General features: G+C 37.8%; 1 protein-coding gene across 1 annotated transcript; it reads right to left on the minus strand.

Moving 5' to 3' along the window:
- Window positions 1–408: 408 nt before the first annotated feature.
- Window positions 409–44,901, minus strand: FAM83B (family with sequence similarity 83 member B). The gene is made up of 4 exons (XM_054630557.2): window positions 44,458–44,901; window positions 13,407–13,571; window positions 4,847–4,971; window positions 409–2,755 (listed from the first exon to the last, which is right to left on the minus strand). The coding sequence occupies exons 1-4, from the start codon at window positions 44,899–44,901 to the stop codon at window positions 409–411; spliced, it is 3,081 nt and encodes a 1,026-aa protein (XP_054486532.2).
- Window positions 44,902–72,089: the final 27,188 nt, after the last annotated feature.

Consider the following 72,089-nt stretch of genomic DNA (forward strand, 5'->3'; position numbering starts at 1 on the left):
TTACTATTCCTAATGCTATCCTATTTTTGACGGGCAAATCTTTGGAGACAATATTATCTGAAGTTTAAAAAACATCCCCCATCTTTTTTACCCCACATTTATTAATCTTAAAATATACTAGAATGTATTTTCTTCACAAGGAAAATGTATAAAATTAATCTTACAATATCAACACTATAAACAACTTCCTTGAAACATCTTCTGGACAGAGAATTTCTGTGAAGATTTAAGTATAACAATTCTAGAATAATTACTTTTAAAAATATGTACATTCGTTCCAATGTCCTAGACCCAAGAAGAAATCCAAGTAAACTCTACAAAAGTTAGCCACAAGTCTTTGTCCACTTAAGATTATGTCCAGCTTTGCCAGTCTTGCTGTATTACAATATAATCAACAAAATTATAACATTACTTGTTTTTGTGTAGGAAGTTCCCAAACTTTTGCATAAATCCTCTCAGCTTGTTTTCATTAGGCTGCAATGGGTGGTAAGCAGCTGAGTTGTAGCTGACCATGTGATTACTCCTGCCATAATTATTCCCTAAGGTCTTGGTTTTGATATCTGAGAGATGTGAACTGCTGTTGGCTGCATTTCCTGCAGGTTGGCTGGCATTTTCCATCTTACAGAACGGCTCAAAGCGACTGTAAACACGCCTTTCACTCAAACGAGACCTCAGCTCTTCTTGGTGCTTTGAGCCTGTCAGCTGTGGTGCCACTGAACTTGCTCTTTGGAGAGCAGAAACAGGAGCGCTTTCGGAAGTAGCATTTGTGGAGATCTCCTTCGCATCTTGATACTGAATCTGTTCTGTATTAAATCTTGGAGTAGATGGATCTCCTGCAGTTTCTATGAATTTACTTTCAAGGGGGCACAAGAGAGGACACTTTTTATTGCTCTCATCAGATGGAGGTTTTGGAGATTTCGGTGACTTCGGAGACTTTGTTGGACTCCCGGTGACATCTTCTTTACTTCTGTTCAAACTACCTTGAGAATTTGATGATGAATTTCTTTTTCTCCTTGGGGAAGAATCTGTTTTATTTTCAGAAATCTTCGGTTTTTGATTTTCATCTTCAGAAACCAATGTGTCAGAACTACTACACATTCTGTAAAAGGCAGGACCTTTGTTTTTTGACAAGGTTTCCTTCTTGTCTGGTGTGAGATTAAGAAGTGATCGCAGTTTCTGGGATCCTTTCTTCAGAAAACTTGGGGAATTCTTACTTTCTTTCTTCGATGTGCAATCCTTACTGGACTCCTCCCTGCTAGCTTCAGTGAGAGCTGCCATGGAGATTGCCTTGCTAGCAGTTGGGCTCTTCAGCTCTCCTTTCAGGTCCTTTTCCTCCTGTGGTGAGTGACTGGTTACACTGTGCAAACTTTTAGCACTCTTCAGCATGTCTTCTGGAAGTTTTGGACTAACTGGCTGCTTAAGTCTATGTCTAGTCAATGTGCTGTAAACATAATTGGATGCATGTTTGTTGGCACCAGGATCCAATATGGACTTGGAATTAAACATGGGAAAACTTCTCCTTTTGAGCATATTTTCATTTTGAAGGTTCTTCATATTTTCTGCATGTTTGTCTGTACACAGCGTTGTGTACAAATACAGTGATGAGTCGCCAGCTGCATTTGAATTTACCCTAGGTTTTGTGTCATCTGCAACCTGAATTCTGTGGCCTGTTGGTGCATCTGATTTAAGAGGAGAGTTTGTGCTAAGCTCCTCTAAATTATTATCTGTTCCATTTTCCACACTGGGAGCATGGTTAGATGTCCCTTTGGGTGTTGCACTCCCCTCTGACCCAATTATAGTTGAATTTGAAGAACTTGCACAGCTGCTTACTTCCTGCTGTTCAGGTAAAGTTGGCTGAAACACCAACGACGACCGCAAGCGAGAATGAGAGTAGAGCGCATGAGCTTTAATATTTTCAGCTGTGTCATAGCCATCATATCGGTCACCCAAGGCTGACCCATTTGACTCTACTGGACAATCTGACTGGTCATTCAAGTAGGACTTTATTCGCCAGTTACGTAGGAATGATTTTGTTGTGTGCTCAAGGGTTGGCATCCTCTGCTGCAGATGGCGGATATGATTGTCTGTCCCATTAAAAGACCTCCGTACAATTGAATTTCTCTCTGCAAGATTTACCTTTGGTCGTGAGAACTGATCAGCAAAACTCTGCTGGGGAACATTGTAGTTATTGGCATATCCTCCTCGTAATGATGACACAATACTAAGGCTATCAGATGGCATTTTCCAAGTATTTGGTAGATTGTTTGCTCTGTTAATAGCTCTGTTGAGCAATAGGTAAGGTGTCCTTTCTGGCTTCTCCCCAGCATAACTATGTCTCTTCCAGTGCTCATTTTTTTCACTAGGTTGATACTGCTGCATTGAATTTTGAACATTAAAAGCTGGATTAAATGGTTGCTTATTATAGGCTTGATTTCTCAAGCCGTATTTATCTATTTCATTTACTGCATATCTTCCACGACCTTTCCAAAGAGGATCTATCTTGAGAACATTGTCTTGCCTACCAAAAAGGTTTCTTTGGCTAGAAACTGAAGCCAAGGAAGACACTGAATGCTGGTATGTGTCATTATCCCAGAGCGTCTTGCGACTGTTCACCCGCACTAATTCTGGGGCAAACGAGCTGGGAACGGAAGAACGGGCATACAGCGTCCTGAACTCTTCATCAAAGGATTCAACAAGCTGTCCTGTGATAACTTGAACCATGCTGAGGTTGGTTTTTTCAAATGACCACATAAAGCTGAAAGAACAAATGACCATTAGATACAGTTCTTTTGAGCTTAAGTATTATACAAGTCTTTCTTGAGAAGAAAGTTTTTACACAAACCTTAGGTTTGTAAAAGTACCTTTTAAATAAATAAGTTGAGGGTATGATTCATGTAATTTAGACTCAGAAGGTCTAATCTAACATCAGATTAATTGAGATGGAGTTTTTTCCACTGATTTCAGTGGGAGCAGCAATCAGTCTATAACTGCCCTTACAATTGCCCTTATAAGAAGTATTCTAAAAAAGAATTCACAAATGTAGAACAGTAAAGTACAAATACCTAATGGAAAAAAATCACTTCTACAAAGTCTATGGCAGGACTAACCTGTACTCACTGAATTACCTCTTCTGTCAGAGAATGTTACTGTGTGATTATGTTGTGAAAAAAATACATTTGAAATAACATGCAGGAGTGTTTCAGCAATTTTGAAAGTACTTAATTCTAAAGATTTTCAAAAAGATCCATCTCAGAATTTGAAAAAAGTTTACATTTTCTAATATGCACATTGCATTGGATATGAAAATTTCTTTTAATTGGAATGATAATGCTTTGATAATGCTTTTTACTTTTTTCTGCTGTAAAAGACTGAACACATGCTCAAAGCTAAGTAGCTGCAATTAACTTACAGATACTAAATGAGATAAAATAAATTAACATGTACATTAATTAAGGATGCTGCAACAAGGCTAATATCATGGAGCGAAAAACATACAATTTCTAGGTTACAGAAAGAAAAAATTGTTTTGAAATCCTAGTTTTCACGAAGAAAGGAAAAAATAAAGAATTCATTTATTTGCATTTTTCTTCTAGATGTTAGAAAATGGGTTAGTTTTGTTCACAAAAATAGCTTACTGATTACGGGATTTTTTTTTTGATGTTTTTGTATTTTTCAGGAAATTACAGCGTATCAAGATTAAATCAAATCATGCTGCGTAAGTTCTTCTCCTATTAAAGTTCACAATTAAGAACAACATATAATATTAGACAAAACCCCTGAACTTTAAATTGAGTTCAGTGACAGAGTTCAGAAAGATTTGTTTTTCCTGTTACAAATCACTAGATTCTTTTACCAAGGTGGCCTAATTTCTACAGAAATTGATGATTCCAGCCCCTGTGGTGCAAGGTGTTCAGGCAGTGTTGTTTTTCAAATTGGAATGAGAAAACCTATCCCATTCTCAGAGACTATGAAGTGTCATCTCACACAGTGGTGTGGAGATGTCAAAGCATGCAGGCTGTCCCTGAAGTCTCTTACCCTGAGTCATTTATGAACTTGTCACTTACCTCACTACCATTTATACGTGTCAGTCTGAATTTGGGGCTGCTGAGTCTTGGAGGAAATAAAAGGTCAGATTTTCAAAAGCTTACAGTGGTGGAAATCTGTGAAAGGCAGTGGCTGTGGATCTGGTACCCAGGCACTATGCTGGCAGAAACTAACTTACTTGGGCAAAGGAGAAAAGTGTAGCATGAAAAGAAGGAAAATATTTAAATATATGTGAGTTAAGACTCTCTCTGCTTTAACTTAGGTTTTTTCCAGCTCTGCAAGGCTGTTAAGTTCTTCCAGCCTGTTTTGTTCACATACACTGAAAATATAAAGGAAAACAGAATACAGAAACTTAGCCAAACACAGAAAGAGACATGGGCAAATTTGAATTTGACTATCATATACTAGAGAGCCACAGAATCAGTCTCTAATGTTAGCTTTAGATTATTACATGGAGAAACTATCTTATGAAAAAATTTTGACACTCACTTCTCTGGAGTGAATGTTAAACAAGAATAATTCAGAAAACATAAGACAAATCAGGATTTTTTTATTTTTACAACTCTTTGGCTGTAGCAAAACCTATATCCTTTATTTCTTATTTGTGAAAAATGAACAGAGGATCTCTTAGGCTAGTTATCAATCAGTATCTATGAAAGCTTGTTAAATTACAGAAAACAAAATCAAATTTACTCATGTGATTCCCTAGAAGAATTTTCACAAATACAAAACCCCAAAACTTGCTATAGCAGCAGTACTGAGATGACAGGTTTGCTACAGACATTTCAGTGATTGATCTTACCTGTAAGAACCATATATGACTTTCTTACAGTCAACAAGAATGAATTTTTGTTCCATTTTTCCATGGAATTTTGCTCCTGTTTTAGAATAGTAATCTTGTCCTTTCACTGTCCGCACCCTCATATTCTGAAAAAAACAATCCAAACACTTTATTTCATCTACTGTAGTCCGTGTTTAACATTCAGAGGGCTAAAATTCAGAGGAGCAGTAGGAGAAAAGTTAAATTATTACATATTAATAAATTCTGCAAGGAATGAAATGCTGATCCAACTTATCACCTAGGGACCAAAATGGCTGGTTACTGTTTTGGCTTCAAGACTGATGAGATTCCTTAGGCCTCAGAAAATGAAATTCTGCTTTTCCATAGCGATAACTTCAGAAAAGAGGTTCTGGCAGAAAACACCTTCAACAAAGGGAAAGAGGTTTTGTACTTCAAAAAAAAATTATTTCCATCAGCTGATGCACATGTTTATATGATTTCCAAGTACCTCAGCTAATCATAGAGAACACTTAAAAAAGCCAGGATCACTTTTGTTTTAATTGAACAAGGCTGTTGTATCTACAAATACATATACCCTACTCTGAGATCACCCACTGAATGATACCACCTGGTGCTAGAATCCCTTGCAGATTTACCACCAATAAAATTTATCTATCAGCTTTGCACCATGAAATCAATCCCATTTTTAAATTCAGAGACACTAACACAACATGCATAGGTAGCACAAACTCAATGCAGCAGCTGATTTTGAATTCCATTAAGCTTTATGCTTTATTCATGCAAACTCAGTAAATGGCACTTGGGAAATTTTCCACACTGGATCTCAAAGATATGGTGAATTTTTATCCCAGATTACTGATGAAACTAAATTACTGATGATTCAGCTAAGTCAGCATCTTGTAATTTTTCTCTCTCTTCTGTCACTTGGGTTTTTATGCTCATAGAAACAGAAAATTTGAAAGAAGTTGTTACTATACCTTAGGGACTGCACTAATAACAAATTTCTAAAAGTTCTTATGGGGATGTAGAAAAAAAGACACATTTAACAGAAATTGTTACACAAAAGGTGCTTACTTGTCTAAAATTTATATTCAATGCAAACCAACCCACAAGCAACTACTTCCTGTAAATATGAGACAAAATGCTTCACGAGAGATAAAAGCAGCTTGGAAGATAACTGTGAATGATCACAATATTTACTGTAGTTTCTAGCCTTGGAATATTTTTTCTCGCAACCCTAAGCTTTCCAGTGGGAGTAAAATCCATAATTTAGTATTGGCAGTAAAAACCAAGAATCTACATGATTAGTACATACTCTGTACATATGGAAATGGTGGCATGTAAGAGCTGTGAGTAGACAGGAATGTCACACTTCAACAGGACTGCCACAAGGGCAGGCTGCAGATCACAGCAGATGTGCTCTCTAAAGGTCAGCTATGGGTGGAAGGGTTGCTCATGAAGCAAATGGAAAAGACTGTGTACATGGTAATTCCAGCAAAATCAGGAGGATTAAATAAATATGGTAGGATAGGATAGGATAGGATAGGACAGGACTATTTCAGATGGAAAGGAGGAACAATGATCATCTACTCCAACTACCTGACAAATTCTCGACTGACCAAAAGTTAAAGCAACTTATTAAGGGCATTGTCCAAATGCCTCTCAAGCACTGATGGGCTTGGGGCATCGATCACTTCCCTAGGAAGCCTGTTCCACTGTGTAACAACTCCCTTGGTGCTTCCTGATGTCCAGTCTAAACCTCCTGTGGTGGGCTGCACCATTCCCACACATCCTGTCACTGGATACCAGGGGGAAGAGACCAGCACCTCCTTCTTCACTTCCCATCCTCAGGAAGCTGTAGAGATGTTCAAACTTACAAATTCATTTAAAATTCCAGTCTATAAAGTGTGACTGAGTTTGCAATACAGTGACATAAGCCTTCATTATCTATGGGAGCATTTCTACATTTGCCTAAAACATATGAAGTACTGGTAGATAGAGGCTGTAGAAGTTTTAAAGATAGCATCTACTACAATCCAATTAACTTTATCTTTCCAAACAGAAAATTCAAAAATTAGGATAAAATATCCATGATATGAAAGCACATTTCCAAATAACACATGCTTTCTAAATCAGTGTGTATTTCAGTGTTGGTTTCTTGAAACTTTTATCAAATGAAAAATCCAACCCCAGAAGCAAGAGTTACACTTAAAAGCTGCTGAGTTGGAAAATTAGGGTTTAACTCAAGTTATCAAAGTTGCTTAAACTTCATTTACTGTTAGGAGAGTTTTTGCTTTGCATTTTTGTCAAGCTTTGAAAAAGCTCAGCTCCATTAAAATGTACTCAATTCAACTCAGTTAGAATGTACAAAGCCAGCATTTAAGAATTACTTTTGTTCATCTAGCAAATGTAAAACATGTCTAACAAATATAAAACATAAAGTTTATCGCTTAAATAGATAAATACAAGAAGTATTATCTAGAAGTGCTGTAACATTTTAAAAGGTAAAAAATTTAAAAGCAAAAATACAGGTGGATACTTAGGTCTATTTTCAGAAATAGCTACAAAAGAATTAGTAACAACCCAATTTGCATTACTGAATGCCAGGTTAACATAAATTTGCATCTCTAACTGCTAATCACTTTTGCCAACCTAATGAGCTGTCTTTTAAGTTTTCTGCATTCCAATTAGAAGTTTTCTTCTTGACGAAAATCAATTTTTGTGCTTTTCCAAATGATTTTGTTGAACTTTGAACAAGCGCACTGAAGAAAATAATTTCTTCACCAGCAGCTACTCAAGCTTCAACTAATTATGTTAAAAGCTTTTATTTGAAAGATAAACACTACAGAAATAGTAATTCCTGAAAAAGAAGAAAATACTGAAATTTACCCATTCTAAAGATAACCATAATAGTAACCCCTTACTTTAATAAAATCCTGTTAATTAGTAATGAAATTTGCATTTACTTTGATGATTGTTTTACCCAGCTCTATATATCACATAATTAGATGTGTTTTTCAGACATATTTAATTATATTTAATCATATTTATGTCATTATAATTTGAAAAAGGTAACTTGAGAGCAGCTTATACATTTTCAAGTACCCATAACAAGTAATGCTGGCCTAAAGACATGCCAGTTGAAATGTTACTTAGATAATGTCTGATCAGTATTGGACAGGACATAATTTGGGAATCAATGCTGGAGGCACAACCAAGTCTAATGGCTTGCAAATTACCATACTACACCCAAAAAAACCTTTGCCTTAGGTACACATAAGTTGATATATAAGTTTAAGTAGGCATATGTAAAAAAGGAATACAATTATTTACATTAAATTCCTGGGAGGTTAAAAAAAAATTGTAGTCACTGTAGTCACTCTTGCTTTTGTTTGCCTTCTCTTCAGTATTTTTCCCCTTGTAGCTTTTCTATCCCTATCCCCTGATTCTGAACTCTTTTCTTCCCTTGGTAGGTCATCCATTACCAGATGGGAACGTGACAAGTGGCAGAGATCATGCTTACCTTTCTCACATAACACTTCCTTTTCCTGCACAGTTCATCCAGCATTCTTCACCAGCTTTAAACCCTCTAATTAAGGTGCCAGGAATGCACGCTTTTATTAATCACCCAAAATCCCAAATCACCCAAACCATATCTGGAATATGGAAACAATGCATTTCACTTGGGATTAGAAGCAGTAAGCATACACATACTGAATTACAAGCCCCATCTGGTAAGAAATGCTGGGCAGGATGAAACTCCTGCCTGGCTTCATCCTCAGGCTATAGGACTGTCCTAACACCAGTGTGCTCATCACAGCATCATTGTGGGGAAAGCAATCACTCATTTACAAATGGATCTCCTCTCTTGTCCAAGAGTTTACAGGACACTCAGGAACATTTAAAACATCCAGTGGCTGCAGTTTAAGGATAGCCACCAGTGTTATCCAGTTAAATGACCCAATGATGAACAAGAAACAAGCTCTAACCTCTTTTCTGTACATTTTCTGTACATTTTCTTTACATTTTCATTCCAGAGAGTGCCGCATAACCATGATTTAAAATTTTGAAGTATTATTCACCACTACACATTTATTTTCCTTAGTAAAATCTCTCAAATATGATAACTAGGTACAGTGAGTATACTGGTCTCAAACATTTCATTTCAGCACTTTTTATTTGTAGGCACTGCTTTTATCGGTGTTCCATTACTTGCCCTGTATTTGCTGTCAAAATATGCACAAAGAAGAAAATGGATGTCTACCTAACATTTGGCCTAACAGTTTCAAAGGAAAAACAGTCAAATTTCTCATACTGTTCCTCATTACTATAATTATTTATTGTCCTGTGCCTCTCTTCTCTAGTAAGACAAAAGAGGTCACAGAATGATAGAATACCAGATTGGAAGGGACCTCAAGGATCATCTGATCCAACCATTCTTTGCCAAAGTACAGTCTGGTCAAGATGGCCCAACACCTGCCCCCTTGACTCTTAAACGTGTGCAGTGTTGAGGAATCCACCACTACCCCGAGGAAATTATTTCAATTATTTTCACAGTGACAGGTCTCACTGTGACAAAGTTTCCTCTTGGAATCTCTCCTGGAGTAACTTGTTCCCAAGATCCTTCATCCTTTCCATGTGACTCCTTGTAAAAAACGAGTCTCTATCCTCTTTGTAGCCTCTCTTTCCATGCTGGAACACAGTGATCAGGTCTCTCTTTCTCTTCTCAAAGCTGAAAAAACTCAATTCTCTCAGCCTTTCCTCATATGGCAGCTTCCCAGTCCTTGGATCATCTTTGTGACCCTTCTCTGGACCTTCTCCAGCCTGTCCAGATCTTTTTTAAGTAGTGGGGATGAAAACTGAACACACTACTCCAAGTGCTGAGCAGAGTGGGACAATGACTTGTTAATCTCTGCTGGTGATGGTGTTGCTGATGCAGCCCAGCACCCTGCTGGCTTTCCTGGCAGGAGCAGCACACTGCTCACTCACACTGAGCTTGCCACAGGCAGAACCCCAGCTGGCTATACCCCAGCCTGTGCTGCACTCCTGGATTATGCTTCCCCAGGTGCAAGACTTTATCCTCATGCTTCCTGAACTTTGTAAGGGCCTTGCTAGCCCACTCTTATAGCTAATCCAGGCCCTCCTGTAGGGTGCCTCTCCCTTCCAAAGTGCCCATTTATTCACTCCATCTGGTATCACCAGCAACCTTTCTCAGGGTACGCTTGATCCTCTCATCCAGATGACTTATGGGGACATTAAACAGCATTGGGCCCAGAACTGATCCCTGGATGACTCCACTTGTGACAGACTGTCAGTTTAAAAAGTAGCTATTGACCACATATGTGCTGTACAAATGCCAAGTAGTTTTTAAGTTTGCTTCTATTCTGACTCTGAATATGACTCAATGACCACTCAAGACTTGACTGGAGTCTGGCCCTTATCACAGAAGTTCGCCCACAGATACAACATCATGCTGCAAGTGCCTATTTAATAACCAAATTTGCCTTAGATGTGGAAGTACTGGAAAATTTTTCATGATTTTGGTAACACTAGTGAGGAAAAACAGGCTGCAAGCAGGTCTCAAGAGCAGCTCCTACTGTGTATTTAAACATGCATATCTGGGAGTAGATTTCACAGAAGGAAAGTAAAATCAATTAGTGGTTTAATTTTCCCTTTCCCTCAATTCATTAAAAATATTAAGAGGATTATCAGGTAATAAACAGGTCCTGTCAAACAGCTTTCAATATCCTCCTGTAGCAAAATGATTCTTCATTATTAGCAGAAGAGTAAAAACGAGGCTCCTACAGAGCATAGAACCTCCACCGTCTCACCTCATATCAAATAAGATACCTGTCAGTAGCAGAAAAAAGAATTACTTATTAGTTTCTGAAAAATCACCTGGAAAAAAAACGTAACAACTCTTCATCTCTCTATGCAAATGAATTGCTAACCAAGTAAGTCAGACCAGGGACAAAGTTAATCAAAGAAGCTTAGGTAGAGGGAAAAAAAAAAAGAAGAAAAAAAAAAGAAACAAACCAATTAATTACTGAGGACAAATGGAGTACAGCCAGAAAATGAATGAAACTGGAAAAGAGTAATGGGAAAGTACAGGAAAGGAATTATTCAGGCTTCACTGATGGATGTGATGTCAAGATTGAGTAAAGTACTGAGTAAATATTGAGTAAAAAACAACCTACATGAAAAGATGCTGCAGGAAAGACTAAAAATTATTCTAGTAACCCCTGATTTCCTAGTTTCCTACATGGAATTCACAAAATAACAACAGAATATATGGTCCATCCATTTTTTCAGCTGTATGTTTCAAAAAAGAAGAAAACATGCCCTGAATTTGGAGTTAGACTTCAGATGAGAAAAACTCTCTGCACAGACATTTAATGAAGATTTATGAACAAAATCCTCTTTCTTTTCCATACAGAAGACTACTTAGTTGTAAATGTGAATTAAAAAATACAGTATTGTTCATTAGTGCATTTCAGGTTTTTTACTGATTCAAAGGGAGAGAAAAAGAGACAGAGGTGTTGAGTCTGAAACACTTTGCAGAAAACTCATCACAAGTGTAAGGACTAAGAAGCATCATCCATACTCCAACAAGACTGAACCAAATCATGCCAGACAAGAACAAGACCAATGCTGCTGGTGCTACATTTTCAGGAAAAACAACAGACCCACACAGCTCTGTTCTCTTCTTACCCTTCTCTTCACTGAATAGAAGGGCAAGACCAGAAGCCAGGAGTACAAAAAGTTGAAGATGTTTATCTTTTTTCTGAACCTTGAGTAATGTGAAAAAGGGAAAGAGAGAAAACATCTTCAAAATACTGGCTATTCTTTCATAGTCACCTGCATTTCCCTTTTATCCTCTAAAAAGGCACAGGAGTTAATCTGCAGGAGTAGTAAACTGCTATTCTCAGAGCAACAGTCACTGGGAGTAGCCCATGGATGAGAAGACCATTAATTTGAACAGCTTTATTACAAGCTAAACTGGAAACTCAGCACAAAACAGGATTATTGCTTAGGTCTTTGGCATATATTTTTTATTTTCTGATTAAACTCAAAGTATTCTAAGTTAACCTTGCAGAATAAAGATGTATTTTATTTCTCCCACCAAAACCCAGAAACCTATAAAACACAGTCTCACTGAAGAGGCTGCATACGAACCTCTCCAATCCCCACTAATCCATACAAAATCCACTCTGATCTATGTATATTAAATTTTCAACCATAATATAAATACCTAGAAGTCTATAAAACTGCCTTAAAAAGACAACCTTGAATCCAAGGAAGGTAAGCTTTTGAAACAACTGTTCATGGAAACAGTTTTCATATTTTGAAAGTGCATATGGCATTTTTGAGACATCACTTGAATGAGACAATCTTAATTGATTTTTTATTTTTGAAGGAAAAAACTCATTCCATATATGGACATAGACCATTTTTGGCAACCTCTATGGTATAATTAGCCCAAGTAATCAGCAAATGGTGATATCTCAAGTTCCAGAATATGGAAGTACTGCCAAATACTGACTTCATGAAGGCAATCACTACCAGTGTTTATAAAACACCACAGTTTTGGTGGTTTTTCCTCAGAAGTTCCCATCACTCCGTGTATTAGGCAACCAGAGACAAAGAAACAAGCACAGCAAGTAGAATGGGAATACTTCTGAGGATATAACACTACAGAATAAAAAAGGGTATAAAATAGAGTTTGCTCCAAACATCTACCAAAAAGTCTTCTTTATCCTCACAAATACACCACATCTCTCTGCGATTCCTGGACTGGGTTCTTAGAACAGGCAAGCAATTTCAAATGGAACTATGAGTTAAGGCAGTGCTCAGAACTTTGCAAAAAGACTTTGACAACATCCTTGGAACTTCTTTATTACTGCCAGCAGTACAGTAAACCTACAAGTATTTATGAAGCACTTACGTCAGTTCAGTGCAACTCATGGTTTATATTCTAATCCCTGATAAATGTTTAGGCAGTGCAGGACATCTCACCAAAATGTAAATGTCATCTTGTAATCTCTCTTACAGGATAAAATTACATATTTAATGTGTAAAAGGAATAGGACAAAGCACAGACATGGAAATATGGATTTTCAGGAAAACACTACAAAAATAGAATCTTGGGCCTCCTGAAGTATTTTAATGCAGAACCTTAAAGAAGAAATCATGAAATGGAGTACGCAAATTTATCTAAGTCTTATGACTTTATCTGCAGGCAACTATAGGAGAAAGGATAAAAAGAAGCTTAGTTTTTCAGTATTCCTAAATACACAATAATGGAAAAATATTTTATAAAATATATATGGAAGTTATGATATTCTACAAAATGCACTTGTTTTGACACCTGAAAAAGATGCTTTTAAAAATATATATATATCTGTAGAGAACGTTCTGCTGAGAGCTTACCTATTTACACCTGGTTTTTAATTTGAAAAATCAGTATTTAATAACCACTCTTCCAATAATAATCACTTTTCAGTGGGCTGTGGAGGAGTAAGTAGTGAATGTTCATGCAAAGGAAGACAGTATGCCTTACCCTGAGCCTCTGAACTTGACAGCCTTGTTTCTCTGTCATCTTCAGAAAGTGACTGAAGTTCGATTCATCAAGCAGGATATACACTGCAATTCCTCTAGTAGATGCTTCCACGATTTCTCTAAAAATATCCACATCTGTAAACATATCCATAACAATGGCAATCACCTGAATCAAACAGGAAAGACACAAATTATTGTATTGTATAAATCATATATAGAATTCTTCACTGAAGCCTGCACTGAGCAGCAAATACACTAATATTTTTACACATTAAAATGTTCTAATTCCTATGTAGTTCCACTAAACCTGAAAGCTTTGAAGACCACTAGATCTTCTTTTTGAGAAATCAAGTGAGCACCTGGGTGACGTTTGCCACAAGTACCAAAGTCCAGCAAAATGAGTTGTGGGTCATCTTGGTTTTGTCTGCAATCAAGATGATTTTGTTCCTAATAGATTGTACCATGCTGTGGCTGGGATTTAGCACAAGAAAAATGTTAATAACAAACTGATGTGGTTGTTGCTAAGTAGTGTTTACCCCAAGTGAAGGACTTACCAGTGTTCCATGCTCTGCCAGTGAGCAGGTGCATAAGAAACCAGGAGGAAGCACTATCAGGACAGCTGACCCAAACTGGCCAAAGGGATATTCCACACTGCAGAATGTCAGGGTCAGGGTGCAAACTGAGGGGAGTTGGCTGGGAGGGGCCCATCACTGCTCAGGGACTCTCTGGGCATTGGTCAGTGAGTGGTGAGCGACTGTAACGTGCATCACTTGTTTTATTGGGCTTTACTTCTCCCTCTCTCTCTCTTATCCTTTTACTTACAATTATTGTTATAAATACCAATAATATCCTTTTATTATTATAATATTTTACTTTCTGTGTAAAAATGTACTTTACTATAGTAAATTTACTTATTCAATTATTAATCTGTTCTTATCTTTACCCGCAAGGGTTTACTTCTTTCCAATTCTCTACTCCATACCACTAAAGGGGTGAATGAGCAAGTGGGTGTGTGTAACTTGGTTGCTGGTTGGGGTTAAACCATGACATGGGTGTGTGTAGTGACTGGTTTTATGAGGGAAAAGGAAACTCAGTAAGGGTTCCCTCCCAGAAAGGGAGGGAAAAACAGCAATACAAATGCTGTGGAAAAACCTTCAAAATACAATTCCATGATGCATAAAAAAAAAAAAAAAACAGATAAAATTTTTGTACATGAGGCTTCTCAGTCTTTCATCATTTTCTCTAAAGCTAATGGCTCAAGAGCTTGAAGCAGCTAATAGGCAGACACTGAAGAGCTGGAGGCACTCTTACTGGGACAAAATGTTCTCAGCCCGTGAGAGCTTGGCTCAAGAAGATCAGCATGCTGAACACCAGCTACCAACACCCTTCAATCCACAGGGATAAAGCAAGTGTGTCTGATTTGGAAAAGCAACGTCCCTCTAGTGGTATTTTGGACATATATATGTAGAAATGTTGTACTGTTGACATAACTTTAGTAATTTGGGAAGAACTACTGTTGAAACATGAAATAAGAGGAAGAACCAGGGTCTGTGTAACTTGTAAAGGTATTATTTTTATCCACTAGTATTTTCATGAAAAGTTCCAATGAGATGTCTTAGGTGCAAATTCAAACCAAATAAAACCTTTCACAGATATCAGAGCAGGTTTTACCATTTTCACTAATCTTTAAACTATACATCAACTTTAAAGGTGTAATTGTTAAGTTGCAAGTACTCATCTTATTCTAGAACTGAAATATTTACCTCACACAGGTAAATGCTGTTGCACACAACCAGGTAAAAGTTATGTCTCCAGTCAGTTGTACAAATTACCTTTTTTGAATCCCACCTGCTTAGAACTAAAAGCTTCATTTATGCTGAACATGTAATTAAATCACTAGAACTATAAATGAGAGAAAACTTACATAAAGCAAAAGTAAAATAACAATGAAAACAACTAGAAAAGTAAAAAGACAACTCCTGAATAAGAGAAAAGGAACAAACTTGGCCTCTACATTTCATGTCACCTGGCAATAAAGTCTTCACAAATCCACCAGTCAAAGAGGAACTGAATAGCATCAAAGAATTCCATTCTTTTGAATATCTTAAGTAACATGCCAATGCACTACCTCATTTTCTTTACTGACTTTTTGAAAGTAAAACCTAAACGTGTTTTTCTCCAGTTCAGAATATGTTTCTTTATCTGAGGACTGAAAACATGAATGTTTATCTTGACTCCAAGGATCTCATCACTTTCAGACTGCACCTTCTGCTTGGTCTTGTTTCTGAGATATACAGCGTTAACTGAACAAGGCAACCCTGTTTATTCATCTGTCTTGTTTCACTTGTGTCTGAGAAGAAAACTGCCAAGACAGATCAAGTATGGTAGGTAAAGACCAGCAAATAACCTGTTCTCAAATTTGAGTCTGTTTCATTACCTGTTTACCCCTTCCTCTGAACTCCCTAATTTCTTCCTAGAATTTTCTTTTCTTCAGATCTTCAAGGAATGGGTGCCCATTGCATTCTAGGATCAATTTAAACGTAAGAAAAAAATCCTGAATGGATTCATTAGTGTTGTACACTGATACAAGTACATCCATTTGTGTATTTCCTACAAACCAGAGGTGACTCTTCCTGAATGTCCTCATTACGCTGCCCATTTACTCTTAGCAACACTCAACACTCAATTAAACACAAACATAATTAGGCTTGGCTGCTGGAGAAGAGTGCCAAATTTGAACAATGCATACAATACACATATGATACATACAATATGTAAAAAGTCATTAACAGTGATAAGGTAATTTCTGCATACTGATTTCCATAAACCAAAACAGATGTTTGACCCTAAACTATAAATTTTCATTCAGAAAGAGTGGATTCCATAAAGGTCATGGAACAGTCTGGCCTTTAAATGTATTAAACTTCCTTTTTTTTTTTTTCCCCTTTTAATAGGGGTGTGTGTACATTTCCCCTGTTTCCATATTTTGCAGCAGAAGGGAGTATTGCACATGGGAAAAGACAAAGCAAATACAGTATTCAAGGTTCCAAGTTTTGATTAATTAAGGAGACCAAGATTAGGAAATTACTTCAGTGAGGTATTCTATAATGTGTACCTACCTTTAATTAAAGCTGCAAAACCAGCTGCAGGATTAGTTACTTGCTGCATCACTTTGGAAGAAAAGATTCCACTGCTGTGTTTTTACTTTTGTTTTTGCAATTGCAGAGCTAATTTCCACCCTGGTACTTACAAGAACACAACAGTGGATTCCAGCAAGGAAGAAAAACTGATATAATTCAAACTGCAGAAATACATCAGAAAATTGCCTATTCCATACATCCTGTTTCTTTTAGTCATAACAATACTATCCTGAGTCAAGAAAACCTCCTCAAGGCAGAAAGCTATAATGTCAGGAGGTTTCCTTACAAACTGCCTTTTTTCCAAAGCATATTTGTCTTCCACAATGCAAAGATCTTTTTAAAAGGAACCACTCATGCTTTTGAAGCAAATACCATGGCCTTCCAACCATTACAGGAAAACTGGATGGGTACAGCAGTTTTTTGATGAAAGCACCAGAATTCTGTGAGAACTTTCCAAACCTTGTCAAACTGATTATCACCCTGATCAAAAATGACCCTCATTTGGGAACGGCTAAGCAAGCATGTTACAGGAAGGAAAAAAATAGTTGATAGAGCAGACACTTGCTGTGCATAACATCACACAGCACTGAAATTATGCACAGCAAGAGGGAACTATCACCACCTGGGTGGGTACTGGATAGAAGAGAACATTTCAATGATCAACTAAAAGTGAAGACAATGCAGAAACCAGTTTTTATGCTAGTGTTCTTCTCCCAGAATTATCTTTTGATTGTCACTGCTAGTATTTTTATCTTATCTACCCATTCTTCTTTTTTTTTTAAGTGATGATTATTTTTTTTAAGCTTAAAATTTGGTTTCAATGACGTCCTTACAGAACAAGAAAATCTGCTAAAGTCAATAAGCACAAAATTACTCCTAAGGAATCTGACAGGATGATCAATTTAACTAGAGGCTGCAGTAGAGCCATATGCTATTATCCTTCTTACTGTCTTGACACTAAGACTATGCTTTGCAACAGAAAAGTAAACTATACACCATTCTTTGGCATTTAAAAACATGTAAATACAGAGAGGAAAGTATAATTTTGTTGAATAGAACTATTTTTATGTAAATATCCTAAACTGATCTTTTTCAGAAAGCTGATTTATTTAATTTGCATGTTAGTGAGGAAAGTACCATTTTAAAGCTCAGTATCTCTAAACTATCATCACTCTGTACAAATACAGAGTATTCTTTTCATTCTTTCAAAGTTTTTAATCTTCAATTTCAGTAAATGACCAACTCCTACAAAAAGTACCAGTGACAAGGTTCATGAAAGACACACATACATTTCTTTGTTGGTTAAAACAAAAAGCTATAGCGGGAATATCCTGCATATCCTTGATAAACAGGAGACTATGTACATGGTAACATGGCAACAGAGTGGATAACATGACATAATGGAGGCAATGCTCAGTTCTGTGGCGCCTGTTATGCTACAGGGTAAGTTTCTGCTACTTTGGGCCCATCCATGTGCATTGTAACTGCTTAGATAGTTCTCACCTTCAGAAACTAACTCTATTCAGAGGCTTATCCAGAAAGAAATTGCCAATTCCAAAAGTTTCACTTATCAATAAACATCTCCTGAGTATGTCCAGGGGAGGGCCACCACCAAGAGGGCACTGTCCCTGTGCAGACCACACGAAGGAGCAGGGTTGTTCAGTCTGGAGCAAAGACGGTTTCAGGGAATCTTACAGCAGTTCCTGGTACTTTACAGGGAAGTTCTCAAGGGACAAGGTCAGGTTCTTTGCAGTGGTGGCAGGACAAAAGACAATGGTTACAGTGAAACTAGAGCAGTTCTGCCTGGATATAGGGAACCCCTTATTCCCACAAGGACACCCCAGCAGTACAGCAGGTTGCCCAGAGTGGTCCAGTTTGCATTCTTGGGGGTTTTCAAGCCCCTGCTGGATAAAGCCCTGGGCAACCTGTTCAGATATTACCACTAGCCATGCTCTAAGCAGGAGGCTGGGCTGGAGACTTCCAAACTGACCAAAGGTTGCAACTCAATGATTCAGAGATCTTCATTCCCATCATTTTCAAAATGAAAGCAAATTCTGCCATGTTTGGCAGTCATTATAAACTTTGCTGTGAGGCCTAAAGAAAACAAACAGATACTATAAAAAGAGAACACAGAGAAATAAAGGAGTTTTTCTGCTTTACTTCTTCCATTCTTGATAAGAAAAAATAAGTGGATTTTAATCTTCATTGAGTTTTAGGACATCAAAGTCAACCTTTTTAAATAAGTGTGTGCTGAAATTCAAGCATAAATGTAACAAAAGGCCTTTACTGCTAGCACTCAGGAAGTCTATTTTGTGAACTCTTGACAGTTTCATTATCTCAGCATTACCACTTCTTTCACAAATATGAATTATGATTCTCCAGGTTATATATTGCAGTGTGTGTCATTTAACAACTCCTTTGCTATAAACAGTAAAAATACAGGAGTCCTCTACTCAAACTGCTTGCTTAGGGCAGGCTTTACAAGGGACACCTACCAATATCAATAACCTAGTAAAGAATAATGCTGAAGACCTACCCTACACTGCAAGAGTATTGATTTCTTGTAACCCACATGCAGCTTACTTTGGTCATTACATGACAAAAATCCATACTGCTGTGCAGTGCTTTAAACGTCACCACCCTTTCTCACCCCAAGAATAGAGAAGCACATCACTGACAGAATTATTAATTCTATTTTCATTGACCTCTGTTACTCCAGTCCTCTTTTTGCAGATCTCTGTTTTGGGGAGAATCTCCTTGAGGCACAGGCTCAGTGCTATGTGAGTCTGGCCCTTCTCAGAGAGCAGGCAATTCCAACAGTGCAGAAGGAGGATTCAGGGCTGTGTACCATGCTGCTAGAACAGGAGGCAGGCAGCAAATGGACTGCTCAGTTTCTGGCATCAGAAGAGACAAATTTGGTGGTCAATGCAAACAACCTCCCCTCTAGTAAGCTATATAATATATCCCACAAATTATTGTGGTTCTTTTCTCAATTATATTATGTTGGTTTTTATGGTTGAGGGTTTAGGTCCAGTTTACTTTTCCTGCAATTCATATTAACAGCTCCCTAATAAATCATCTGTTATCCTTACACTCTGGCACTGTTGCTCACACCAGAGTGCTTCTAAGAAATAAGTTCATTAATTTGGTATTAATTTGCAAAATTGAAGACAGCCCTGAAATGCTTTGCACAACACATCCTTTTATGGCAAAGTCTACTTTGAAACCATTTGTCCTGGATGAATTGCTGAGGTCTCACAATACAGTAACAAATGAGAAGTCTTCCAATAAAGTGCCAAAGTGTAATGTAATGAGGGAAGCCTTGCTCTGTAAATACATGATAATGCAATAATATAAATAGTAATCAACCATCTGAGTATTATCCATTCTCCTACAATTTCTGTGGCAATATAATGGAACAAATACTGAGATGATTTATACCTGTGCAACATTCATGAAATTAATATCACTACTTGTTGCATTGTCACTACTTGTATTATCATCATAATTGACCCCCTGAGATCTTATTTAACATATTTAATTTGGCTCTACAGACACAGAGCAATATACCATAACTATGCAGTGTACTTGGAAATGTTCTCCCACTATTGCATTCTTTAAAAGCAATTTAATTAACTACAGGGTGAAGTCTGGCACTTCATTATTACAAGCAGCTACACCACCTCAGAATCAGCTCTCCTAACCCTCACTTATCCTCTTTTCCTCCTCCTGCTCCAAATTAGTTCTACCATTTATTCTGAGGATAGAAAAACACATGCTCTCAGAACCAAGTACACCTTCTGTTCTGATCACCAAGCCTCATTTTATCATGCCACGTATCACCTACAAAATCTAAGAATTTTAAAGTAAAAACTAAGTGTATGTGGAATAAAAATTAACTTCCAACAGGTACATGAGCAATCCTCAATAACCTTAATAGTTTTTCCCTGCAACAGGACATGACAAAAGCTCAACATCAACACAAAATCATATAAATAAGTTCACTGTCCAGAAAACATAAACTAAACTTTTAGCTATCTCCTGCAATACAACAAGAAAAACCAATGCAAACTATTAGAAAATTATGAAGGTGGGTAACCACATAAGGCAACTATACAAATAATTTTCACAGAATTCACAGAATGACAAGGATGGAAGAGACCTTAAAGATTGAGTCCAACCCATGCCCAAACATCTCACTAAACCATGGCATCAAGTGCCACATCCATTCTTTTCTTAAACACATCCAGGGATGGTGACTCCACCACCTCCCTGGGCAGACCATTCCAGTACTTTACCGCTCCTTCTGTAAAAAACTTTTTCCTAATATCCAACCTATATTTCCCTTGGCACAGCTTAAGACTGTGTCCTCTGGTTCTGGCAGTTGCTGCCTGGAGAAAGAGACCAACCCCCACCTGACTACAGCCGCCTTTCAGGGAGTTGTAGAGAGTGATAAGGTCACCCCTGAGCCTCCTTTTCTCCAGACTAAACAACCCCAGCACCCTTTTAAACTGCATTTACCTGTGCAGTCCATATGGTATCTGTTCTGTCCAAGAAACACACAAAAAAGATGTGAAGTAGGGGAAACACACAAAAAAGATATGAAGTAGGGGAACTTTCTAGCTACCAGTAACAGGGGAAAATGTTCTGATTCTATTGGCAAAGAGTAATATGACAATAAAAACAGGAGCTCTGAGAAAGGATGCAATTTTACTTTGAAAAACACTGGGAAGATCAAATTTTTACAGTGAAGAATCTTCTTAAAACTACACGAGAATTCTGCCTTTTGCTCAATTTGGGAACTTTTGTATAGCTTAGTATGTCTAAAAAAAGCAGATCAGAAGACCAGCATTAGATCTTCGACAGGTGAAACTAAAACCAAAGCAGAAGTAAAGTTTTCTAAAATGGAAATAAGTCTGTTTTCTCTGAAAAGTGAATGTATAGGAGCCTTCTGCATTACCTTTCAGAAAGCTATTGCAGGCCAAACTAACAAGTCCTTACCTAACACCACCTTAAAGTGACACCCTGTCTGTCACCCCTTGAAATACACACAACTGGGAATTTTATCTTGCAAAACCAATGGGAGTGAGCTACCTTAATTCTATAAATGTGATGTTTATCCATGAGTTTGGTAGTTGTTATTCTGGCTGAAGGATTAGTAAGAACTCATCGTGAGCAGCTGACCAAATCACAGGAGATACCTCCTCACTCTAGCCAGCAGCAGAGGCAGTAATTCCTCTGAAGCTTTACTTCCACACAGGCAGAACTGAGTGTCAGCAAGTCATGGCAACGAGAAGATGAAAGGGGATATTCCAGGGATTCTTCATGGGACTTTCCAAAGAGCATTTATAAACCTAATCCTTGGAATGAAGGATCTGCAAAGAAACAGCTGCTACTCAGTGCTGGGACACCATAGACAAGAAAGTATTTACCTAAATCTGCAAAAATCTGTCATGCATGATTAAAACAACAAGCGTTCACAATGCTCAATTTTAACACTTTCCTTCCTGCTTGCAGTGCTCCCATCAACAATTAAAATGCCTTAGGTATTTAGCAAGCAAGTTGTGTTCTGTCACTGAGAACAGAAGCAGGCAGAGGTCCTACAGAAAAGGACATAAGGCAGCACAGAAAATCCTTATCCTTGGCAAGATGGAGGGAATGCATTAGGGACCTTCCTCTGCCCTTTCTTCTCTTGCCATTGGTATTGCTGCTGTATTCCCAGAGCCATGTGGGCTGCAGCTGGTTGGGTAGCAAGATTATAATATTTGTATTTAGCCCTTCAGAATGTTCATATTCAGTTGTTATGTTGAGAAGCTGCCAAGCTTTTTCTGAGGAAAGCACTTCAGAAAGGAAATGCCAGGATTTCTGACAGCCTACGACTCTGCTTTACCACAATGGAAATTCATGACAAAAACCAAAGGTACTTCTCTAGCCTCTGGCTTTCTCTATGATGAATTTCAAAGACTTGCTGCTTCAGAAATACTTTTTTTATTTAAAAGAGTATTAACAGCTTCAATATGAGGGTTCTCATGGGATCCCTTAATATTTAGTGAATGTTTAGGCTACTTGAATTCATATTATAATGTTATACTTTTTTTTTTAATTTCTTTGTAAGTAGAAGCACTTAATTATTCATGTGTGTATTTAGTGACTGCACAAAACCAAACAATGCACAGCAGTGTGATAAGTCTCAATTATTTTATTTAAAAGTCTCAGTAGTATGAGTTACTACTACAAGGTTAAAAACTCTTTCAATACCTGAAATTATTATCTCACACCTGAGAACAAGGGAAAGGGATACCTCAAATACAGGGAGGGATAAGGGAAGGCAAAGGGACAAAACCTTTTTTTAAAATGTACTAAAATTGTCCTTTCAAATTACTCTTGCTTAAAAATGCTCCTCATGCCACAGTAAACTAGATTGGACATTAATACTTCTAAGGGCTTTTCCTGTGATTTCTTTCAAGAAATATTAAAATAACTGACTGCTTATCAAAGAGTCAATGTATGAGATTTCAGCTACTCTAGATAACAATTCTAGAGAATATTTTAGGGGTTTGCCACTTTTAACGGTACATTTTGGTGGGGTTTCTTAGATTAAGAATGATGTTCTGAGTCAGTCTTCCTTCCCACTGATTCATTTGGGTTTCCTCAAGAGTCCTGTACACATTTTCAATACTAAACCCCTCTTCCTGAGAGTTTATATATTGAAAAATGCTCGACAACGTATAAAACCCCACAATATAAATGAACATTTACAGGGTGTAAACTTTAATCTATAACAGAAGCATTTCCTAAAGTATAGAATTTTGTTGGCATTTGTTAATTAGTCACTCGGAAACAATGAAAGATTCTCTTCATCAAAGGCAGATTTATAGGAAGAAGAGATGATTCAGACCAACTTCTCTAGACCAGGAAGGATAATTTTGCTTTTAAGTTTGCTTATGCAACAGCTGTGTACTGTTTGTCATCTTTAAGACCTTAACAGTAAACTGCCTGAAATCCCTTGCTCTTGCTTACAAGAATAAGTAGGTACAGCAGGAACAACTTGCACAGAAGAGAATGCAAGAAGAAAGGCAGGTATGTAACACAGGGGTGGAAACTACTGACTGACTCCACAGTAGATGCTGGAAAAGAATGGAGTTAAATGAAAGTAAGGGTCTCAAAAGCAGGAAACACTTATTTTTGCATTTATATGCACATGAAAATTTTGGTGTATCCAAGTCAGCAGACAAATCTGATGTGTTTCAGAGTGCCTTATGATTCAGAAAGATAGACTTTGGAATACCTATATGCAGTATGTTAGGCACAGTCCACATGGATGGCCTATCAACATTTTTAGCAAGTGGAAAAATAAAAGCATACAGTTGAGGAGGACCTGTAGGCCATGTACTGCTAAGTCCACAAGTCTTACACCAGGGTGACCCTGCATCAAGCAAACACAAATTCATGCAAGGACTAATAATTTCTAACATGGAAGGCACTGCATCCGAGAGAACACAAATCTATTTTTGTAGGCAGTGCCCAATTTAAAACAACAACAATAACAAAAAATCCACCAAAAAAAAAAAAAAAACCACAAAAAAACCCAAAACAAACCAAACCAAACAAAAAAAAGTTCAATCACTAGATTTCAAATCAGTGAAAGACTGAACAATGAGCATGACCTGATTATATAACTGACTTTATGACCTCGATACTGAGAAACAAGTCCTAATTATATCATTAATTGTTGAAGGTTAGTCCTCTATAGACACTCCAAACTTCTTCCAAAAGGTAGACTGCATAAGAACACTGGTAGAAGAAAGTGTTCCAGAGGTAAGTGTAGGAAAAAAAGAGGAATAAAAAATTGGGAGTCCCTGCAGAAGACACCATTGTATGTCCATCAAACCCCAAATGAGCTAGAAGCAATTCTGGTTAAAAAACTCCTCTGGTTCATGGTCTAGAGAATGTAAGTGAATACTGAAGTGAAGAAAGGAAGCCTCAACAGAGGCTCCTGTTAATCTTTGGAAAATAGTGGCATAATTTCTTTGTCTTTAGGTTAAGAAGGAGCATTACAGTCTACTGCAATAGAGTAATATTTGTTGCAGCTGCAATTAGCAGACCTGGATGGATCACATGCAAGACAGCAAAATAATTTTGCTGTTGGTCCTTTTTAATTAAACATTTGAGTATCAGGGAAATAATGCTTATGGCCACAATTCAAGAAACAGCTTGATGACCCCAAGCTGATTGCTCAGCCTGACTTCTGAAAGGAAAACCAACAAAAGAGTCAATTAATACAGAAATGAAGGCTAATCACATATTTAGGGAACGGTAAATGGGAAAACACCTTTTCAAATATTGCTTATTTCATCCATTTTCAAAATACAGCTTTTGTATTCAGCTACATCCATGTGATTGAGAGGAGTCAGTAAAAGACACGAGGTATACACACTTAAGGACTGGTTATTGGCCAGATGTATAAACTAGTTGTCCAATGAAAACATTTTGATTGCATGTATTTCTAGCAGCCTGTAAGGCTCAATGATATTAAAGATTTTCATACAGTTGTCATAAAAGGGGAAGCAAACCCAGTATAATTCACAATTATTATGGCCTATTTCTGTTCCCCCTTCCTTCTGTGACTGCCTCACCTTACTACCCTCTTCCCTCGACCTCCCCCCTTCCACTTCACTCCCTTAATTCTTTCTTTTCCTTTCCTGTCCCTTCTTCCCTCTTTCAATGGAGTAACTCCAAATGGATTTAAGTTTGAGACTGAAAAGAAACTGATATTGGATACTGAATGTGGGCTTAAAATGGGCTCCTATGCATTTTATACAAGCTTAAAAATACTCCCCTTTTTATTCTACATTTTATGACTATACCCTTACAATATTCACAACAAAGGTCTGATTCCTGCTTCCTTGCTTCCTTCCTGATTCCTTGCTTCAATGCTACTAATTTCAAGTTCTATAGATGTACTTAAATATGTTTAAGGAGGTGAACTCAAGCAGTAATATGGTTAGAATAAACCACAAAAATACAGAATGCAGGCTGTTTAAAATTACTGGTCACAGGTCAGTAATGGGTCAGTATAAAGGAAAGCCAGTGATCCTCTGGTATAAATAAGAGAGGATGAATAATGAAAATTTCCTGCAAGGTTTACCTCTGCCAGATTCTCTGTTCACCTTCAAAATTTTTCCAGTTTAGCTACATGACATAGTAAAATGCATTTATAAGTAAAAATAGAATGACTGGACAACACCTGTAGTAACATTTATGTTGCAAAAAATGCAACAGCAAGTATGTCAGATCTCTATTCTGAAACATATATCATAGACATAAGGTAAGCCTGCATAAGTCCATATGGCACACAGTTACATCTGAATGCCAGTAAACAACCTAATCAGTTGATTTAAACTATTTACTTTTTTAAACATGCTGCCAATTGAGCAGGAACCTTCCCTGATACTCAAGAGAAGCAGATTACACCACCTGCTCATAGAGCAGCCACAGCTACTTGTGCAACATATTGCTAATGACTGTGTGCTGGCAGACTGCATTTCAATTTCACCTATTTAAGACAGGTTTTGAAACTAATTAATTAATTGTTGTCTGCAAATCATGTTCAGGTCCTCAGGTGAAATCCATTACCCTGGCATGCCAGGTTATTTATTATAGATTAAATGAAAAAGGAAAAAAATAATTGCAGACTAGTCTGAAAGCATCGGCAGAATGTCCTAAAGATAAGAAAAGATTAGTCTTGTTAATAAGTAATTATGTGCAGCTTTTCAGGAAGAAAACAGATTTAAATTTTTATGCACAATAACATATGGAGCAAGACGTCTGAAATAGTAGGGAAGCAATTATAGAAACCCTGCTCAAACCTCCCGTGAAGCAAACTGAAATGAAGAAGATAAGTAATGCTACAATTCTTGTAGCCCCAGTGGAGTGAATTGTGAATTGGAACTAAACAAGGTACTAAGCAGAATTTAATTTCTGATCAAATGCAGCACTTAAAAAATACAACAGTAAAATATTTAAAATAATTTTTTAATCAAAGAGTTATAATTTCAGTACCAATTTTAAACTTTAAAAATACTGTATTTATTAAAAATTATTTAATTTTTTAAATCCTTTAAAAGCTTTTTAAGTGAAACCTGACAATTCTTGTTTGAGTGTTAATCCTGTACAGGTAGTGAAGTATTTGAGGGAGTTGCAAGTCAAGGGATAATAAACGGAATTAAAAGACACAAGTGGAAAAATTTTAAAGAAAAATTTCTTTCTTATTTGTTTCTGCCAGGTTTCTGCTCAACTGATCTTTTGCCTCTGTGTGAGCTGACTTTTGAATAACCATCTCTGTCAAGGAAGAAGCAATACAGCTTTACAATTATCTTGGTGACATTATTATTTTGAAAATGCAGTTAGCATCAGCTTTCACTGATCTGCACAGCTCTTCCATAAGACCCCATTAATTCATCACTTGCAAATTGATACTACAATTATGAAAAATCAGAGGAAGGATTATTTGATCCTTTTGATAAAAGTCTGGTTAGGTATTTTTAATACTCCATCTTTGCTATCTACTACTCTTTCCAATTAAATGTAAAAGTTTATTTTTGATGGTTACAAGTTTATTAAGTGTATTCATAACGTTTTCTGAAATCAGAGCCCTAGGCCACTTCCAGGACACATCTGGAAAGGAGCAGACACACAGCCAGGCTGCAAGACTTCCCTCCACGACCCAGATTCCATCTGCCTCAGCCACACATGGGAACCATGGTCTGCTCCTCTCATTTTTCTCATTCTCACAAGGATAGGATGCATAATGAAGCACTCATTCAAGAATCATTAAAATGAACAATTATTCAAATAAATGATTATCACTGTGCAAGTAACTGAACCCTTTATACTCAATTGAGCTAGTGACCAAGTTAATGGCAAGTTAATAGGGTTCTTTAAGAAACAGAGAAACATGTTATGACAAGTCTTCCAATGTACAGCTTCATGTGTGTGAGAGCATTCCCCTTTCTACAAAATATTCCTCCTACTGTGCATTGCATGCCAGTTCACACACACACACACACCCCTAACCTCCATTTGGGTAGTGATAATCAGAGATCTAATCAGGAAGGCTGCGGAACATCAGCAAGAAATGCAAAACTCCTGCTAGAGCAAGGTGGTATTCTCCAAAACATCACAGCAGACACCTCAATTTAAGAATGGAGGAAGAAGAAAATCAGTCTCAGGGGTACCTACTGCAGCTCTTCAGCACCTTTCTTTGCAAGATTTGCTGCCTATTTGTGCCCATGAATCCTCTGTAGCCACAAAACATTCCTGTGTTGAATATCTGTCTACCTCAAGGGTATATATGTTAGGAAATATGAGGGGCAGAGAGGAAAATTCACTTATTTTGCCATCAAAAGTGGAAACTTCTAATAATAAGGAGTGAAAGCAGAAACACCACTGACTAAACCACCCATGGATTTACAGTAAGCCACATTCTATTGGCAAATTGGCTCTGCTGGAAAATGTGCCAAGCATGCTAATAGCTATATTTATATGAGTTAACTCATATATTTATATGAGATAACTTCAGTTGTTTGAAGTAAGGATGGAGGTGAGAACATGCAATATACATCTGTGGAGGAGAGGTGAACATTTTATTCCAAGAACACTTTGCCAAGTGTTGTTTTTCAATGCAAAGTAGTGCCTTTCAAATAAATATTTGTTATTACAAAGTACCTCTCAGGTCTCAGGAAACATGTTTCCTTGAGTAACCTGCCTACTCCAAGAAAGCCTCTTCCCATCCCAGACTGCTTTGCTCCCTGTGCCTGTGTGCATGCATGGAATCCACATTTTCTGTAGCACAGTGCACATTTTCCATGCACACATGTGCACACACACTGACTGAAAAAACCCATTTTATTATTTGCCTATTTCCTTTCGATAAAAAGTTTCAAAACAGCACTGTATTGACAAAAGAAAAATAGAACAATCATTCCAAATGTAGGAACAGGACAGTTTTTATCCTTTTTTCTTTCTCACTTAAAAAGGTGTACACCTTTTCCTGCTCTTCAGAGTGTCTCACTGTAATTCTGAATCTGTTTTCAGATATTGGTACAGTGTGCACTCACTCAAGAAGTACAGCTGTCAGGAAGGAATTTTTCAGTGAGTCTGTTATAATTTTTGGTTTCCTGTGACTAGCAGTTCGTAATTAAAAGATACTCCAATCTCTATTCAATATTAGACGTGAAATATACATAATTTTCACTAACACAGGAACAATTTTTGCAATGAAACAAGGTATGCAAAGGTAAGACTTTCAACACACTTGTGTTGGTGACTGAGCATTTGCTGAAATGCAACCTAAATTAGAAACACTATTTCAAGTGAACAACAAAAAAGTTATTCTCTTGTTTCTCATGCACATAGGGACATTTTGAAAAAAAGTAACATCAGAAGATGGGCAGATAATGGGGAAGCAAACAACTCTGTTTCATATGTGGATATCACTGAAATATTTCTGCTCGAATGCTCTAAAGGAAACAATCTCATGGACAAAACAAATACACAAAAGATTAATGCAAAATATAAAGTTTTAAACCATTGGAAGCACCTGAAAAAGGTAGATTTCAGCAAAAACCCTTGTAACTGTTCCCTACCCCAAGCACAAGGTATGCCAAACTATCTATGTCTCCACAAATCACTCTGAGATTATATTCATATTTATAACTGAGGAGTCTGTGTTCTACAAGGAATTTGTATACAAGTCTTCCAAGTCCTAGACCATTGCATTTAATCATAATTTTTTTATATTCAGCAAAAATGAAAACATACAAAAACCCCCATATTTTTTAAAGGATGTAAAAGACCTTTGAATTGAGACAAATGCAGTGAACTAGAAAAACACATAAATCACTCCCATTTTATCCAGTTCAAGAAGATATTAGCATAGGAATATATTTTTAATAGCGTAATGTTATTTACAACCTCCCGAATCATCCCTGGAGCAACTAAAAAACCAGAAACTTACTGAAATCTTTTTCTACTACTTTGTTGTAAAAGACTCCAGAAGAATTACCAGAAAAACTAAGCATCTTTTTTAATTCCTCTTAACACTTAAATGCACACAGAAAGCTTTTCTCCTCTGCAAGGTGCAAGCCATTCCATAAATGCAGGAATAACATATTGCAGCTATTTTTATCTGGGAAACTGAACAGGGTGTGTGTGTGTGCGTGTCACGCTGCTGTCCTGTGCAGGGACACCTGAGTCAGCCCATTGCTAATGAGCTCTGCCACTGGGAACAGTCTGGTCACGCTAAGGTGATGCTCCAAGGAGTTGAGGACACTCTGCTCCTCCTGAGTGCCCTTGTGCACTGATCCCTGCTGTGTGAGCAGCTTCTCAGAGGCCAACAGCCAGGCACTGTGGGGAGGCTGAGCATCCCAAGGTCCCCATGAAAGCAACTCCTGCAGCTACAGATCAGCCCGAGCTGAGCCTCACCCTCCAGTCCTGCATTTAGAATTCTCTGCACCTTCTCCTCTGGCTGGCTGTCATGTTGAGTGATGAGATACACAAGCAGAAAGCTCAAGCAGGCTTGGTCTGCGTTTGCAACCTGGGTTTGCTCAAGCAAATTCCATCATTTAGAGAAAAGTGATTGTCCAAAAAAAAACCTTATCTCCTGGGCAATTATGAATTAGTTACCCAGAAGTGTTGACGGTAAGACTAGCACCCACCTGTTTTAAGGTCAGATTTATTCTTATTATCAGCTCTTTGAGGATGCAACACTGTCAGACTTGTGTTGTGCAGGGGGTCAGATGTCATTATCATTACAGTCCCTTCTGACATCAAAACCTGTGAATCTCTCAGTTTCATCAGCCTCTGCTGATTTCACAGTCCAGAAATGGCTGCAAAGATGAACAAGGAGAGCCCAAACAAACTACGACTTTTCAAAGGCTACAAACACTGATCACAGGCTCACGTTTACCCAGCTTTCTTAAAACAACTCCCAGTAAAATCACTTAGAAAATCATATCTGAAAAGGAAAGCAATGACAAGGCTCATGAAGAGGACACATGAGCACAGTAAAAGCAGTGGTATATAATCAAGAAGTACAGAAGACTGCTTTATATGAAAAAACAGCATTCAGTAAAATACCAGGAATAACTGCTAGTCTTGAGGGAAAATCATCTCTATGAATTGAGTTCAAAATTACAGGCCTGCCACTGGGATTTTGAGGAGAATGAACCTGGAGTATAGGAATTACAATGCAAAGAGCCACTCAGTTCAAATTCCCAGGCACAGAGACCAGCAAAGCATGCCTAAAAAACACCAAGGAAGCAAAAACTGCAGATTCTGCGAAACATCCAGGAATATTTTACAACTCGAAAACAAATGAAACATTTAAATTGGGATTTTCTCAGTTTTGTGGCTTTGAACAAATTTGAGAATGGAAGGAAAAAGGAGTGTACAGTTTATTACCATGAAAATCCTTCCTGGACAACCTGTTGACCTTCAAGAGCCAACCATGACTCTGAAATTAATTAAACTGTCCAAAGTGAAATACCATTCTCAATTTTCATAATGCATTAATTTAGTTAACTATGTTCATAATTACAATGAAAGATTTTTGGCATACATCATGTTCAGAGGTGTTTTGCATTTCAGAAAAACTGCTGACAGCAGTTTTTCAATTAAATTACAGTGTGTGTGTGTGTGTGTGTGTGTGTGCACGTGTGTATTTATTATATTAATATTTTGTAACCTGTTAATACAGATTATTTAAAAATATATAATGTCAGTTCTTACTTTTTTTTTCAACAGGTAAAGAGATTTCTCTTATTGCATTTATATATTTTATAAGCATAAAATGGATTAAAATAGGATGCTTTGCATTTTTACTGTTTCAGGCCAAAATCCAATTCAGAGACACAGATCAGCAATTTAAAAACAAAATCCATAATAGTTCAATGCTTATTACTTACACTGGAATTGTTTTATTCATGGCTGTTGAAAAAGAAAAAATACAAACCAGTGTATTTTTACTGTAATTTAGGACAGTCAGTGGAAATCACTAAATTAGAAAAAAAAAAGTAAAGTACTGGATTATTTTTAACGTTTATGTTACAATGTTTTCTTTATTTCCAATTTTCTCCTCATTAGAGAAGTAGCTTAAATTCTAGCCAAAGTGATTTCTTTCATAATCTCCAACTGAAGTATATTTAGCATAATTTTCAGAAAGCTCTCCACTGCTAGGACAGCAATGCCTCCAATAGGCATTGTCAAGAAGCTTTTTTGTACCATATCAGGTATTTCTTTTCTTTACGGAAAATTTTAGATTCTTTACACAGATTCAGCCAAGACTGATCAAAGAGACTGCACAGATTTAGATCTACTGAGTAAGGAAAAATTATGCTTAAACCCATATCTGTTTATTTTTGCATGCACTATATATATATTATGAATCCTCACACACACTGTATGACAAAAAGCAGCTCTAAATTCCGTTTGAGTTTTTAAAACTAGAAAGTCTGTGTGAACATCAGTGTGAAATGAAAGGCAGCCTAAAATGCCACTGTTACTTCTTTGAAATAGGGTCAGAAAGATTTCTGTATTTGGCATTAAAATGCCACAGCTTTTCATTCAGTATCATATTTCCACAATCACAGTTTCTCATTCAGTATCATATTTCCACAACAGGTAACTATAAATGTACTCCTAAAATGTTTCAACAAATGTGCTCAGCTGGAAATCCCCCCAAATCTTTAAACACCTTGCTTTTTGTGGTATTTTCAACCTAATTACATTCTATGGAAAAAAGTCTGACAAGGATTATCTTCTAATGAGACTTTCAGATAGAGTACGTAGCTTTGTAACTTCAGTTCCTGCATTAAAATACTGTTATTAAATATTTCAGAAATTAGATATTTTCCCTTTTCAAATTATTTCTGGTTTTGTTATGTGCAGTCTACTACCTTAAAAATAGATGGCTGGGTTATGAACTAGACAGTAACACATTAAACTGTTTTCTTCTTTTACTTTAGTAGTCCTTTACTCAAAGGACTACTTTATATAATTAAATTTAGCAAATAACCTCTCAGACAGTATGAGCAAGGTCTCTGCACAGAATTTAGCAGACTATGAAATTCTGATCCCTAGAATTTTTTAAACACCACTAAGAAAATTCAAACACCATTCTCTATCAACATATCATAATTGTCTATTTCTCAAGGTAACTGTTTTGTTTTAATTTAAGAATTTGGAGCATTTAAAAAAAAATCCATAAACTATTTTGGACAGTTCTATTACAATAACTAAATTCCATATGTTCGCTTCTTACTGGTTTTTCTTTCGTTTTTGTTACTTGCAGGCCAGCATACATGGAAAAGTGCACGTGTGCTTTTTGCAATACATTTTGCAATCACTTTTAAAGCCTCCATTTGTACTTAAGAGTACAAATTGAGAAACTTTTCCATGGAATTTTCCTTGCAGTGTACAGAAGCTCAGTAAACGTGTAATGTGGCAGAATAAAGCCTGTATCCCCTGTATAGACTGTTAAGGTTTGTTACCTGAGGACTTAATCATTTTGGTTGAAGCTATTTATAGGAAACTATAGAATAAAATGTTCTTTGATTGAAATTCTGTATTGGCAAAACCTCTTTGTGCTCTTAATGTATCAACATGATAAATTAAGTCTCACTTCTGTATTTCTTTTGAAGAGACCAGCCTATCTTCTATAACATTAATACGTGTACCCACCCCATTTCTGTGGGACCTGAGCCTGAATGCAGGGATCAGTACAGGGATGGAATAGCATCTGGGGAAAGGAAAACATTCCACTGGCTTCATGGCTTTGCTTGGCTTTCAGATATTCAGCTATTCAACACAGTTTTCATTTAGAATAAAAGAATTAGAGCAGTCTGCTTGGACACATGTTATTCTTTTTCAGGTGCTCACAGTGGAAGCAATCACCTGAAGATGCAGCTCATTTTGGACTACAAATGTACTGTGGCATGATTTAAGAGAAAGAAATTAATTAAACCTTCAAAATCAGATCCTTAATGATATATGGCCATATCCCTAGGCATCAATCCTGCAAACATATGCATGTCAAAATAATAGAACCTCTCATGTACACAAATTACAGTGTTTAAATCCTCCCAGAATTACAGATCTAATTTTGCTTGAAGAAAAAAAAATAGTGTCTTCATTGAGCAGATATTATTTTTTGTCGCTCTGCCCTTTACTAAATATTCCCCAAAAAAATTCTTGTCAAATTTTATTAGATGTACTGTTTGATAAAAGAAGATGAAAAGAAATTGTGTATACAAGTCACGGTTATAATTAAGTAGCCTACTGTAATTTCTGATACAAAATTGTTCAATCTTTGTAATTTTTGCCAAAAACATCAGTAAGGTAGTCCTGTTCAGAAAATATACCTTCCTATTACTTAATATCAGAGATGCAATTTAAAATAAAAATCAGAAACCTGGCAATAAAATTGATGAGACAAGCAATTCAAAAGCATTGCTGTGTTTCTAACACCACGTTGGTGCTTCACAAGTCCTTACTGGTAGTGACAAAGGATGGGGAGCTGACACAAACACCGTACTGCAAGCACTGTCTCCAGCTATGCTGACTGGCACCCTCCAGGGCAGCCACATTTCTTTACTGACCAAAGAGGGAGATATTATTTCCAGATATCCCACCTGGAATTGCTTTCCAGAAAGATGCCACAAGTGTCTCAAGCAGGCAGCAAATGTCCACCTCTGTCTGAGGTGCACAGTGAAAGGAGAAAGGACAGAGGAGGTGGGGCTGTCCAAGGGACAGAGCTGGAGAGGGGGCAAAGATGGCAGGAAAGGAAAGAGAAACTATGACCAAAAATGTATGTAGGATGGTTTCCTGTCAGGTATGTAAGTATAATCAGTACAATACTTCATACATACACTTCAGTATGCATAACTTTTGTGCCTTACTCCCACCCCTTTGATACAGATTCTCAGGAATTACTTCTGATCAATGCTCACCACCACAGAGTGGAGCCCAGCTGATTCAAACACTGGTCCATCTGTGTATGTCTTAAGCTGTCCCCTTCCACATGATGCTCCAAGACTCCAGTAACCTCAAGCTGCCAGCATTTTCACCCTGGGTGCAGGCTCCAGAGTGTTATGGTCCCTCAGAAAGTCGAAACAGTGTTTAGTTGCTGCACTGATTTCTAAAAAGAATCAACTGGAAGGACTGGCAGATCTCTGCTCCTCTGACATGCCTCTTACCCAACACCCAAGAACAGCACATCTTTTCCTTCCTTTGCTCTCCTTTCTCCAAAAAGCACCTGGAGCTCTGGCTTTGAAAGGCTCTGGCATGCACACAGAAAGAGCTTCCTGAGATCTCAAGAACTCATTGCAAAGACACTGTTTAACTCCTCTAACTTCAAGATGAAAAACAGGGCCTTCACTTGGGACAGAAATCCTGTAATGAGTGATTGCAATATCATATGGCATTTCAGATCTGGACTGAACTTTCATCATTAAACTTATGCATAAGAAATCAAATCCTCTGACTAATGAGATTTCTGGCACAAGTGGCTTACTAATATTCATTAATCTAGAATTCATTAACAGAATAGATGATGATATTACTGCAATAATTTTGTGCATCATAAAATCCATTATAAAATACAGTGATATTACTGGTGCTGATGTTATGCTAAAACATGAAATAGGGTGATAGCAAATAAATAAACCAATAGAAGAATCAGTCATAGTTCCTGGTTTCATATCTATACTTAGTCTTCTCATTTCAAAAGTATATCTTTTGAGCAAAATAACATCGTTTTTGTTATGTTTTAAAACAACTTTCTGTAGAATTGTTAGAGTACATACTGCTGTAAAAGTTACACTTGTAAATGGCTGTATTTTTAGGCCCATCCTCAGCAAACAAAGGTTACTGATCTCTATCAAACACATTCTCTGCAGCCACACAGGCCTGGCTGTTATTTAAAAAAAAAAAAACCCACGCCCTTAAGAGTGACTTTCCAGGCAATTATTGCATGCCTGTGCTAATCCACCATTAGTCAGTGACAGGAAATTATCAGAACAGCAGACAGCTTCAGATATTACTGTGCTCTGTCATGCTGGATGGAGACCTAGTTGCTTTGACAAGCAGCATCTCTCTGGCATTTGAAACAAATCAGTGCTGCTGGCCTGACACTGCAACTTCTGTTTGCTGTCTCTGATGCCTCTAATCAGAAGGCACAGCTCACTAACAGGGAGTTCTGCACAGCTTAAGGAGAGCTTAGTCCTTTAGTGGGCATTTCTTGAGAAAGGTCCCACTGGGAATCATAATTTTTTTCTGTGTTGGTTATTTCATCTCATCCTCCATATTATTTCCTCCTTATCAAGCATCAAAAGCCTAAAGAAAAACACCAACTAAAATGCCTTCTGTGGACTGATGCCACTCAGATTCACCTGAATTCAAAGGTGATGTCTTAGTGCTTCACCTAGTGCTTAAACCATAAAGGGAATTTATTGAGCTGAAGTGCAGCCTTCCTAGGAAAGAGTGCCTGCAGCTCCAGGAAACAGCATGAAAATAGGGCTGAGATGTTGTATCTGCTGTTTGAACTGAAGGCACACCTATTTGGCTACCTGAACACACAATCCTGTGCTACTGTTCAAGCTTGATTGCTAGTGAATGATGCAGATCTCCAAGTTTTCTTTTCATCTCTTAGAGATACGGCACATAACTTCTCATATTATCCTATCACTCAGCTTCGTCTCTGACAGCAGGATCACTGGCAGAAGGAAAAGGGCCTGAGGAGATCTGGTGCTGCAGCTAGCAAAAATGCCTGGATAAAATTCATACCAAGAAGCTTTCTGAAAGCAGATACATGCCCATCCTCCTTGCTGGGGAAAGCAGGGGTCACCATGGACCCTGGTTTTGAGGAATCTGTTCTGTTCCCTCACACCACAGATCTTCTGGGCACGCAGCACAAGCACTCCAGACCAAAAAGACAGAACTGGTTAAGATAACCCACTTCTAGATAAGGTATGAGAACACCCTGCATACGTCACACCCTTCTTATCTGAAGCTAGGAAATGCTTCATGCTTTTACAAATATATTTGAAAAGTAACCATTACACAGCTGCAGTTTGCAACTTTTATCAGGGAAGTACTGATGTTCATCAGAAATAAGTCTGCATAATTACAAATGCACAACTGTAATTTTTATCAAAACCTAAAACCACAGAGGTCAGAAAATAAAAAAAAAAGGCCCCTACTTGCTTTGAGTACTGTTTGTTAATGTGTAATATTCTCACACTTTTGGTTTATTACTGTATCTTTAAAAAAAAAAGTGATTTATATTCATTTAATGCTCAGTGTGTCTCAGTAGTCTCATTTACGGAACCACACACACTTTGGTTATGCTCTTTGCTGGCTAAGGATAAAGGAGAGCATACAAATTCTGAATCTACTGTTTATATTGTAGTAGCGGTATGTCTGTACTGGCTGGCACTAATCAGGGTGACCACAACAGCAGAAATGTGTATAATATACAGACACACAGTGAAACATAACAATATTCACTGATTCAGAAAACAAACACCTAAAATATGGGAAAAGACGACAAACGTGGGCAAGGAAAGCAGAGATAGATCATTTGATTGCTTATAATTCTGTATTTATAATGCAAATAACACTACTATAAATTCAGCTGGCTTGCTGATCAGTGGATTGTATACTGAAAAATTATTAACTGTTGATCAAGCAAGCAATGGCCAGATCTTGCAGTTATTTATTTTGAACAGGTCTATTGAGGTGAGTCATTTTATGGATGTCTGCAGATCCTACGGTGAAGTGGCAGGGTCAGCCCCAGTTACACCCTGTTATGGCTGTGATGCCAAAGCTTCCTTCCAACCAAAGGTAAATTACAGCAGGGTTTTAGAGAGCAAAAGCCCTCTGAGGTCTCAGGCATGTTGACAGCATTTCTGAAAATGTGGACTTTAGCTTCTCTTGCAATTTTATTGTATTCTTATTAGAAAATGGTTATAGATATAGAAAATGGATATAGATAGTTTATCAACAGGCTAAAACAGAAGGCATGACAACACAGCTATCTAGGGCAAGGTCTGCACTACATTTGGAGAGGTAAATAATAAAGTGTACTTTGACTCCTCTATCATCTGGGCTGGAATACTTGCAATATTCCTCAAGGAAAATAATGCAGCATTAAGCAAGTTGCTCTGAAATAGTTACAAGTGAAGTAGATACTTCTACTCAGATCTGATCTATGAGGAAACAATACATGGAATTCACTGGCATGCAATCCCACTCCTTCCAAACAGAAGAATGGGAAATTTTGTTGTTTTGTCAGCACTTTTCAGCTTTCTATGTAGATTCTATCACACTGTGTTACACAAATACTGCTTCAGTACTGCAGGTATCTGCACACAAAGCTATGCTCGTTTAAAATTCTACCACAGATAATATAACATTTTAGTTTCCAAATTCTGATATATAATAAATTCAATGTTCAAAATGACCCTAAATGTGTCCCCCTCAGAGGATCACTGGCTGTGCTGGAAAGCTGAGTTCAAAAGCTCTTGCAAAACTGCAAAAGATGAAAAAAGGCTTATGGATTTATGAATGTGATTAGAGCTATAGTTCTTCAGGCAAGATTGCTTCCTGGCTGGGGAAAAAAAAAAATTCCAGAAAAAATTGAGATCTCTCTGGGAGAGGAATTCAGATGAACAAAAGTAGCACTTCAACATTATCAGTATTTTTTGGACAAGCAAGAAAAGGAGAGGGACAAAACCCCAGTACACTAGTCGGAGCACTGAAAAAAGCATTCTGCCTGGGCAAAATTATTTTAAATCAACAGTTATGTATTTATAGCATATTTTGATCTGTAACTGCTTCAGCATAATGTAGTACAAACTTATTGCTGAATATGATAAAGAACACTTTAATCTACTGAATGTGCAAAAAGCGTAAATGACTTCTTAATGGCACTTTTGTTTTGACTGACAGAGATTTATGTCAATGAGAGAAAATGTTTTAATTAAAGGAATTGCTACAAAGCATATGTGTGTGCTTACTTCTCATATGTATGTGAATGAGACAGACATTAATAAAGAAATACAGCTGTCTGCAATATCTGGTCTTTAATCTTCCTTATTCTATTTTTAAATTCATGACGGAGGTGTGGTATTTTGATAACACATTAGCACAGTTCTGACATAAAAATGGCAATACCTCTAAATTATTTAATTACATCTTTTAATACAAGTATTGAAGATGTCAAAAGTCTTGCAATGACAGAAACCTGTGAATACAAAACTACCACAACTAATTAAAAATTATGTTCTCAAAGATTCTCACTCCCCAGGCTCTGCACTCTGCTTGCTCTTCACTTTTGTATCCTCCCCACGTAACAGGAGCACTACCAGGAAAAATTGTGGGTTTCATGTTTAGAGCATGTAAGAATTGGATTTCACAAAAGTCCCAGGTTTTCCAGAGTATAAAACTGCTTGCAGATGTGTCCCATGGATGGCAGCCCTCTCTGCCTGCACTGAGGGAACTGCTGTGACTGCTCTGGGACTACCCTTACGTGGGGGAGCAGGACAGCAGGGAGAAAAGGGGACAGGACAGGCAAATAAAACAGTGTGAGGACTCCTAAGGCAAATCCAAGCAGAGAAAATGCCTGAAATAATTACTTGTTGTGAACAGCACTACTTTCTGATGACAAAAATTGATACTGGGTCACACAGTAGCAACAAGAGCAAGAAGAGTCCTCTTCCAACACATGGCATGTACTCTGTGCAATTAGAAAAAATGGGACATGATCTCACTTTCTGAAATAAATCTATCACAAACTATAAACTATGTTTCACCTGGAAACCATACACATGATTGCCATGCTGGTTTTCAACCATCAGGAAGTCTTTAAACAGACTTTGAGAGGAAGTTAATGATGAATTCACCTTTCTGCAGAGCAGATGAACCAAAAGGCGCCTGCTGAAATCCTTGTGGGGCAAAATATCTTGGCAGAGAAAATGCTGCCTTATATGTTTTCAGCCAGAAACTGAGTATTTCTATGCATTACTCTCATCTTAGAAAATGATATCCGCTGATTATCTAACACTTTAAAGATAATACAGAAAATGTCTGAGTTGGGCAACTACTGTATTTTTCTATTCTTTCTCCCTGAATTCAGCAGATTGCTCTGGTTTTTACATCCAAAAGTTGCAGCCTCTCTCTCATCTGCTTGAACCGATGCAATTAGTGAGCTAAGAGGAGCACTGCCACAAGCACTACTCATTATCATTGTTCCAGTCTGTGTTCAAATTATATTTAAAATAGTTGGCAAAGAGTACTGGTGAAAGAGAAATAAAAGATTGCTCAACACATCCATATTCTACAAGTTTTCTCCTGTACAGAAACATTACTCTTCATATTTGCATGTAAGAATTTGATTTTCTTTCATACTAGACTGCAGCCAGTACTAGACTATTATTACTGTATTATACACATGACCAAATGAGATTAACAGTACATAATAGTGAAGAATGAACAATAATTAATAATAATTAATACCAAGTAATAACCAATTAATAGTGAATAATTTTTTTCTGTAATACAAACTTTTCACTCTTGCTTGAAACAATACACAACAAAATAAAAACACCCCACAAAACTAAAAGAAAATATTTTCCTTTTTATATATTTGTAAAATGAATCAACTGGTTTTTATTTGACGACATCCACTGCTATAGAAAACAATGCACACATTACATTTTGTACATAACTCTCTCTCACAAGAATACAAAGGAACACCTTTTTGACCCAGTGCTTACCTACAGTGTGTCCAGCAAGACTAATAACAAGTTACACTGATTCACAGTGTACAAAGTAATTATTTCCCAAGGGTCCAAGTTTTGCAACTTCATTAAAAGCCCCAATCATGAGTATTTCAGCAAAAACAACTGCCTTTTTTATCTTCTAAAATTATAATACACTAACCATTCTAATTTTTATTTAAGCTTCTAAGCAGTTATATTTTTAAAAACTTCTTAAAATATCACTGATTTCATGAACCCAGGCTTATGACTGCTAGTATATTTGAATAAAATAAAGTCAGTGAAAAGTATTGCATATTTTTTGAATAATGTGCTACCTCATACATTCCATCATAAATCCCAAAAGTACGTCAGAAAGTCTTTAAGTGTTTTCTGGCGTGTGCTACAAACCAGTAACCCTTGGGTTGTCTAAGCAACATGGTTCTTTAAAAAATAGGTTTTAATTCTCTCCAGGAAGAGCAGATCCTTATTTGGATATGAGTCTGAACCGTGCCTTCTCTCTAAAACTGTGTAGGAACGTCTCCATGGTCGACAGAGAAATTTAGCTGCTGTAAAAGAGAAAAACACACTGCCAGAAGGTCCCTTTGGTGCCCTGTCCTGTCCTTTCCCTGTGGCCTCACCCTCTCAATCACACCTGGGAAAATAGTACAAGAGATTTCTTGCACACATGCACAATCTCATAACTGATAGTTTTGAGGCAACTCTTAGGAAAAGTCACAGAGGGAGAGAACACTTCATTATTGAAGTCTCTGTCTTACAGTGTACTAAAAGAAGGAAGTTTCATGTTAACCAGCATCAACCCACTACAATCTGACACAGATGAGTAATAATCTTGATATCATTTCCCAGATGAATAATCTTCTCAGTAAAAACTGCTAAACATTATCAGTTGCTGTTCAGACAGCCCAGCCGTGGTGAGTCAGGCTGCAGGAGCACCTCAAGCCCCAGAGAAGCCGGAAACCTGCCAATGATTAAAGGTAGAAGCCTCCAAAACGAAAGAGAAATAAGGCTACCAGCTTGTTTACAAAAGTCTCCATCATTAAGGTCAGACAGACCTTGCAGTGCTTTTTCCTCACATGGTTATGTCAACATGTGAAAAAGACTCGTGTCTCCCCAGTTGACACAGTCACGCCAAACAGCCTCCTTGTGTGAACACAGGTTATGTTGACAGAGGAGGGTGGCTGGCAAGCTGTACCATTTAGAGATGAGGTCTAGTTACACCAACTGTAAGCCCATCTTGTTGACATCTTGGTTTTACCTAAGGCACTCTGCTAACATCACATCTGTCCCATAGAAGTGCTGTAGTATATCGGTGACAATGTAATGCCAAGCTGTGTACAATACAGTTTCCCTGCTCTAACAAACCTTCAGAAACATATATCATGGGCATGGATTCATCTCTTCAAATGGTTAGCTCATTTTTCTAGGATTTAACAGTATTGATCCTTTTCTGTAAGAATTCCACTATTATATCACCTGTATTTTACAATGAAGGTGATGTCTGTAATTTTTATGCTGCTTGAGTATTCAAGAAATACATGACAACACTTCTCTATAGTCACTGGTTTTATTCTAGTGTAGCATGGGCTTACAAATGATTTTCTTTAGTCAGGAAAATATCAGTCAGCAAGCAAGTTGCTTAATGTTGTTTACATCATCTTCTTAAGGTCAGAATTAGCATACATAATAATCATTTTAAGGAGTGACACTGTGATGCATCAAGCATGAAAGAGGTCAAGAATAAGTCCACTAATAGTGTCATCTTATCCTTATATATATCCCAATATTCAAAAGCATCTAGGTTTCAAGTGGCTCAGTCTCCTTCATGAATTTTTGGGATATTTTATACATATAAATACACATCAAATGGGTTCCTTCATGGAGTGAACCAGTGCAGAAATATTCTCTGCCTTGCCCTTGTAGGAGCTGGTTTCCTATTACACTGAGCTGTCAGGGTAGCCCAGGGAAATCAATGCCTGAACTCAGACACTCAGGCTTGGTGCTTGAATTTAAGTGGTATGAACATGCCCACCTCCAACAGCCTGTTTATTTTCACACAGAAGTCTTCTGAAATTCCCACAGATTTTGCTTAGAGCTGTGTTGGCTGAATATGATTTTCTCATTTATTCTTTACAGGTTTCTCTTTTTCATGTGCAGCATTATCCTTTTGCCTTTGAACAGTCTCGAGACTACACATCTCCACTACTACATAACAAAGAACCCTGTTTAATATAACTACATTTTTTTAAGTGGCTTAGGAGAAGTGCACTAGGCTGTTTACAAAGGGATTACCTGCTGTAAGCATGATTTAAATACTTTACCTTACTTAAAAATATTTTAAACTTTTCTATTCATCTGCAGACAAAAGAGGCTGAACAACACTATGTCTCTTAGATTTAATTGCTGGTCCCTGAAGCAACCAATCTATATCATTGTATCAAAAGTGTTGTGGTTGTTGATGTTGAGGTTGTGCTGATCAACTAAACAAACCTTTCAGCTGTCAGATTTGACAGTGACACATATAAAACATCCTCTTTATAAAGTGGAAGCAATATAAGCACACCAGGGAGCAACATACTATGCATTCAACCTCCTTCCAAAGCAAAGCAAGAAGCACACTTAATTTTTTCTACAATTGCATTAAAGGAGCAACTAAGGAGGACTGGCCTAATTTCATGACATTTCAAGACCTTGAAGCAAAACTGAACTACTTTTCTCAACAGAGTTAACAGTGTTTTAGTTGTTTCCCTTATAGTGGATACATTGGTAGGTCAGGAGCTGCAGTTGAAAGAGTATTTTGGGCAATTTACAGTCAGGCCTCACTACATACCAGAACAGAAAACATCCTATCTTACTCAGAAAGGGATAAAGAGGGAGAGAAATAACGAACTCTTCCTTGAGCAAAGTCATTCTAAATTATAAACTGTAAGATAAAAGACCTAGTGATAACTCTATTATGGCAACAAATTATATGCTTTATCTAAATATAGCAGAGACATTGTAAAAAGACGCAGTCCTTCCCTGCCCAGCCCTGTTCAGTTCGTTTCTATAGGACACATGTAGAAACATATTTCAGCCACTGAAGTGTTTACAGATGTTTGTGAGATAGAGCCCATTCTACCAATTTAAAGCTCGTAGAGTCATGCAAGACACAACTGTATTTCAGGGGGAAAATTTTACATAATTGCTAGAAATACTTCTGAAACATTGTCATGCCTTTTAAAGAGGTATTATGTACCTGTGTCAAACAGATCTGCATGCTAATACTTTTTCTGATTTTTTTTAACTGACATTGTTTTAAAAATGTAAAACTTAAAAGTTTTAAATTGACACACTGAGAGCAAAAGTGGTTTCTACATACAACATTCTGTCACTAAGGTGTAAGCTGGGTGTGCTGTAGGAAACTCAAGATATAAGTGTTCCTAAGTGGAGACAGGTACATTTGGAAAAATGTCCAAATTTTCTAGTCATTAATCAGAAATGAAGGCAAGATACACAAGTAAGATCTATTTTCTTGTTGCTTAGTCTAGTTTGGTTTATTCATTCAGAGTTTGATTTCTGGAAGGACATGCCAAAATCAGAAAACCAGACTCCCAAGGTACGTGAGTTGGATGAACACTGAGGTGTTGTTTTCTTATAACTGTCTGCAAATGCCAAATCAGTGCATGTTCCCTCTGATGCAAGACAGAAACATCAGGATAAATCCTAAAGTTATACAGAATTGTATCAATGCATATTCAACTGAGGTCAAAGAAAAGGTGTGCTGATTATCTAAAAACTTCTCATGCACTGGTCAGCATTACAGTAAAATGGTAATTATTCATTATAATGGTAGTATTAATTAATCCCTCCAATTAACCCTTGATCCCTCTGAATTCAGATTAATAACACTGGTGCATGTGACACCAAAGGACTGATCTCAGTCTGGGAAAACCTTTCCTACTGAATTGTGAGCGACCAGATATTTTTTTCCTGCCAGGATAAAAATAAAAACAAAAAACCCCTTGTAATAAAATACCAACTAGATTATTATTATTATTGCCACGTTTTTCCCAATATTATTTTTCTTGTTTACCTTTCTTGCATCTCGTATCATCTTCCGAACAGTTTCCTTTATGGTGTAAGGCTGTGCTCGTGGTGGATGAAAAAGCAGATCAATATTTGTGCTACCAGAAATTCCAGGCATCAGATAGGGCCACCCTAAGTCAAGATTTGGAGCTTCCACATCTGATTCAATGGGCCAGTAGGTTCCCGAGGAAGAAGTGTCATCAATGGCATGGTTAGAGGAATAAATTGTGTTTTGGGGAAGTTTGTGAACATTGTTCAAAATATAATCAATTTCCTCATCCGCTAAGAACTCTGAGCATCTCTCCTTGGAAAGAAATTCTTTGTAGGCTTCTAAACCTCCTTCAATCAGAGCATCAATAGCTATTCGGTACCATTCCTTGTAATGAGGTTCAATATAGTTGTCTAATCTGCATTCATCATGTAAGGAGGACAGCAAAGATGAAGTTTCCATTTTCACATGTATTTTGTATAAAGTCTTCTAAGAGTCCATTCATGAGCAGATGAAATGTATCTGCAAAGAGAAAATAAGTAAGAAAACAATGAAAATATTTCTAGGTAACTATGACACGCACACAGTTATTAACTAAAATACTCTTCTGGTAAAGTTGCTCTAAGTTTTTCTAGCATTTTCCAAGACTTTAAACATATTTTGAAAAGGCTCAGGGACTACTATTGCCAAAAATTAAATATTAAAGAGCTAGATAAATATTAAATAGATAGACAATATTATATTAGAGAGACAGATAAAGAGCTTTTACATAAAGTAAACTAAACACATAATTCAGTGATTTTAGGAAGTTGATATTACAAGCTATGTCAGAGCTCATAGTACACCAAACATCTGTATCAGCAACACCAATACATACCCAGTGCATGTTCCAACACACTATCACAGGTTGTGTTTCAAAATGCCCTTTGCAACAACTGACTGAGTACTGTCCAAAGAAACACCTCAGAAACCAATTAAATTTCCTACTTTTCAATACATTACTGAATCTGCAATGCAGTTCTTTTCTCTGGCTTCTTTGAAACCACAGTCATTCAGGTACTTCTCCTTATCTATCTGTTCTCCCATGCTGATCTAATCCATTTGTTGCTCCCAAGCAGGACCAGCCTACCTCATTTCAGTGAGTTATGAGGAACTCCAGAAAGATTTATCCTCCCACATCTGGGATCAAACTCTGAATCAGCAATTTGATGTCTAGTTTCCACCCTGCTCATTCCTTCTGCCAAAAGGAGCGGCTGCTTTAATCTTTTTTTTTTTTTTTTAACATTAATAACAAGTTGTTTACTGCTGATGTTTTATAAATTCATTCTTACACTTTTTTATTTCATTTAGCAAGGTCTGAGAGGGTTGCTTTGTGCTGCACATTGGAGATTTAAGAAAGAGAGAGAACAAATACTCAATGTTTCTTTCTTCACATTTCTGCAACCCTCAGTAACTCACCAAAAAAAGGGGGGGAAGGTGTTTCATGGCAGCAGCATCAGCATAGCCATGTAAAACAGAAGGATGGTAGTACATCTTCCAGGGTTAGAGCATGAAGCTTAAGAGAAAGACTGCAGAAGTAAGAAGAACATCCAATGAAGGCAGAAGAGTTAGAAAAAGCTTGATAGCTTGAAAGTTCACGTTGGGTTTCCCTATAAGCCTAATTAATAGTATAGCAGTATAATAGCAAATAGTCACATGGAGTTCTGATTTCATGTACTGGCATATAAATGTAACTTAATTCCCTTTTCCCATCAAGACCTTCCAGATATTTTTGCAAACAGTGCAATTGCTTTCTACTGTCTGTTGGGAACAGTTTAAATCTTCCCAAAAGGAAATGTAAATTAGCTATATTAACCTAAAGGAATGAAAATAAAAATCTCCATATCTACTGATAGTTCAGATACCAATTAAATGTTCAATTTAACCAAGATTTATAAGGAACTTGGGAAGTCTGAGGTTAAAAAAAAGACCAAGAAATAAAAATCCAGATCTGAAGCTGGCATCAGGCATGTCATATGGAATAATTCCATTTGAATCCTGTCTCTCAGCCAAGTAGCAGGGCAGATCTTCCCAGATAGGATTGCTTTCGAGCCTGGGGGAAAGGAGTGTTCCTTGCTGCTTCAAGAGTAGCTCTTTGTGGTGAACTGGAAAGCAGAACACGAAAGGGATCTGACTGCTCTCCCCCAAATTAAGAACTACATGTATTCCTCTGACAGATACTCAGGGCTTCATTCTACACTGCTCTCCCAAGAAGAAATGAAATGTTACAAAACAGGAGCAATACCATTTCCCTTCTCACAGATGCAGAGACAGCCTGTGGCAGAAGGTGACGAAGAACCAAGCACACAGTACAGGCAAGACAGATTCAAAGATTAAACTCTTAACATATTGTAAAAATAAAACAGTCACATCAGGACCAGCCCAATCGTCTGGACCAGGTGTTCAAGACATTTTAGATACAGAATGAAGAACAACCAAGAGTACAAAAAGCAGCTGAGTTGTTCTCAAAAGTCTGCACAGTAATACAGGTGACTTCATTGAGATTCCAACACACCCCTCTTTTAGGGCCCTCCAGGACAAATCATTCTCTAGTCACTGCAGTAACATAGTCAGTCTTAAAAGTCAATCTTATTATGACATGTAAGAATAAATATGATTTTACAAAGGCAAGTGAAAGATATTCCTAAAATTCTCACTACTTTGGAATGGATATACTTCTAAAATAGAATTTTTTCCACTGACTGAATATATACAGTTGTGAAAGATGTGTCTATTTCAAAAGCCTGTCTGAATTTATTTTTCCTTCTTCTCATTCTGTCTTTTGAAAATAACTTAAGGGAATAGGACTATACTTAATAGGTAACATTGTGCAATATCAAATATTGAATGTTATGAACAAATAAAAAGTAAAACAATTATTACTTGTGTGTTCTGCCTCACAAGCATTTCTTTTATTTTGTTTGGTTCTTTCATTTGTTTTTCACAATAGTATAGTATATTGCTTGACTTTTCATTGAACAGAATGAATTACTTAAGTGTGGAATAGGTGAAATACAGCAACTTATGCTCAGACATATGCTGAAAGCAGGGTATAAATATAAGTAACCTTGAAAAGGTGAGACTTCTGGTGCAACATCTTCCAAACAAGAACAGTCATTTTACAGTGAACATCTTTGAAGTTGATGTTTGATTAACAAGTGGTGTTTAAAAAACAAGCTTAAAGCAGTGTGTATTAATTTAAGAAAGTAAATGTAAAATTTGCCAGCATGGAAATAAATCACAGAACACTTGAGACAAATGAAAAAATTTTAATCCTGGTTTTTGAAATTAAGGACACCAGCATGAGATACATTCATATGAAACAAAAGAGAACTCCTAAATTAAAACAGTGGCTTCAGGTATACTTGACAAAAGCTCTACATGTCTTTACACAGGTATTTTTCTCCTTAGAAGGTAAGAGCTACTGTGAAGAAACTGAACCTGTGACACCATATATTTCTGCATAAAACAGCAGAGATTTGGACAAAATTCTTAATAACTTTTTGATGTCTTCTTCAACTGTGTATTTTGATTTCCGCATAATAAACTTGATTCTTCAAAGATACTCCTCAGGTCAACAATTACATTAGCAAGGTTGTGCAGAATGAGGCCCATTTCTTGAGGCTTACACATCTTTATCACACTTTATGTACACGATCACAAATTTTACCAGCACCGGAAAGTCGTCCTTCATCCTCTGAGAAACAACCTTGCCTGCTAATCCCAACCCATCTTCTGTACCTGAATACAGGGATCAGTCACTTAAAACTTTTTTAATAAGTGCTATTAATGGCCTTTAATTGAATTTAAACTCAAATGGAGCTACTACAACTGGATCTTCTGCTGAAGGACACAAATGCTGAATCCTGTATTGATGTGATCATCTTGTCCTTCTATTAACATGCTCAGACCTTTCTAATGCCATTACCAGGAACCCAGCAAAATAAGGCCTTTTTCTATGAGTAAGAAGTGACTATGCCTTTATACAGAAAGATTTGGAGACTATCACAGACTTCACAAATGCAGCAGATGACAAATGTCCACTAAAGAGAATTATGCAACATTATACAGGGGTTTCAGACTAGTACCTAGAGACAAGGAGCTTCCCTGCCATACTAATATTCACAAGATTTGAAAAATTTCCTATTCAGCAACTTTAGGGAGCAGCTCTAACCCCAGGCTTGTACAGCCGGTCCTTGGCAAGGGCCTGGCCATGGTGCTTTCCTCAGGATGTCCTTATCGCTTTTCCAATGGAAATGTGATTACTTTGACAGTTTCTGCATAAAGTCTCAACCTTGCCAGGAAATTTACACCTCGAGAACAGCTTGTTACAAGCTGTTGCATACTCTCAGATATGGTTTTTAGGGCATCCATCTGGGAACCTCTGGCCCACGGCTCGGCCAAGGAGCCTCCCCACGGTTTAAGGGCCTGGCATGACCAATCTCTAACAGAGCAACAGGCGTTTTATGACACCTGCCTTCCACCAACCTTTCTATTAAAGAATTGTATCAAGAATAAATAATAATTACCTCACATTAAGCAGTGACAGGCAATTATTTCATTATTAATGAAATTAAATTTTCTGTGAATACAAAGGCCATCAAATCCAAGTGAAAAACAACACCGCAAGCGTTCCTGCTGCTTTCCTTCTTTTCTCTTTCTCTTGTGTGTTTGCCGGGTCGTTTGGCGGCGGGTTACTTTTGGGGGGTGGCTTCGTTAGTTCGACCAGAAAGTTTAACTTTCCAGGCAAAAGAAGGGCAGCGGGCGCTCCGCTGGCCGACACCGCACGTGTGGCGCCCCCGGCCCGGCCGCTTGCGCAAGGCGGCCCCGGCAGAGCGCGGCGGGAGGCGCTCCCCGGGCCGCCCCCGCTCCCGCCCGCGCTCCGCGACCCGCGCTCCCCCGTTTGAACGCCCCGCGGCGCCGAGCGGGATGTTGGCGGGACGGGGGACTGCCCTGCCCTACCCCTGTCCCGTCCCTTCCCGGGGGAGACTGAGGGGAGACCCACTTACTGCGCCGGTGCCCCGCGTGGGGTCTCGCCTCCGGAGCGGCGGGGCGGCTCGACCCGGCTGCTGCGAGCGCGGCGGCGGCGAGTCACGGCGGCGCTGCGCTCATCGCAGGTACTTCCCGTGGCTCTCAGGCGCGGTGGGTGTGGAAACCAGTTACAACATGTCAGGACGGTGTCGCACCAAACCCGCCGCCGCGGGAGCGGGGCGAGGACTTGTCTGAACTGGGGAAGCCCGGCCCTCTGCCGCGCAGCGCCTTCCCCGGGCCGCACCGGACCCCCCGCCCCAGCCCTGCCCGGCCGATCCTGCCCTGCCTTTCCCTGCCCTGCCCGCCGGCCCGGCCGGCAGCCGCGGGAGCCCGCGGGGCAGGGGCGACCCGAGCCAAGGCATCGGCTGCCCCGCGGCGGGCCCGGGAGCCGGGTGTGCGTGGGAGATTAAACTCAAAGTAAACGCTGGCTTCAAGAAAAAATAAACCCGTCAGCCTCGAGTCACGGTTTCCAGGTTAACTCCGGCGGAGCAAGTCACGGCAAGGGAGCGATACCCGTTCGAGACCTTCAAAGTCAGATATATGGACAAGCCCCTTTTCCATAGCTCAGTGGCTTTGAGAAGGCTCTTCTTTTGCTCTTGGTGTCTCGGTGGGAGACACAGACCTGCAGGCAGAGCCCCCCATCCTGGCAGCAATGCACCTGGGCCTTCCTCCTTCGCTCTTCTCTCCAGCAGCAGGCTGGGCACGCCGCATAGCAATGCACGTGTTGAAACCTTGGAGAGCCCTCTCTGAAAGGCGCTTTGAAACCACGATCATCGCTTCAGCAGCATCTTGCAACCACCAACGGATCAGCACATCCCATGTGCTCAAACACACTGAGGGTGTTTTATAATTTTAGACTTTTTGTGAAAAAAAACCTTTTTTGTATGTAACTTTTTGTATAAAACCCCCGCAAGCACACTGAGGGGGTTGTATAATTTTAGACTTTTTGTAGACTTTGTCCACATCATACTCTGGTGCTTAACTGTGGGCAGCTCTTTTTTGAGGCATTTAAGACAATGCAGTATAACCCTGACAGTTAGGCTTTATTAGCAATAACTCATCCAGTCTGGCTTTAAGCACAAACTCTTTTTCCTAACCTATACTGTCTAATACTAAGTGTGGGATGTATCCTATGCTGTGGCATCTTGATGATGGTTTCTGAGAAGAAAACAGTAAAATATGCATATCTGCACAGTAATATTTGTATATTTATATGTATGTAAGTGTATAAGTCTGGCCATCAGGGAGTGTTTTTTTCCTGTGCAGTTAATTCAGGTAGTGGAGTGCACAAGAGGAAATAGCTGGTGTTAATATACTCATGGACTACCCTTTACAGACAAAGGAACATCTGGATTAATGATAAGACTCTTCTCACACTCAAAAAAGAATTTCCCTGATTTTGATGGAAAAAGGGGGTGAAAACCGCTTTAAAAACAAAATTTTAAAATGTACATAGAACTTTATAGTTAGTACACAGCACTTTTTGTCCCATGAAAATACGTAATCAGGAAGGAGAACCTGTTTCTGTGGAAACTTACTCATAAGGAGGGGAGGCTATCTAATTTTTTAAGAGAGCAGATCTATTTTCTAAAATTATTTAAGAAAGGGTAGGAAGGTAGATGAATGGTCACAAAACTTCTTTTGACCTTGAATGAACTGGTTGGACTTTTATTACACAAAATTTACAAGCCTGTGTCTTCTAGAGATGTTAAGTGGTTGAGTACAGGCTTAGCATAAACAAAAAGTTGTAATGAGACCAATCACATCTTTCTAAACAAGGAAATCTGCATGAAGGAAAGTTATCTAGGTTTTTTTTGCCTTATTAGTATCTGTACAAGAAAAGGATTTTTTCTGCTCCCTTGCAATTTATCAATTGAAGCCCTCCAGTAGCTATACTACACCAGACAGTTCATAAAACCTAACTTGGGTAATGCATTTTGGAAACTCTTAGCTGTCAAAATAAAGAATGTTTTTACCTAGCAGGTAGCAAACTTATGTGTCCTGCAGCCACAGGCATCAGTGGAAGCAGACAGTATGAGCAAGCTTAATAAGCAGTAAGACAAATTCTAAGCAATAGGTACAAAACTGTATTGTAAATGTGTGAGGCAGGAGAATGTGCTTCATTATCCTTACTCCTAGAGCTGTGGAACTCCAGCAGTATGAGGGGAAGGGACTGCAGAAACTGGGCAGCCTAAACAGCTTTTCCTTTTGCCATTGAAAATGTAGCATTGGGCAGGATCAGTTGAAGCATCCTATTGTTTGGGACTGTTTTACCGTAATCCAACTGATTCATAAAGCCTCAAAACTACAAAAGTTCTTAGACATAGCTCTTTTCTAAACTACATGAGAGAAAAGGATCAACTCAGTATGTTTGATGGCACCATCTTTGGAGTGATTGTCTTAAGTGACCCGGGTACTTGGGTACCCAGGTGGGATGATGGTGCTGGTGGATGATCATCCATGCTACTCCCATCTGTTTGCAGTTCTGAGACTTTTTTTGTAGTGACAGATCATCTTGCCCTATACAAGTCTAGCTGAATGCAAGCAGAAGATAAAAGATTATTAGCACATGGGCAATGGCACCAGTCCAAAAGTTTATTGTAGGGATGTTATTAAGGATCAATACTTATATGAATTATATTTCTATTCCTACTGCAGACTTACTAAGATTTCATTTAGATTTACTAAAGGGAGCATTGATTTGGAAGCAGTGGATGTTTATACAATTCACGATACCTATGAGCTGAGCTTTTATTAGATTTTAACAGATGAAGAAATAATACAGTCCTGAAGATTCATACTATTTATTAATCAATGGCCATCTACTCTAAAGCATAAGCATGGAGACTTCACACACTAATCTTAAAATTAGAGGAAATGTGCTTTTACAGATATGAATATAAAAGGAGCTACAATACATTTATATCAGCTTGATGGGTAGTGATACAAAATCCACACCTTTCATAAAGTAGCAGAGAGAAAAATGAGACAGAAAACTACAAATTAATATGGAAAAGCAGGCATCCTCCTCTCAGTACATCTTTTTCAAATTAAATAATCATAACCTACTCTATTTGGTATCATATTCTTAAATCAAGAATACATTAATTTGGTCCGTATTATATTAAGGAAATTCTTGGCAATGTCCCATCACTGCCTAGTTTGCCAGTTACTTTCACAGCTTCTATCAAGAAAAAGCCAGTAGTCAAAATACAAAGTATTAAAGCCAAGGTCTTTTACTGAAAGCATTCTTAACCTGTATATTGGGGCCTGGGTATATGTGCTATATACTGTATGGTAAATTTTTGTTATAGCTCAGGTCCTGTGTTAAAAGCTTGTACAAGCCTTCTGAAATTACTTCAAGTTCGTTTGTGTGAAGAGAATCTGTGTGTTTCCTTTGGGAAGTTTTGGTAAGAGGTGAGTAAAGTTATGCAATGTACATTATTTTTGAGACACAAGTAAATAAATAGAATCCACCAATCCTTATTTTCTGCCCATAGCATAAGTAGCTGAGAGAGAGGGTAAAAGAGCAGAGTAAGAGGGAAGATCAAAGGTGAAGAAGAGCTGCCATCTGAGGAAGAATCACAGAGTCTGGGACTCTTCAGACTGAAATGGGGTTGGTGATTGAGGCTTCCTGGTGTGGTTCATTACATGACGTGGAGCTCAGTGTACAACAGGTCTGAATGCAGAGAAGGAAACTCCTCTGAGGTCAGATGTAATGTGAAGCCAATATCTCTCTCTCAGGCAGTTCCAAGACAAGAAGCTCTAAACTGATGGAGGTTGACAAAGTATTCTCTCCTCCTATAATTCATTCCTCTCACTTTCCTCTTTGCCACTAGTCTGCATGTCATTAAAGGGCAGATACAGGGCTACAGAGACCTTTGTTCTGAATTCATACAGCTGTTCTTAGATTCCTTCAGAGCATGCTACAGCCAATGTATAAAGAAACTGTAGAAGCACAGATTTCTTACTTGGGATTAACTTCCTTCCCTATGGATCAGAGAGGTAGCTCCTCTTGGTGTTCTTGAAGGCTTGAGATATCAGTGTGTGCCATTAAATATGATTCCACCCCTGCCCTTGGGGAAGAGGACTGCACAATGGGCAGTAGGTTTCTCTGAGGCTTTATGTCTTCATAATACCTAGCTTAGATTTCTGCTCTTTCAATTTGTACCTCCTTGTTCTGTCTACAGTTCCTTACGGAGTTTGTCACCAGCTTCCCTGTAGGCCCCTTCAGATACTGAAGGTTTCTTGTGAGCTCTCCACAAAACCTTCTCTTCTCCAGACTGAACAGCCCCAACTTTCTCAGCCTGTCTTCAGATGGAAGTGAAGTTGCTCCAGTCCTCATCAACTTCATGATCTCTTCTGGACTTGCTCCCACAGTTCCATATCTTTTTTATGCTGGGACCCAGGAGATGCAGCACTCCAGGTGTGGTCTCACAAGAGCAGAGTAGAGGCATAGAATCACCTCCTTCACCCTGCTGGCCACGCTGCTTTGAATGCAGCCCAGGGCACAGCTGTCTTTTTGGGCTGTGAGCACCCACCACCAGCTTGTGTTGAGTTTTCATCAGCCATCACCCTAAGTCCTTCTCCACAGGGCTGCTCTCCATCCCTTCTCTGCCCACCTCTAGTGGTGCCTGGGATTGCCATGACCCAGGTGTAGGACCTTGCATTTCTCTTGGCTGAACTTCATGGGCTTTGCATTGACCTGTGTCTCAAGATTCTTAAGGTCCCTCTGGATGACATCCCCTCCCTTCATGTTGACTCTTGCTACATAGCCATAAGGATCTTTGAGCCAAAAGGAGAATTCATTGCTCCTAGGATCCTTCTGACTGGGAAAAAAGGTGAGTCTTCTAAACATATTCATGGAAAGAGAAAAATGAGATGGGGCTAAGGGAACAAATCGTTGCTTGATTTGCATGTGGTTTATTTTCAAAGCTGTAACCACTGTGGCAGTGGGTTGCCACTTACAAGGACCTAATTTTGGCCTAGTATTTACCTCTCTGCTTGGAGGTAAGGTTGGCAAAAGGATGAAAGCTGTTTGTCTCCTACCAATCCCAGAAGTGCCTGAAGCTAGTTTTCCTAGAGCTGGTTACTTGGAATCTTCAATGTTACCCCAGTGTTTGCTTGGGTGCTCATGGTCCTCATAAGCTTTATACACCCAAGCCCATCTTTCGTGTAGATCTTTTCTTATTCTAAAACTTGGGGATGTTTAAAGGTCTCATAGTGCCTTTGGGAGTCCTCTGGCCATCAGAAGTAATACCGGCAGAAGTAAAAGAGAAAAATAAACCAGGGAAAACACCAGCCCATACCAAGTAATAAAATCACATTGAAATCTCAACAGCAAAGGAAGTTATGTTCATATTCTAAAGAACCAACATCATAAGTCTGAATGCAGCTACTACAAATGGCAGATTTACTCTGTCCTGGATAGCTTCCCAAACTGCCAATGAAGTTACAGCCAAGGAAGTTATTACCAATGGCATAAGTGGCAAACAAGTGGCAGAAATATTCCATTCTCAAATACAAGGTTTTCTTAAGTGTCCACATACCTGTCCAGAAAACAAAAATGCACTGTGATTAGGGAATGTTTATTGGCTGAATGGTGCACAGCAAATGTGGAGTTCACTTATAAGCACTATGGGGTTAGAAAAGGTTTTCCCATGAACTTGGTGCTTTATAATCAGTGTGAAATTGTTAATTTACGTGTACAATTAATGAAACAAAAATAATTTATTCTGCATTTATCAAGGTGTCTTCAGAATTAATGTAGTAGTGTAGTGGTGACCATAATAAACTAAGAATATCTATGATTCAGATTTTTTAGAATAGTTAAATCTTTCATCAAATCATCTAATGCTGTTGTGGAAAACAGACAAGCTTATAGTCACTGACACTTCTCCAAACCTGGAATACACACAGCAAACTTCAAATACAACTACAAATTGTGAACAGCTGCGCTGGGCTAAACGGGGGATGTTTCAACTACAGAAGAGAAACAATACAAGTACAATACACGAGTATCTATTCTAAATCCATCTAATTCAACATCATGCCTTTGACAGTAATTGGTTAGAACCAAGTTTTTGGAAAGTTTGAGGTCTTCCATTTTCATCTCTTAGCTCTTTCAGAGTCATGTGAGAGTTGGGGATAATGGATCCCCATCATTGTCATCCCCAAAGCATGCTGAAAACCTAAACATATCTGATTTCCAAGTAAATAAAATAGAGACTCTTGTTTCAATCTGTTTCTTGCTGTGAGGCTGTGGGAGGAAGGAGGTACATTGTAATGGCACTTAGGCAGTGCTCTCTGTGACAATGAGACACCAAGATGCAGGAATTACAGGTTGCAGCAAGAGAAATTCTAATTGGGCACCGGAAAATGCTTCACTGTGGGGGTGGTTAAGCACTGGGATGTGCTTCCTGGACAGCATGTGGGATCCACCTGTGAGGAGATTTCCAAAACATGACTGAACAAGTCCTTGAACATCTTCAGTTGATTTTTCAGTTAAACTGACTTGAAGCAGGAGGTTGAACTAACATCCAGAAACTCTTTCTAGACTAATTGTTCTGTCATACTGTGATTCTGACATTATTTTCCTTCCTGTAACAGCTGTAATTCTGACAGAGGTTATTCCATCCTTGGAATGGTAAAAATCTTACAGGAATTGTTTGAAGTTAAATATTTCTTTATGTGTCTCTATTGTGTGTTATATTATAATCCCCAGTCTTTAGCTGAAATTACCCGATGATAATAAAAATTTTGGGTTTAAAAGTTTAACAGTTTTACATTCAAAACACTTTGGAGCACTGCAGAAGTTACTTCTAGTAAACTGAGGAGGTTTGCCAATTCGTGTGAGAATCAACTGAGAAACAGTGAGAAATTATAGCTTGATGTTATGAAATAATGCTATTATCTGATTGTTTCTAGAAATTTTATTGATAACAGAATGGCTTACTTCTCTGATACTTTCATTGGCCTTGGAGTTAAAACAGCAAGACCAATGGAGACTGTTCACTCCTAACACTGGAGTCTTCAGCTAGCTGTTAATGTCCTTAAGGTGTGTCTTGAAATCTGAAGCTGATACTATACATATTTCTAAACACCAGCTTAGATCTGGAACCATACTTGTGTCATGGTCATGTGTGTTCCTTACAGCAGTATACATGACTATCACTTACAAAAATTCAAGCAAAACAAATACTGTCAGATTTTACTGGTAATTGGTGAACTATCTGACATCAGAGAAGCTCTATGTCAAATGTTTGTGAACAAACAAGATGAAAAGTTTTTGTACTTTATCAATAACATTGATATGGCTGCAAGAGATTGTGTTTCAGTGTTTAGAACAATGCTTTGAGTTGTTTATGATACGTGATGGTTAATCTGAAATAATCAGGTCCTTGAACGGTATCTTGGACAAAACATACTCATAAATTGAAATGTCTGTGGATTCTTTCCATTCCCTTCAGCTACCTGAAATGGAAAACCTGTGTGATCAAGGCCTAGAAGTGGATTTGAGTTGTCATCCTATGTTTACCAATTACGGGATGTCATGTGCTTGCAATTCATTTAGATTAAACAAATACATTAACATTTAAGTGGCAATCTTAATCTGACTTGTACAGAGTTAGTAAATGAATAAAGGTAGTTCAACTAAGGGCAAAAAATACATAGCTAAGGAGTAATTGAGTAAAAAGGGCTGGCTTATGAACATGAAAATTGGCAGTTGCCCTTGCCAAGAGTTGTACTTCTTTTAAAATTGAGTCATTTATACAGGAAAAAAGAAAGATAGAAAATATCTTAAGTTCAGTCGTGCTGAACTATAAATGTAGCAAGCTAGAATGAGGCAGACTATCATAAAAATGTTAGGCACCATAAAATCTTCTCCAAATGAAGTAAATACTATCCTTTCATTTTTTATCAAAGCCTAAGAAATTCCTGAATGAAGTAGCTAGTGTGATTTCAACTATTACAAGGGGCTTTCATGGCTAACACAGGATTTCAGACTCCTGTCTTGAAAATTGCTCATCAAATAAACTCTTCTCAACTGTTACTTAAACTTTCTCCAGAGAATATTATTTTTCCTTTTTAAATTCTAGTGTGCCTGATGCTCTGTCCTTGTGTGTACAAGAATCTTGGCCCCTTACATGCACCTTCACACCTAACTCACAGGCATGGTCAGCTCCTAGAAGCTTTGAATTCCTCCTCTCACATCCCACATGATCAGATCAAAAGTTTCTCAGGTTCGCTCTGATCCTCTCAACTACATTTCGGTTTTTATTTACTGTGAGTTATAGTGAAATCCTAGAAAATGCTCCCAGTTCAACTTGCTTCAGTCAGCTTTGGTTCAGGCTCTTAACAAGCAGCACACACCTCAACAGAGACGTGAGCAGAGCTCACCAGAGGAGCTGGTGCACGGACTGCAGTGAGTAAGGAAGGCTTCCGCTGACCTCAGGAGGGCTGGTGACCTACAGCACGAACAGAATGCAGCACGTCCACACCCACAGGAAGAGCAGCAAATGCAAGGTCGTGTCCAGTGGTTATTGTGTATATCCTAGTAGTAGGAAGCAGGAAAAGAACAGTGGAGCTGGAAGACAAGTAAACAACAGCACTTAGATCTTGATCAATACCCTCCAAATTGGCAGTTACATTAGGCATTTAATTGCTGTATTATTCATAGTAGAAGTAGTTTTTTCGTGAAGGAGGGTCATAATGAATCATGTCTGAATTTGGGGAACTACTGCCCATGTCAGTAGTAACACAGAGTGAGAGACAAAAGGATTAGTGAGAAATACCAATACAAGTAATTGAGATGTGGTAAGAATAGAAGTATTCCTCAAGGGCTAGTTCACAGGCAGATAATTCAATAGCATCCTCTGTTGTCTCACTTACCCCTTACTGAATATGCACATGCATACTATTTTAATATACCTCCTCAGCAATGTAGTTTTCACTGTCAGCATTTTGCTCGTTATCCTTGTCATCCTGCAGTTTCCCAATAAAACCTGCTATTCCTGAAAAAAAAAAAAAATTCTCCCTTTTTTCTGTGAGTTTGTTCATTACTATTGTGAAATGTTCCTCCATAGCCTAATGAAGTGCAAAAGTAGCTCTGTAGAATGTCTGTAAGTTTTGATTTGATTTCATTTCATATTGGGCATCACAGAAAGCCAGATACAACAATGTATAATAATGAAGAATATTTGTGGTAAAAAGTGCCTGAATGACTATGAGTTTGACTGAATTGTTCATACTCCATTGCCAGGTAGAAAATAGCACAGTGGAGATGATCATGTTGTCAGCAGACACACAGGAGTCACACTATTCACAGAAGAAGCCTTGAGAGGTTTCTGAAAATGCCTGATAGTGTGATCCTGGCTTTGAGAGTGGAAATATGAAGATAGGGAGAAAGGAGATTTGTACACCATTTAATTTTGTGTGATATAAAATTAAAGTTCTAGTTCAGTGTTAATATTCATAACAGCAACTGGAAATTGTTTTGATAGTGTATTCTGTTTTGATAGTAGTTCTTGTACTAACCAGGATGCTGAGAAATGCAGGTGAGTGACTGGCAACTTTGAGAAGAGCTATAACAGTGGAACTGAGCAGATTACTCCAATGAATTTCTGGCATCACAATACATGGAAATACAGCTGGAAATACAAATACTCCATATGGAGCATAAAACATCCAGACAGCAAATGTAATACAAAAATGAGGTGTGTATCATATTTATTGAAAATGAAGGATTAAAAAGAAAACTAGATGGAAGTGGTGATTCATTTAATAAGAAAAAGTAAGTAATTTATGCATAGAACTAAATACATTTGTCCAAAATATGGTAGTGGTCATACTTGGAATATAGCTCTTCTTCAAGTTAAGATTAGTTATTAAGAGGAGAAATAAAGATGTTAATGCAGGAAAAATTGTCATGAATTAAGATCAGTATTTTGCTTTATTTGGACATTTATTGTGTATTTACATTGGACAACTTTATATTTCAGATTTGGTACCCTGATTGTGTTGGAATGTCTGAAGTTAAATGACTTTTAGTGCTGGTAAACTTATTTAAGTCTTAATTCATATGTGCTACAGTCTGCATTTAACATTCTTAAACAAAAAATGTGTTCCAATCAATACAGATCTAATATCTTATCCTTCATCATTTCCTCCATCACCCCACAAGGTTTTGGGTAAGCCTTGCCAATGGTTCATGAAACAGCAGGTACAGTTCCATCTGTTCCTTTTTCTCCAGAAGGAAAGTTGTTTACATTTTACACTGCTTGTTTTTGTAGGATTCTGTAGGAAGAGTTGGGGATTTAAAAAACAAGCAGACAAATAAAGCTAACAAACAAATACCTGGTATGTCTTAACAGGAAAATTTAAGACTGAAGAGACATGCATTCCATCTGAAATACAAATTGCTAAACACACAATGGTTATTATTTTCTCTCAAAAATAATTTTACACTTCCTGAAGTGACCTACAAAAAATTCCTTCTCTTGGAGACTGACTTTACTCTTAGGCAGAAAGCTGGACTGCTGTACATATAGATTCATAAGAGCATTGTATTGAACAACAAATCACATTTGCAGCTTTTTGATACCAGTTGGATCAGTTGAATGAAAGGTGTTTTTTCAATAATGTCAGAATTCTATTTTTCCATTGATTTAATTGATTCTACCTGCTTCATGTATTATGCACTCAACTGCTAAACTTCCTGATAAAATTTCAGTAACAATAGTGAAAGTAATAAATTATTTTATAATGATAGAAAAATGCTTACAAAATCGGAAATACACAAAAAAATTAAAAGGACAATCAAAATAATTTTGTTGACATTGTGTGAAAACCAGAACTTTCAATCTTTAAACTATTTTATGCAATAAACTCTTAAAATAATTAAAATAAAGTTGCCTACAGGGATAAACCATATCAAAACAGTGATTGGAAAGTGAGGTGCTTTAGATGTGGAGAATGTAAAAAAAAGGCTTCCTGTGCAAATTTCAATCTGCCCTTTTTATGTACACAGATTATCAGATAGCTTTTAATTACATGATTGTATCAGTATTGTTTCTTCACATTTGGAAATCCTGCCTTATTCAGTAAAGGGGTAGTTATTCCTTATTTCTTCCTCCAGTATTTGATATCAGATCTTACTCAACATCCAACAGGCAGATCCTGCATCAAATTCAAAATTATCTAATATTATCATGGATGATTGTGCTGTGCTCTTGCCATGGCATGTAAGTGCTTCATAAAATTGCTTAATCTATGGTTCCCTACAAAATTAAGTGCCTCTATTACCCTCATTTTATAACTGAGAAATAGAGACACGCAAAGATTAAGGTCAAAATTGTCAAAAACATTCCCTAATTTTGGATGCTGAACATGAGATGTTTCATGCTCCATTTTCAAAGCACAATGTACTTTTATCACCCTTTTTATCTTCAAAGCACAGCATTCATCAACTTGAAGTTGATCAACTTGGAGAACAGTATTGTAGCTGTGTCTCTGCCTGGAGAGACAGTGATTGGGTGTTTAGAAAATGGATTTATTAGCTCTGTATCTAAAAGATGGGGTACACTGAGTGTTGCAAATAGGCCTTGCCAGAAGAGGAAAATGGTGCTTCACATCTCTTGTAGGCTTTGGAGGGGATCATGCTCTGATAGACACTTTAGGGCACACATTTGTGTGGAGTGGGTTTTAGAGATGCTAAGGGAGTACCACTCGAGCTGAAATGGGGTACATGCTGTTGTACCTATCAGGAAAGGCACACATGATGCTGTACCTATCAGGAAATGTCCACATCATGCTGTACCTATCAGGAAATGTCCACATCATGCTGTACCTATCAGGAAATGTCCACATCATGCTGTACCTATCAGGAAAGGCACACATGATGCTGTACCTATCAGGAAATGTCCACATCATGCTGTACCTATCAGGAAAGGCACACATGATGCTGTACCTATCAGGAAATGCAAGCACAGTTCTGTGCTGGCAGGTAAGTGGTGTCTTTATTTGGCATGGTGACACACCTCTACTAACAAGCCCCAGTTTTCAGAGGGATGAATTAGGTCACACACAGTAACTTAATGGCAATATTTACCTTGTTTAGGAGCCATCTCACTTGTCTTAACTCTGCAAACAGGGCAGGCTCCCCACAGAAATATATGTACCTGCTTACCCTAATCATGACTGATGCCACTCTGTTTACCCTGTTTTGTCACAACAGAGAATATGTATTCCTGCCTCCCAGTCTTCCATCAATCCCAGAAATCATGCCCCTTTCTACCATTACAGGTTCTCAGAGTCGTGTCAAGGTTATCTTCTCTCAGTAGGACTTAGGTCCTTTATTTTTGGTGTTGAGCATATCAGTAGTGAGACCGGAACCTGTGCATAGGATAGACAAAAATAGAAATGGATTTATCTCAGCCATTCTACAAAATAACTCACTGCTATTTGAAAAACCCATTTATTTCTAGGAATCAAAAACAAGGCCTCTTATTCCTTATGAATGACTCTTGAAGAGCAATTTTCTTGCAATGATTTTTCTTTAGTAAATATGTGTCCCAGATCATGCTCCTTACATGTGTCATATGTATGGCTCCATCTTATGCAATAATCTCATCTACTTTCTTAAGGTCTGCCCAAAATCTAGGATCTGTAGATAGATAAGATACTTGCTGGCACATTTTAAGGGCTCAGTAGTAAAGTGTAGTCACACTAAAGAATGGGAAGTCTACTAATGAAAGGTGGAAATAAACCAACTTAAGGTTTGTTTTTTTTTTTTTTTTTAAATAATTGAAGCAGTATATTGGAAAATTCCTGCTAAGGAAATGCACTGTTAAATGGAGAACCCTTTCTGAATTAATTAGTATGCCTGTGTTTTAATGTTTTGAGACCTTTAATGGAAACCAAAATAACTGATCTGAAAAAAGATTATCTGCTGATAACTGTTGTCCAACTAATCTAAACTTAAGACAGACATCCTTAATTATGTTAGCACATGAACAGACTCAATTATTTTCAGATGTAAACACCTATAGAACCTGCTATAGGACACTGATACCTTTTTGCAGCTTTGACAATTTGCCTGGCAGCAGTCGTTTCTATGGCAGATGTGTTCACAGAAAAGATTTATTACAAGGAAAAGTGATAGCAACATACTCTTGCAAGTGAAAACACCAAGAAAAAAATTATCTCATGAATTCAGGAATTGAATGCAAGCTTAAGTAAAAGTATTTTCATTCAGTTATTAGCTTTTTTATTTCCTTTCAAGATAAGCAGTAAGAAGCCCTGCATCTTCTTACTGTGGTACTTTAAAAAAATGGTTTATCACTTTCAGGTGTTGCCAATTTTACTTTCCTTTATTTCCCTTACATTTCTTTTTGTTAGATTTCTGTGCTAGTAGCCATATTAAATCTATGTCTGTCATTCTTATATCTTGCCATTCCATATGTTTATTTTACATCTATAAAGGTCTTATAGATGGATAAACATGTTTTGTGACTTTTTCTCATATTTTTATTTCACTCACACTTTCCATTAAATTTTGTAGATTAGTAGCATGTCTACCAATGACTTAAACCTTTCTTACCATTTCTTTTTCTTTCTATCTCTGCAAAATAACATTTAGTGTTCCTGTGTAACATAATCCTAGTTTCATTTGTTTCTTCTACAAATACTCTTGACTACATGATGCTTTTGACAGCTTACCAGGACAGGGGTTATCTTGAAGCATCCCACCTCAGGAAGAGCAGGATGAAGGACTTTGCTGCATTCTTTTCTTTCAAGGATGGTCTTTTTAATAAAAGGGAATGTCATACTTTATATTAGACACGTAATGACATGTCTATTCCTTGTACCTTGTTTAAAATACCAGAATAATTTGGTGTGATTGGTGACTGTTCCCTGTTGAATCTTGCAGCCATCAGAGCTACCTTGATGCCTTGCCAGGGTCAGAAACACTAATTGTGTCCTGGTTTTTGACATATATGACATGCTGGAACTTGGAGTTCATTTCTGGAATATTAGGCTGTTGGAACTTAACATTGACCTATTCTTAATCATTTTGCCAAAGAAAATTAATTTTTAAACAAGATAAAACTTGAAAAACATTTATAGCCACTGGAGCCACTGCTGTGCTGTCGATTTTTCTCAGTCCTGGAGATATGGGCTGATTATTGCAATACAAGCCTTTTGACTGGGCATTAGTAAAATGATAAAGATTTAATTTCTGTATGAATGCTTCCCTTTCTTTGTCAGCTTCTTTTAAATTTCTGCACTTGTGTCTGGTTTCTGAGATATACTGTGGCACAGGTTTTTGTAGTTAAAATAAGACTGTACAGACCTGTAGCTATGTAATACCATTGCATTCTCAATGTGTTGACAGAAAGCTTAGCTCACCCACTGCCAAGCACAGGCTTGCTGAAGCATTTTGTATTGCCAGCAGGTTTGAGCATTCAGCACCAGTATCAAGCCTTCTTGTTGGCTGCTTAACTTATAACTAAATAATAACTTAATTCATTAACAGCAATTGATGATCTCTACCAATGGGTACACTCTGAGCCTGTTTGTAAGTAAGTGTCAGCAGATAACCAGCTGGTACTATATTCAGTCACAGTCTTTGCCCATTATCCATATAGCCTTTCCTATTGTGAAATGAACTCTTGGGAAATCAAGAGTTTTGGAAAATGGTTCAAAGCCTCAGTGCACATTAAAAAGAAACTTATTTTTATCCCACTTTGGGCAGATACTCTGATTTACACCAGTACTGGTAAAAGCTGAAAGAGGGCTGCAAATAAAAGGAATTTCAAATATTACATAAATGTTTTACATTTATTCAAATATTTGTTTGTGATCATTTTGCAGTGCTGAAGTGCTGCTATTTGTTATTTTGAACATAAAAAAAATTGATATCTTTTTTGTTTCCCTAGTTCTCAAGGTCGCAAGGATATAAAGACACTACCTGCCTAAGCAAGGTGAACATTCCCATTAACTTCAAATTAAGTCAATGCAAATAAGGGTTGTTCTTAAGAGCAGAGATTTGTGGAACTTTGCTTTAGTTGACCATGATAATATAGAAATGAAAAGACACTAGTATTTGATAAACAGATCCCATGATGTATGGAATTTAATTCACCCTAAGTTATCATCTGTCTCTGTAGCTGGCATCAAATTGGTGCACAATGTCTTGTGGCTGCCTGCCCATTCATCCTCTGCAGTCTGACTGTGCACCCCTGTGTGACCCAGGACGAGTCTGTCTTGTTCAGGGATGTGGTCATGCATGGCTGGTGTTAGGAATGGTGAAATCAAAGCCTCACTTGTTCCCCAGCTTGTGCTCTTCTGTCTAAATACTGGGCAGCCTTAAATTCCATTTTGCCCAACGTTGCAAACCAAGAAACAAGCTCAGTTTAAGATGGAAGAAACACCTCTAAATTGGCAGCCTGTGTAAGCTCAAGGATATTAATCAAAGCCTAAAGTATTTGAAGGACAAATTGTCCAAAGGCTGTTAGATGTCTTTGGGAGTTTAGAACCATTTTTACAAATGGTGATAAAAGTGATAAGAAGTGCTCTTTGCTGACACTTTGATGGGATGTGAAAAGACATTTTGTTTTAGATAGAATAAATGAGTGAGATTTCATATATCTACAAAGGTAAATCAGTGAATGCTTCAATGACAGTGTGAGGCTGAAAGACTTTGTTTCAGGTTTAAATTGTCAGTAATGCACTTGGCCTTCACTGCTTGCGTTAGGCTAAAATTGTGTTTGGATGCTGCTAATCCATTAAGAAATAGGTTTAATTTGCAAGTGAAATTTGTATGAAGTAAAGAACATGGAAAGAATATTTCTGGCAGAAAGTGTTTCCCAGTTGACATTGCTGTTTGATGGAATTATTTAAAGTTGGCACAGACAGCACTTGGCATAGGTTTTCTCTGAAATGAGAAAACAGCTAGCTACCATTTTCCTTGGGCTCTGAAATGACCATCCATGCTTTCTAAGTTTTGTGCTTTCACTAGTATGAAACAAGCTGGAAGAAAAATCTCTATTAAACATTTTTTCAGAAGAAGAATGTAATTCCCAATTAATCCATATTTTTTATATTACAGGTCAAGGAGGAAGGTAGATGCTCATCAAAGTCACAGAGATGGCTGACTTTAATAAGGTCCTTATAAACTATGATTGCAAATGTTTGGCAATGTAAATAGAATATGTTTTTTTGGAATTGTTTAATTTAATTGACTGATTAAACTAAAGTAAAAAATGATTTGGAATACTGGCTGAGATCTATTGAACACTAATAATCTGAGCATCAATGTCAGATTGAGGTCACTGCAGTTAGGTCATATAATATAAATAACTGGCTTGGTTTGGTTTTCAGTATGCAGGGATTTGCAATTTCAGTCTAACACCTGTGAAATGGCCTAATGCTTCCTCTGCTTCTTTTCTTTTGGTGACCCTTGACTGCTGTTTGAGAAGCTGTAGTCTCGGGGGCCTGTTGCTGTTGCACTGGGGTCATTTGCCACTTCACCAAGCTCACCTGCAGGTTAGTTCCTGAATCATTTGTACTCCTCCAAGGGCAGACCTGACATGCACCCTCTGGAGGCTGGCTGCAGACTCAAAGCCCCCCTAAGCCAGTTTTAAATTGCAAGATGGTTATTGGCACTCAGCTCCTCACAGTGCAGGGCAGCAGCATGAAGCAGTGTGTCTTTGTTGACTTCTAAACTATTTGTTCAGCTTCCCTGATGGATTTTGCAGCCTTCCTCAGCAACATTTGCAGTCACAAAAAAAACAGCAGTGTAAATATATTCCTAACCTGAAATTCTGTCTTGCAACCACTAATGCCAAGGAGACAACAGGGTAATAATTCATGAACAAACAACAGGAAGTTTAACTTCAGTAACATCAATTGAATACTAACAACTTCATAGTTGTGAACAAGGGCTTCCAGGACACATTACACTTTTTATAAGACGTTGTATAAGTCACTCCAATCAGGAAAAGAAATTCAATTTACATAGAAACAGAATATTTTAGAGCAGCCTTATAGTCAAACATAGACAGTAGTAAAGATTTAAAATGCCTTCACTGATGAGTTGAAGAAAACAAGTGCCTCCAAAAACACAAAATTCTTCATCTTAAAAAATACTAAAATTTTGCAGAAAAGTTAAACACACTGATAAATTTAAGCTGAAAATTACTAAATTTAAACTATAGTTTTTTGACTGAGATATAATTTCACCTATTTTAATAGTTTTTCTAAAAATAAATTGTCAAATATCTACATTTATAACAATTGTTCTGCACTTGAAAGAGGAAGCATGACATTCTCATATGTTATTAAAATAGAACATGGGTTAAATAGAAATTGCATATACCAGGTAAACAAATGTTGTCTGTCAGGTTCTTTTATTTTAAATCCTCTATATCACAATTTTTCCCCTGCCAATTGTATTATATAGGCCTGCTTAATATACCTGTAATTCTGGCCTTGAAAGCTAAAAGCCATAAAGTTCAACTAAAAATAAAATGAGAATTGCAGAACTTTACAGTAGCTAAAATATACCTAGACTCTGTGATACCAGTAAACCCAATTGACCTTTTGGTTCATAAACAAGGGTACAAAAAAGTAAAAAATACTGAATTCCAATTCCAGCAGTAAGTGTCCTCTGCTGAAATCACAGATCTTATGTTGGCACATAAACAAGAACATTTTAACAGCATGTTAAAGTGAACGTTGTTTCGCTATGGACAGCATAATTTTATTTATTAGCCTTTTATGCAGCTTTTAATGCACATGCTATTCCAGATACTAACCCAATGACATGATGCTACTTGAGCAAGATGATGCAATGCTAGTCAAATTTTCTGACAGAGCACAGAGAAGAGATGGGTAATGAGAGATGGTAAAACACTACTTAAAAGAAACCTATAAATCTCTGTTGTCAGGCATTTACATGAAGCCTGTTGAACGTGTAGGATGACAGTGCAGGCTGCAGTGCCAATGGTTTTTAGATGTATTTATCATTTTCGGTACTGCAACCATTCACTAAAAAGGTATCATAAAGCCTTCAAGAAATGATTTCCTCAAAGAGGAGCAACTGTCTGAATCTGAAATTGACCTAACTCACTTTTGAATTTTTATTAAGGCATTTTTAGAACTGTTAGAATGAAATAATTTCCTTTCTACTTTCTAGAATTAAATTCTTCACTGTGTTCAGTCATTAGACCAATTTTGCAGTTTCTGGAACAGACATCTCATGGTTCTGCATCTTCTACTTGCTTGGAGAAGAATTATCTGCCACGTATTTTTTCTTGATCTCCAAATAGGTATCATGGTCATAATCAAACCTTCCAAATAAGCAGTGAGGCTGTCCAATGGAACCAGTATATGACACTGGTTAAAATAAGAGCCCTTTTGCTCCTGGAGTAGCCCCTCTCAATGTCTACTGCCACAACTCTTATTCTGGCCAGTTAAACAGAACTTAGTCACCATCACTTCTTGTAAAAAACTGCTTGTAAAAATCTGGGATAGGAGAGAGAACAAGGATGTGATGTTATCTCCCTTGCCACTGGTGCTGTGGTAACTGAGTGGATGCACACCATGAAGGGAAGTAGCAGCTTGATAGTACTTTTAATCAGTGTGATAGACACCCCCCTACAATTGCTAGAAAAGTTCTAAGGCTGGGGAAGACATAGCAACACTATGGACCACTGACACCTTTAACATGCTTGTTTTCAGTGCATGAAAGACATAAACCAGACTGACCCCATTTTAAGCCCTCCCTGTAGCAAAATGTCTGGAAATGAGCCAAGGGTCCGGAAGGCTGGAACAACGAACCATCTACCCTCACCTCACCTGTGCAGACTCATCCAGCAGGAAAATTTAATTTGGTAGTGAGTCAGCAGGATAGTGACATTGAGGATAGTGCTGTATGTGCATGTCTTGGGGAGAAGTGCAAACCCAGGTCAAGTGTGACAGGATTTATTAGATTAATTATACACTGGACGTTTTGATCAAGACCCATGAAATACGTCAAAGTGTGAGAAGCTGTCTCTATTAACATTTTATTTTCCTTATTCTGGGAGCCACAAAATAGATATTTTGAATGAGATAGGAATCTTTTGGGAGAGATATTACCTTTTCATGTGATCTCATTCTCTATTGGATTGCACAGATACAGTAGATCAGGAAAAATGTTTGCAGTGTGAGATCACCCTGCTGCAAACAATACTTGCACTATTGGTGCAAATGGAGGTCTTGGAGCTGTAAGCATCTGATTAAATGCTCCTAGGATTAAAATGTGTAGGGGCTTAGTTGCAACTATGACTCCCCCTTTCAACCATTCTATCTACATGTATGTCTCTCTGCTTAGATGACTGTGTACACCCACATAAATGTGTGCTTGTGTCAACATTGACCACACACATTTATATGAGCTTTCAAGTCCCTTTTCATATTTTGCTGCACATCTGCACAGCCAGAATAGTGAATTCTTGCTCAAGGATGTTTCTTCTAGTAGTTCTCCCCCAAAACTGGATCCTGTCACCAGAGAGAAGAGCTCAGTGCCTGCCCTTCTGTCTCCCCTCATGAGGAAGTGTATGGGTTGACCCTGGCTGGACACCAAAGCCTCTCTGTCACTCCCCTGTGCAACTGGACAGGGGAGAAAAAATATAATGAAGGGCTTATGATTTGAGATAAGGAGACATCACTCACCAAATACTGCCGCAGCCAAAACAGGCTCAAATTAGAGATATTAATTGAATATATTACTAACAAAATCAGAGCAGGATAATAAGAAGTAAAATAAGACTTTAAAAACACCTTCCCCACCTCTCCCTTCTTCCCAGCTTGACCTCCTCCCCCAGCAGTGCAGGGAGACAGGGAATGGGGGTTATGGTCAGTTCATCACAGGCTGTTTCTGCTGCTGCTCAGGGAGAGGCATCCTTCCCCCACTCCAGTGTGGGGTCCCTCTCAGAGGTGATAGACTCTCCAATCCCACAGACAATAGGCTCCCTCAAACTGCTTCAGCATGGCTCATTCCCATAGGGTGCAGGCCCTCAGGAACAGGCTGCTCCAGTGTGAGCTCCTTTCTCCACAGGCTTCCCACGGGTCACAGCCTCCTCTCAGACATCCACTCAATAAAGGAAGCTAATACTATGAGGCGTCTCCACAGTCTCCAAATCTACTGTTGTGATTTATTTGCTGTTGGTATCCTGGCACCATTTGAACCTCAGAGCAAGATGGGTTTGACTACTAAACCAAAAAGAAAACTCTTACTCTAACATTAATATCTGCAGCCTTGAGTGTACATGAAAGCAGTGCCCCTCAAACACCACTCTGTAACTATCACAGCACTTTTCTAACTACCCAAAGATCTCACAGGATGACACTTGTCATGCTGTGTACCAGTACTGCACTCTTACATTTTTTTATGACAGCTAGGTTGTTAGTAATAGCATGAAACTGGAAATAAAGTGGGAAGCACACACATTAGAGGTCTCAACCTGTAGTTATTTACATACCAAGCTTCAGGACAGTGTAAAGCCCTGCTAGTAATCAATGTGATGTCTCATGTTAATAAGTTCAGTGTGTATATAAATTGCTGCTCAGCTGAGGGTTTTATCTGATTTAGACTGAAAGCTAATTGGATGTGGATTTTATATGCCTTTATATTAGTGAAATGGAGTGCATATCTATGGGACTATCAGGTAGTGTAAGTGATCTGTGTGTGAAAAGAAGGTGTGGCTAAGTTTTGTACACATCAGGGTGTGTTTTTAATTTTATACGTGTCTGAGTAGAATTTTGCGTATCTCATCACCTCGCCCCTGCTTTTATCTTTCTTCTCTTGTTTTTTGTTCTTCCCAATCCTTTAATTTTCCTGCTTCTTTTATCTGCTTTGCTTCCTTCCTTCTATCCTGCTAGACATCTTTTCTGCTTTCATCTATCAGGTCCTCTTCTCTCTCACTCTGCTGTCCCCGAACACAGATCTCCAAGTTAACTCTCTTTATAATCCACAGTACTGTCTCACACCTTTACTTAGTTTGGCCTTTCATCCTATGTTTTGATGTGCTACATTAGGGCTGTACCCTCTTTGAAAAAAAGAAAACATGTTACATGTTAGTGCAGTACTGCTCCAAATTTGCTACAAATACTTTGGAAAAACTGCAACAAAGTGAAAATTGATTCTGCACATTGTTGGGTTTTTTTTATGATTTGAGATAAGGAGACATCACTTTTTTTTTATTTGTACTTGTCTGCTCTGTTTGTCAAGATCATATATCCCAAACTCATATAATTGTTTTAAGACCAACCGTTCCTCAAGAAACTACTCAGTTGTTAGTGGATAAGGTAGACAGCTCATTCATTTTTGATAAAAATACTGTATTTCTGTTAAAAATAATTATGAGCTTGCTTTTTCCTGAAATAATCTCCTAATGGCACTGCTCATAGAGAAAAAAATGGGTGTGCCTATTACATGCAGATCCTGTAAGTCTCACCTGTGGGAAGTAATCAGAGACAGTTTATTCAGACTTTTGTGGTTAGAGTACTTCTTATGGCAGGGGTAACACAAAGCAGATGGTTGGAAAATGATAAACTTTTCTTCATGGTGATTTGTCAGCCTCTGTGATATAATCATCTTTAAAATGTTATAAGAAGTGAACGTCCATAGTTACTTTTGACTTTGTAATTACTTTCTATATGCTCAGTTACTTGACAAGAAAACCAGTTGGCATATTTTAGCAAAACTTCAGATGAGTTACACCTACCAAGTTGAATATTAATCAGAAATTACTGCAACTAATTTTCTTACCCCTAATGAAAACTACAATCATTTTTTGGAACATGTATGCTTGACTGTGTTGACTTAGATGATTTATATTCATCTCATTTTAGAAATAGAGGAGCAATAAGAACTTACAAAACTCCTCCAGTAGTCTAAAATATTTACTTATATGGAAGAACATGCAAAATGCTTTATACATGGAGATATTACAAGCTGTGATCAATAATAACTCTCTTTTTCAAGAAAATAAATTAAAATAAAATCCTAATATAACTGTAGGCCTATTTGAAAGACTTGTTGAATTTTGAAGATAGTTAAAAAAAAAAAACCTGCCTGAATGTCAGTATTTTCATGTCTTACTCAAAACATGCAAATAATTTCAGATCTCAGCAGCTGAAATCTGACTTTTCCCACCTCCCCTTCCCTTCACAATTGGGATTTTAATATTTCAGCAGAAGTAAATTCTTGAAACAATTTCCAACAAAAATTTCTTTCAATTTTTTTCCTACTTTTCAAAATGTCTTTAAAATTCTTATTTATACTTTTCTGTGGTGAACAGAAATAACAAAAAGGAAGAATGTCAAGAAAATAATTTTATTACAGAGGCAGGTGACAATAGCTTTGGATATAATTGCTGTCAGCTCTATCTGATCTTGACTTTTTTTCCTGAACAGACATCCCTCTGTCATCAGACACAGGTGGAAAATGAAACTTCCTTATCTCCCATGCCAATGTGAAAATAAAGCCAAATTCACCTGCTTTCTAATAGAAGATCTCTTTGACAGATGAA

This window comes from Agelaius phoeniceus, chromosome 3, assembly GCF_051311805.1.
Source record: "Agelaius phoeniceus isolate bAgePho1 chromosome 3, bAgePho1.hap1, whole genome shotgun sequence".
NCBI lineage: Eukaryota > Metazoa > Chordata > Aves > Passeriformes > Icteridae > Agelaius > Agelaius phoeniceus.

Coding starts and splice junctions, on each gene's coding strand:
- FAM83B (XM_054630557.2), bottom strand. CDS start 44,901: ATGGAAACTTCATCTTTGCTGTCCTCCTTACATGATGAATGCAGATTA. Junction 13,572..44,457: donor TGATACGAGATGCAAGAAAG/GTAAACAAGAAA, acceptor TGTTTGATTCAG/GTGATTGCCATTGTTATGGA. Junction 4,972..13,406: donor GTCAAGTTCAGAGGCTCAGG/GTAAGGCATACT, acceptor TGTTTTTTTCAG/AATATGAGGGTGCGGACAGT.